At 47.6% G+C, this 71096-nt stretch overlaps 1 protein-coding gene across 1 annotated transcript; it reads left to right on the forward strand.

Annotated features, from left to right (window-relative positions):
- Positions 1-3231: 3231 nt before the first annotated feature.
- Positions 3232-50742, forward strand: TFCP2L1 (transcription factor CP2 like 1). The gene is made up of 15 exons (XM_063109917.1): positions 3232-3312; positions 6757-6908; positions 29706-29782; positions 30355-30460; positions 31086-31192; positions 32491-32643; positions 36594-36704; positions 39250-39341; positions 40762-40810; positions 40894-40987; positions 43221-43311; positions 44362-44465; positions 45582-45724; positions 49666-49717; positions 50660-50742. The coding sequence occupies exons 1-15, from the start codon at positions 3251-3253 to the stop codon at positions 50704-50706; spliced, it is 1440 nt and encodes a 479-aa protein (XP_062965987.1). The 5' UTR covers positions 3232-3250; the 3' UTR covers positions 50707-50742.
- Positions 50743-71096: the final 20354 nt, after the last annotated feature.

The raw sequence follows: 71096 nt of genomic DNA on the forward strand, positions 1-71096 counted from the left end.
GAGTAAAAGTCAACATTACCACCGTATATGAATCATGGACATTTACAAAGTAAAAAGGAGGGACTGGAAGGTCATCTCCTGCACATCTGTTTTTTCCTCCCCACCAGGCTAGAAGTCCCTGAGGTCCAGACTAGGCCTAATTGTGCTCTGTAACACCAAAGAGTCACAGGTAGAAATGTGCGTTCTTGTTCACACAGCGTGGCTCAAATGCTGTCTCTGGGCCGGCCTGTGGTTCACTTGGGAGAGTGCAGTGCTGATAACATCAAGGCCATGGGTTCGGATCCTATATAGGGATGGCCGTTTCACTCACTGGCTGAGTGTGGTGCTGACAACACCAAGCCAAGGGTAAAGATCCCCTTACTGGTCATCTTTAAAAAAAAAAAAAAAAAAAGCTGTCTCTGTGGGCATTGCTAAATTCTACATTCAGGTAGTTAAACACCTACGAAGGGAGAGAAAGTATGCAGTCACCTACAATATACAGATAGAGTCAGACTTAGGTAACAAGAGCAATCATTCCTGAGAAGCTAACTCACCTGACCTCAAGCTTCATCCCAACCATGAGACTAAGCCTTCTTAGTCCCATTTTACCACTGACAAAACCGAGGTTCAAAGGGCTCAGCATATCACTTCTCCACTGGTATGAAACAAACATCCCACACCTTAGTGGCGAAAAACCACAACCATTTGCGCACAAGCCTGCATTTAGGGCAGGGCTCGGTTGGGCGGGGCTTGTGTCTGTTTCATGTGGTGTCTGCTGGAGCAGATCCATTGGAGCATCCCAGATGGGCTCTGCTGGGTGGCCAGGACTGGAGGCTGGCTGGGTTTCCCTCTCCAATGGGGCATTTAGACTTTCTACGTGGACACAGAAAGCTGGAACAGAGTTACTTCTGCTGCAGTCTATGGTCAGAGCAAGTCACAGGGCAAGCCCAGATGGGAGGGGAAGGGGAGGGAAATAGAAGCCATCTCTTGATGGGAGAAGCAGCATGGGGTCAGTTTACCCACCCAAGGTCACGCATTCTGACAGAGCTAAGTGGTAAACCTGGGTCTGAGCCATTATAATCTGTTCTATTCCCTTCCTCTAGGCCTTTACACCGCTGTGTGCTCAGCTGGAGAACTTTCTCCACTGCCACTTCACAGATTGGCTTAACTTCTACTCTCCCTTTCATCAGGAGACATCACTTTACCCTGGAGATTTTGTGGAGCTCCAGAGTCCTCTGTATTCCCAGAGCGGCCTCTGCTTCCCTGATCCCATGCACTGTAATTGCTGCTTATCCACTGGCCTCTCCAGTTAGAACTCAAGAACGAATCCAGCCTCCCCAGAGTGCCTCCCATTTAAACGATGTGCTTGACATAGACTCTTATGGGGAGCTTAGTGTTCAGGATTAATGCCTGGGCAAGGGATGGGAAGGAAACAGGAGTGGACTGAGAGAGAACTTGAGCAGCAATGCAGATCCCCTGACAGCTTCAACTGTCCCCATGGGGAGTCCTGGGCTAAAATAGCCCATCAGCATTGTTTCCAAGTGGGCAGAGATGGCCAGACTTTTATACTCCTGCTGGGAAATGGATAGTCATTGGGATGTGGACCCCTGTCACAAGAGGGTGACCTTGGGCAAGGCTGCGCTCTGCAGCAGAGGCAGTCCCTGGATGGGCTGGGTGCTGTCCACTGACAGCACTACCTGTTGTTGAGGAAACATTTCTGTATTCCTTACAGGGCAGAAGAGCAGTGGGGAGATGGTGGTCCTGAAAGCTGCTCAGAAGCTTGCCAATTGTGATCTGTGGTTGGAGAGAGGGGAGCAGGGACAGCAGAGTGAGGGAGGGTTTTACCCACAACCATGCTTGGGGGAGCTGAGAGTTCTGGGCCTGGGTCTTCAAGGGACTTCATTCAATTGGATTTACACTCAGGGACAGAAGGTCCACCTCCACATCCTCTGTGCCAGGTGCTGTGCCATGTACCGGGGGACTAAATACCACTTGGATGGGGGTCATGGCTCCATGGAACTCCACACCTTCCTAGCTGACCACGCCCACCCATGGCCCACTGTACACACTGCTGCCGGACTGATCTTTCCAAAAGGCAAATCATAGGGCCGGCCCGTGGCTCACTCGGTAGAGTGCGGTGCTGATAACACCAAGGCCACGGGTTTGGATCCTATATAGGGATGGCCGGTTTGCTCACTGGCTGAGCATGGTGCTGACAACACCAAGCCAAGGGTTGAGATCCCCTTACCGGTCATCTTTAAAAAAAAAAAAAAAAAAAGGCAAATCATAAATTTGACTCTTCTGCTTAAAACGTACTTAAGATAAAATCCTAGCTCCTTGCCCTGGCCTGCCAGGCCCGCTGTGATCTACCCGGTCCATCTCTCCACTTCATCTCTCAAAGCTCGCCCCTTGTTCAGCCAGGCCCGGCCAGGCCAAAGTAGGTCTGCACTTAACTGTTGCCTCTGCCTGGAACCACTTTCCCTCCAGATGCTCACAGAGATGCTTCCTCCACATCCATCAGGCTGCAGCTCAGTGTCACCTCCTCCAGGGAGCCTTCTCTGATTACTCTATTGATACATTCCTTTTTTCATATTTATACAACAAATATTTACCAATCACTTAACTATGTCCTAAGCACTGTTCTAGGGAGTGCGGATAACATGGCGAATTAGAGAGCCCAGGCCCTGTCCTCTTGGAGCAACATTCTAGCGCGAAAGACAATCAATACACAAGTAAAAACTTAAAATGCCATATCAGAGAGTGTGAAGTGCTATGAAGAAAATCAAAAACAAGGTAAGGAGGCAGAGAGTGCCTCGGCAGCGTCCATGACATCCAAGCTCACAGCGGTCTCTCCCAGTCTGCGGAGTCACTCTGGGGACCCGGTCTGGGAGCAGAGTGAGAAGAGGCGCGTGAGGCCGGAGGGCAGACGCGGGGGTCACCTGAGCCCCACCCTCGGGGAGGAAGGGGAGAGGGTCCCGTCCCAGTGCGCGGCCGCGCGGCCCCTTCCAGTCCGGCCGCCCAGGAGGCGCGCTCGCTCCCGGGAAAGCGCGCTCTCGCGGCCAGCCAGGTGCGGTGGGCACCGCCCGCCCTCCGCGTCTCCTGGGGGCGGGACGGGCCGCGGCCCCGCCCCTGCCCCGCGGCCGCCCATAAAAGCGCTGGGCCGGCGGCCGGCGCGGGTTCGGAGTGCGGCTTCCAGGTGAGCGGTAGAGGCTGTCGCGGCCCGCGTTCCCGCTCGCTGCCGCGCCCCTGTCGGTGCGCCCGGAGCCCGGCCATGCTGTTCTGGCACACGCAGCCCGAGCACTACAACCAGCACAACTCCGGCAGCTACCTGCGGTAAGGGCCGCGCCCGCCGGCGCCGCGCCGCCCCGCCGACGGGTGCTGCCCGGGGCTCGGGCCGGGGCCGGGGGGCTGGGCGCCATCGGACGCCCCGCGGCGGGGAGGGGAGCGCCTGGCTGGGCCCCGGCCCCCCTGCCGCCCTCCCTTTGAGGACGGAGGGAGAGACCCGCCCGGAGTCCCGCCTAGGGACGGCCCGACGGACCCCAGCTGGACCCGACGCGCGGAGCCGGGGGCCCGCCCGGGAGGCGGGCGAGCAGAGCCCGAGGTCCGCGAGCGCTCCTCCCCGGCGAACCCCGGCGGGCGCCCGGAGCGCACCTGCTGGCCGCAGCCTCCCCTGGTCCGTCCACGTCCCGCGTCTGTCCTCTCCCCGCTCGTGTCGGAGATGTCGAGGAAACTTTCTGCCATCAGCCTGGTGCCTGTCCCGGGGAAGTTCGTCCCCTGCTCTTCGCCGTCTCCGCTGGGTCCCTCTCCGAGCCTCGCGCCCTCTGCGGTGCCCTTCGTCGGGCCCCGGGGCGGGTGGGTGGCGAGCGCGGACTTGCGCTCCAGCCCGGCGGGCCGTCCCCACCCCCGGGTGATCCTGCGTGTTTGCCCGAGGCCTGTGCGGTTATTGTCCTTGATGGAAATCTTTCTTCTTCTGCAGGGATTTGACTAGTGCTCTTCAAAGGGAAACGGAAGTCCTGCCTGTTTTGCAAAGTTCTCTATAATCTCCTTTTAGGAACTGAGACCTCTGTTTGCTTCTGTTCTTAGGGGGTTGTTTTTCCCTGTTCTGCGGCTGGCCGAATACTAATGGGCAGGCATTTCACTTTCTGACTCGCCTGAACCAGCTTTAGCCTGTCTTTCTTTCCATCCTAGTCGCAGTTTATTAAATGTGCCTAATTTACCCAATGGGCATTTGATGTGGGCTCAGGGAACATGAATTGTGAGGCCCAAGGAGTCGCAGCACTGACAGCCCCAAAGCCAGCGCTCCTCAGTGCTTGTTTTGGCCCCAAGAAGTTTCCACTCAGATTTAACACTTTGAGTTATTTGTAATTCCAGGCTTTCGATAGGTGTTTGTCTGGTACTTCTCCCTGAAGGCATCCCTTTTCCAGAGGGTAGAGGAATGATGGTCCTACTGATTGAACCTGCTGTTTTTTATTCATGGGCCAGAGTAGTAGGAGGTGTCAAAAGTCCTCCCTGCAGACCATGGTGGTGTCACCAGAGGGCAGCTGCTCTGGAAGACACCAAAGCCCACTGGGAAGATGTTAGTTAATCCCCCACAGAAGATAAGGTGTCTTCTACTTTAGTGTGGTTTTACCTAAATTTCATCTTGTGGCCGTTAAGTATGTTGCCATACCTTAAAAATGAGTTTGATGGTAACCCTGAGTTGAGGGTGAGTGTATTTAAAACTCCCTAGATACCTATAATGTCATCCCATTAGGGAGTAATTGTTTCACTGCATGGGAGATGCAGTTTTGACATCTGCTACAGGGATGGAAATTTGTGGAATATCTCAGATGCCTTTTAGGATTCTGGTGTTTCATTGAGGGAGCAGGGCGAGAGTTGGGAATGAAAGGTGCTGTAAAGCCATATTGGTTTCTGGGGTCATTTGGGGACATGGATAAAGAAGGTACATGCCCTTAATTTCACTTCTGGGGGTTTTGCCCTCGGAGAGGTTGATCTCAGTGAAGACCAAGGTAGGGGTCATTGCATATGCTTTTGGTCCTCCAACTCTAGAGTGAGGGTCTTGTCCTTTTCCCTGCTTTTTTGTATTTTATTTTTGGTCGTCTCCTCACTCTGCAGAACTTCTGCAAGTGTGTGACCTCAGCAGGGTACTGGCCTTTACTCCCTTCTTCCCCTTTTCTGTTTGATGTTCTCGTGACTTTTATTCCTTGGCAAATAAGGATGCTGGGCTTGAAACGAGTTAGTGTTGAGTGATGATTCTTACCCTCCCCCCCTTTTTTTTATTCAAAGGCAGCAGCCCATGGATTATTAACATGGTCTGGGCAAACATGAAATTATGCAATCGCCAGGTGAGCAAGCTTGCCCACTTCTCCCGTGTTCCTAGATAACTGCACAGGCTGGGAGCATGCCCTGCTCTGGAAAAAAGAAGACATGGTGTGGGGAATCAAAGCTGGCCCTGCGCTCTGTCTTTGAGCAGTGGACAGTGGCAGGAGGGGCCCACACAGGGCAGGCTTTCCAGGTGTGCCCCAAGCCAGGCTTTTCCTTCTGAGAATTGGTTAGACATTGTTGGGGTGTGTGCTGGGTTTGTGTTTTAGAGACACTAGTTTATGATGTTGTATGAGGAACAGATTGTACCAGTGACTGTTTATACAGAGAAGTAGGATCAGCTAATTGGATTCCTCACCCGGGACCTGTGAAGGGAGGAGGGTTATCAAGATAAGAGCACTGGCACTTTTTGGGCACCTGTTTCTGGGCTGCTCATAAATTTAGAGGTCTTAAGCAAGTCTCTTCTGCTCACAGGTCATTCATGTTCTCAAGGATTTCTTTGTCACTCGTGAGGACATTTAAAAAATACATCTAGAAACAAGTTCCTCAGTCACAGGCTGATGTTAGGCTGATTTTTTTTTTTGATGTGGTAGGGAGTTTTGTTTAGAGGTGGAGGACAAGAATTGTTGAGCATCTCAAGATTTTCCATTTGGATAAGAAAACTGAATTGAAACCAAGGTACTTCTTGTTTTGCATTTCAGAGAGATTTGTATAATCCTTAAAACAGGATTTGTTGGCCAGTTGTCCTCTTTTTAGAAGGGATGGAGCCGGCCGGCCTGTGGCTCACTCAGGAGATTGTGGTGCTAACACCAAGGCCATGGGTTCGATTTCTATATAGGGATGGCCGGTTCGTTCACTGGCTGAGCGTGGTGCTGACAACACCAAGCCACGGGTTAAGATCCCCTTACCGGTCATCTTTATATAGGGGAAAAAATAAAAGGGATAGAGGGATGTCTCAATCTGGGTGGATGAAGCAAAGTTTCTGCATTTGTGTAGTTTACAGAGGATATGGTTGTATTGGCCTGAGAAGTGCCAGAAAATGGAATCATTGATTTAAATAATAAAAACTTTTTGTTCATATTCTTATTTTAAAAGCAAGATTTGTGAGTGATCTCTCTTGGACAGAAACCAAATGACTTCTAAAGGTCTTTCTCTGTCAGGGTCTTTGAGTTCTGTAGATTATCAGATACCTTTCCATTTTTACCTCAATAAGTTGATTGAATGATTCTCTTGAGGGCCATTGAGTGAAACTAGAATCATGAGACAGTGGTTGGCTCTGTTTTAAAGCATCCAGGGTGTTTGTCACTAAGGTGGCAGAAGCCAAGCCAGCACGCCAATGTGCACTGTGTTGTACCGCCCTGGGTACCCCTGGTCTGCACCCGTCGCTCCCACTGTGCTCTTTGCAAAGGGCCTCCCTGGGCTGTGCTCCTGACCACTGCTTCCTGTGTGTTGCAGCGATGTGCTCGCTCTGCCCATCTTCAAGCAGGAGGAGCCCCAGCTGTCCCCTGAGAACGAAGCGCGCCTGCCACCCCTGCAGTATGTGTTGTGTGCTGCCACGTCCCCAGCTGTAAAGCTGCATGAAGAGACGCTGACCTACCTCAACCAAGGTAGTAGCTGGAGCCCTAGCCTGGGCTGGAACCCCTGGGGGCTGGGCCAACTTCCCAGAGGAATGGGGAGATGTGTGTGAAAGACCCATTATATTGTCACGATGGGTGAGATGAGGCTTGGGAAGTAGTACAGGCTTTGGTGGCAGATAGATGAAGGTTCATATTCCATTTCCTGTGAGACCTCCCCGAACCTCAGTGTCTTCATCTGAAAAATGGAAACATCAACTACATCATTACAATGTAGGTTACGATGTAGGCCAAACGTGAGTAATGGGACTTTCCTCTGGAATAGCTCCTCCCTGGAGCAGGTGCTCAGTGACTGGTAGCCCTTGTTACTGTTTACTGAGACCACAGCTGATGTCCTCTGTAGGCAAGGATTGAGCACCTTTGGTATAGCAGGCCTGCTGTCCTTTCTGGAGCTGCACCTGGCAGTGGTAGGAAGGCTGGCCCGTGTCCTAATGCAGCACCGGAGCTGGGTTCCGCATATTCTAGACAGAAGCCCTTTGTGGCATTGGGGTCAAGACTGCTCACCATGTCCTGATAGAAATGGGCTTTGGAGTTTGAATTCCAACTCTAGCACTTCCTAGCTCTGTGACTTTGAACTGCCTTTTTTTCACTGAGCCTGTGTGAAATGAGAGGTATAATTTTAAGAGAATGACGGTGTGGGCAGAGCCTGGTATGATAGTGGTTGTTCAGTTGCGAGCTCCCTTTATTGGAACACGGAGTAAGTGTCCTGATGCGTGGTGTTTTGGTGGTTTCTGTCATGATTTTTTGTGTATGCGTTTATTGCACTTTCTTCTTGGGTCACCTCATAAACAAACATCCCGGCATTAGGTGGATTCTTGTCCCTCTACTTTAAATGGGAAGAGGAACACAGTGGTTTCAATGGGGTCGCACAGAATCGCAGGGGACCTGCAGCGTGGTGGCAGTTTGTCTTACACGTGCTGCTTCCTCTCTGTAGAGCTTTGACTCCTCAATTTGGGAACCAGCTGGGGGGGGGAAGTCCAGCATGATCATCAGGCTCTCCTGATTGCTGAACTTGCCAGTTTCTGGGCCAAGACACTAGCTCAGAACTAGCAGGTGGCTCTGTGTCTGCCTCTGGATAGAAACAAGCCCCTGCGTTGTTGGCATGGCTCAGTAGAAGGCTGTGGCTTATGCTGTGGGCAGCTCTGTTGGCTTCAGTGGACCTTTCTAAGCCAAGCTCAGTCAGCTGTAGGGCGTCTGGCTCAGGCTGAGACCTGTGCTCCATCTGCAGAGCCGGGCGGCTGCTGATGGTGGGTAATGTGGCCAAGCGGAGGGATACCTCTGTGTGTCTGTGCTTGCTTGTGGTATGGCATCTGCCGTTTTCCTTTCTCTTTCATGGAAGGTCACATGCTACCAACTTGTGTCCCTTTGAGCCGTTTCTTTCCTTACTGGCCTCTGCTTTCTTGCTTAAATTTAGCCTGAAGAAATTAGATGATGTTTACAGAGTTGGTTGAACTTCGATGTCGTTCTCGTTCTTGGCCACATACGGTGGTGCTGAGGAGTGAGTGATCTGGGGTCTTGCCACTGGACAACGTGTCTGTCCCCCTCCCCCGTTTGTAAGGCCTTTAGCTGCTTACCCTGCCTTCCTCCCACCCCATTCCACTTTTAATCAACCAACTTTGGACAGTGCTTGGCAGTCAACATGCTAGGTCTGTTTCAGAGTTCAAACGGAGTTTCATCACTTGCTCAATTAGGGAAGTTACAAGAGAGGCAAAAAGAGTTACTCATATGGTAATCCTGTGTTAATTTGTTACCTTTACTTTAGATGTTTTTTTAAAATTGTGTTTTTCTGATTATTAAAATAATACATGTTCATTACAGAAAATTTGGATGTTTAGAAAAGTAAAAGAAAATTAAAAGAAAAATAAAATTAAAATTTGCTCTAATTTCACTAGAAACCACTGCTGACTTATTTATACACACACACACACACATATATATATATATATCTTTTAAAATTGTGACCATGCTACAGACATACCTTTTTTTTCATTTACTGTTTTGTGAACTTTTCTCATGTCATTGAAAATGCTTTGAGGATTTATGATTTAGTAATGGCTGCGGTTATGTTACTTTAGCCAGATTCGTATTATAGACGCTGTCTCCAGTTCGAATTAAACACTACTGTGGTGAACATTTTTGTACATAAATCTTCCTGTGGAATGCTGATTATTTATTTATTTTAAAAATAAATACCTAAGAAGTAGAGTTACTGGATGAAAGGGTTCGAACATTAAGGCATTTGAATGCATATTACCAAATTGCCTACTCAGCAGAATGAACCAATTTATGCACCAGCCAGCAGTATACATTTTACTGTGTCTTTCCTAATATATTGGGTATTGTTTTTCATCTGATTGGTGAAACATGGAATTTAATCTTAAACTAGTATTTATTTTTATGATGCTAATTGAGTTGAATATTTTAGAATCTATTGATTTAAAAAATTTTTCTTATTATGTTCAAGTCTTTTGCACATTTTTCTGTTGGGGTATTTATCTTATTGATTGTAAGAACATCCTATTTTTGAAGACTGTCAACCTTTTCGCTGCTGTATGTTTGTAAATATTTTTCTTGATTGCTGGTCATTTAACTATATCTATTCTGTGATAACTATATTTGGTATGGGATATGTCATGATTTTTTTTCTGTAGAAATTTATTTTAAATGTCTAGTCAATCTTTCATTCTTTTTAAATGATTTTTTTAATACTTAGAAATGCCTACCCATCTCTAAATCAGCTTAGTTTCCTAAATTTCATTTACTGGTATCTAAATTTTAACACCAAAATACAATTGGAGTTTATCATAGGTGTAAAGATCTAAATACATTTGTATGTTTTTCTAACTAATTAACCTACTAATTATTGCCTAATTTATTCCTTTCTCACTAGTTTAAAATGCCACTTTTGAGGGTTGCTGGTTAGCTCAGTTGGTTAGAGCACAGTGTTACGACACCAAGATCAAGGGTTCATATTCCTGTACTGGCCAGCTGCAAAAATAAATAAATAAATAAACAAACAAATAAATTAAAAAAATGCTACTTTTGAAACATTTAAAAAACCATGTTCTAAAGTATTAGTCCAGAAATAGACCCTCATATAGATATCTGCCCTGTACACTGAAGTCCATTAATTCTCACCCCAGGTGGGCTGATAACACCAAGGTCAAGAGCTCAGATCTACTTACCGGCCAGCCACCAAAAAAAAAATTCTTGTCCTATTCCTCACTGAACTAATTATTGTAGCTTGGAAATATGCTTTCCTATTTGGGAGTAGAAGTTTCTTTTATCATTATTTTTAGCCATTTCCAATCATATGTTCTTATAGGTGAATTTTACAACCATTGAAACTTCCTTCTATATGTATATTATTTGAACACTGATGAGATCATATGCTTTATGCAATAGTTTCTTGCTTTTAATAAATACTGGTTTTTTGTTTATTTTGTTTTTTATTTTAAATATGATTCGTATAATAACATTTTCTATCATTATTAAAGTATCAAACACCATTTAAAATGTCTGCTATTATTTCACCATTTCCTTATGTTATTTAGGGGAGAATATTATTATCTTAATTACTGGAAGAAAATATACAATGTAATTATTTCAGTGCTTGTCTCCCATAATAGAATAGAAGTTCTATAGGGCTGAACCATGTCTATCTTTTTAATATTTTATTCCTAGCATTAAGCTTGGTGCCTTGATAGCAGGTACTCCATAAATATTTAGAAAATTAAAAAATAGCCAGCCTGTGGCTCACTTGGGAGAGCGTGGTGCCGACAACACCAAGTCAAGAATTAAGATCCCCTTTACTGGTCATCTTTAAAAAAAAAAAAAAAAAAGGCATGATTTTATTTCCATTCTCTTTCTCTCTTTCTTTTTTTTTTTTGTGTCTCTCATCAATAATGCTGTATTGGGTATTGTTTTCGGCATACCTATTTAAGGAGCCTATTCTTCTATGTCACGACAAAGAGGCAGTGATTCAATTTTTTTTTTTTTTTTTGCTGCTGGTCAGTCTGTGGATATGAACCCTTGACCTTGAAGTTATCAATGATTCAATTTTAAAAAGTAGTTTTGACACATCATTCAAGATCTTTTTGATTAATTGAAAAGTCTGCTATTAAGTATTTAATGTTTATTGTATTGGCATTATTTCTATGAGGCCATCGCAGGTTCTCTTCCTTGTAATGATGTTTAAAGTTCTCTGAAAAAACGTGGAAGGGATGCTGTTCTGTAAATCAAAACATCTTTTCAACCACTGGATGCGCATTTCTCAGTGTAGTGTCAAACCAGTTCCTTGATAACACGTGGCTTGCATAAGGTGTTTCACATGGGTGTTCTGTCACCAAGCCCAATGGCTAGTTTTGGGCATGGTGAAAATGGTTTGAAAAATAAAGTTTGCTCTCTTCCTCTGAAAAAGTCCCTCTAAAGGTAGACAGGTGTTGAGTGGAGGGTTGCAAACATCCAGATAACCTCTTTGTCAGTGGCCAAAGGTCATTGTGGACAGATCTTTCCTGAAGGCTGGAGCCCTAGGGAAGGAATATTGTAGGGGTGGGGCAGTGGGGTGGGGAGGGGTCAGGGAGAGCAGAGGAGAGAACCCCAGGCAATCCTTGTCGGGAATTCTGGCTTTGAGATAAGAAACAACTTTGCAAGAATGCTTGTAATGGAGAAATCTTTGGTATTTTCTACCAAAACAACTTTTGAATCTTAAGTATAATAGTGAATTTTCATAGGAGCCTTCTTTTCATTCATTCATGGAATAAAATTTCCTGTTGGTTGCAGAAGGAGGGTGGTTTGGTGAGCAGAGAAAAGCCATGTGCAAAGGCAAGAATGGGGTGAAGGGGGGTACAGTTGAATACACTGTCTATCCCAGGAATCCCAAGTATTCAGGATGACTAGAATTCACAATACAGGGAGCGTGAATGATTTTGCTGGAGAGGTAGACCAGATGACCAAGAGCACCAACTGCCTTGCTGGGGCTAAGTTATTGGACAAGCCACCTGAGCAATTCACTTCATCTCTCTTTGCCCCCAGGTCCTCTTCTGTAAGATGGGGGAAGTAAACTTCCTACAAAGTAGGTGCTACTATACAGATAAAATGAGTTAATGCATATAGAGCACTGAAAACCATGCCTGGCACTTAGTAAGCTCTTACATATTAGCCATTATTATTATTAAGAAAGAGGAGCTGGCCAGTTAGCTCAGTTGATTAGAGCACAGTCTTGTAATATCGTGGTCACGGGTTCAGATCCTTGTACTGGCCAGCTGCCAGGGGGGAAAAAAAAAGAAAGAGGAAACATTTCCCCAATCCCATTTTGGAAGTTAACAAGATCAATGAGTTGGGACTGTGAATTTTTACTATTTTTATCCTTTTTTTCCCCAATTCAAAGGTTAACACAGGATTGGCTTTAGAACTAAGAACAGCATCTCTTAGAATTGAAAGGCAGTAGCTTTGGGACAAATTCAAGGCAGGAAGCTTTGCTTGACTTTTCTGTTCATTCACTGACTGTATAACCATGTAATAGACATAATCCTGAGGAGACATTTCTTGAACAAGGTGCTGAAATAACATTTTAAAAATTGTGATTACAAAGAGCACTGGACTCTTAAATGATGTGAACTGTTGTGTTAAGGAGGGATTATATTCCCTGGGAGGTAGGAACCTCTGCCTTTAGGGTGATACTTCTTTGTTTAGCACTTTAGAATCTAGAACGCAATCTCTGATATGCTCTTTTGAGTTATTCTCCTAAAATGTGTTATTGCCATTTTACAGATGGCAGTAAGTCAGGTTTTCTCACCCACATCATGCAATCAGGCAAACTTGGGGGGGTGATTGAGCTGTGATGTGATAAAGAAGGGACTGCTAGAAGGGAAGGCACCCTTTCCTTCTCTGGTTGCTTCCCCAGAAGGGTCTGGTTTGAGCAGTGTCTGCCATCTGGTATTTCTGATGCAGCTCTGAGGTGTGTACAAGGGTGCTTAAAGTTTGTGGGAAAATAGAATTAAAAGGTAATATGAATCTTTCTGTGAACTTTTTTGTTTTGTCTTTTTTTCTTAATTCTTTTTCCCATGAACTTTTTGAAGTTCTTTCATGTGAGGCTCGGGTGGAAGGAGGGGCATGAAGGAATGGAGCGGGCAGAAAGTGCCTCCTTGAAGAGAAAAAAACACACCCGTAGTCAGTTGTTCCTACCCCGCCCCCACTCCTCCTGCTCTCCACCACAGCGACCCCAGGGTGGGAGATAAGAGCTCCGGGCAGAAGTCCTGTCTCTCAGGCTCCTAGAACCAGGACACAGTTGTTCAGTCTTTTACCAGCTTTTGCTCCAGGGACATCCCTTAATCTCTAGAATCCTGGTTTTCCTCATCTATGAAATCAGGACAGTTTCATTTTGTGGGTTGCCTTGAGAATTAAGTGATAACAAAATATCCTGGCAAACAGTAAGTACCCAGTTATATTTTACCCTCTTCGCAGTTATATCAGTGACTTTGAATTTAAGGAATGAGGCAAAGGATTAGTTACTTTGTTATCTTTTCTCACAGCTAAAGTTTTCTTTCCAGATTAATTTTTAGCTGGAAATTTGGGAATATCAACTGAATAAACCAAATGACCATAAAGTATATTAGTTTTTCTCTAATGCTTTCCCCCTTATTGTTTTATTATAAGACAGAATAGCCAAACAGTACAGAAATATGTACTTAAGAAAACTTTCCATAGTCCTACTTTCCAGATCTTTCTTAATCATACATTCACCCATATATGTCTAATTATATAGATACACATACATGTATACCTATAGGGATATGTCTACCTTTTCCTTTTTAAGAGAAAATGGGATCATATTATATTTGTTGTTTGACTATTTGCTTTTTTCCCTCCCAAACAAAATATCCTCAATGTCTTTCCACATGGGTACATTAAAAAAAAAAAAAAATGATTTTTATTGGTTACATTATGATTCTTGTACTGATATTGCATAATTTGTCATCTTGAGGAATATTAGGTTTGTTCCTATTTTTTCCTTAGTTACACCCAGTACTCCAGTTAGCATCTATGTACATATATCTTAATGCTTAAGCAGGAGTGAGAATATCTATGCGATAAATATCTAGAAATGGAGTTGCCAGCAAAACATTTTGATAATACTGCCATAGTACTCCCCAATGAAGTTGTATGGCTTTGCACTTTTGTGAACAATAACTTTCTGAATACTTGTTTATTCCTCTTCCCTTACATCTATCCCCCATCTCTACCACACCTGGAGTATAAACTCCTTAAAGGCAGAGAACTTGGTCATCTTGTTTACTGCTAGTCCTAGTCCAGTGCCTGGCATTTGTAGCGTCTTTGAATGAATGAAGGATGGCTCTTTTTCTTTTGCCAACATTTTTTAACCTTTGGTAAGTTTCAGTGAAAATATAGGATATTCCTGTTTTCATTTTCACTTCCTCAATGATATTGAATATTTTTTTCATATTTATTTTATTCTTTTCACCTTTTATGTGACTTAACCGTTTTTCAAGTGGGATTTTCATCCTTTTATTTATTTGTAAAAGCTGTTTGCATATTGGATATTATAATATGTGTTGGAGTATGGAATATTTTTCCACTTTTTGTTCATTTTTTATTAATTTGTTTACTTATTCATTTAAATTAAAAAAAATTTTTTTTAAATAAATTTTTATGTGACTTCACCTTAGTTACTTCTGTGTTTCATGTCCCGTTTAGGAAAGTCCTCCACTTTAAGATTTTAATAATATCCTCTGTTTTTTAAAAAATGTCTTTTCCCAATCATTGCCACTTTGACATTTATTTTGGTGTGTAAGGAATGGAGTAGGAATCCAGCTCTTTTACTTTCCATATGGCTGTCACATTGTCCCATACTAACTTCCTGAATATGGAACCTTTGTACAATAGAGTACTACAAAGCCACAAAAAGAATGGCAAAGATTCTTCTGTATATCCATGAAAGGTATCCAGCGTATGTTGTTTTATTTAAAAATTTCTTTCCCTAATTGGTAACACCAGTCTGGGAGACACTGTTAATTAGCCTTTCTTAAAAACTGGCTATCCCATTGAAAGCTGTCAGTGTTGGAGTTGGATAGATCCAAGTTCTAATTCTGGCTCTTATCTTCTTTCCCAAGTTAACTGAACCTGTCAATCCATGTTTTCTTTCTTTCTTTTTATTATTATTTTAGTTTATCAATATACAATATAGTTGATTTTCGTGTCCCTTTACCAATTCCTCCTTTTCTTCCCTCCCTCTCTCCCCTACCCCTCCGTCAACATCATATCTGTTCACTTGTCTTACCAAAATCAAGGAATTGTTGTGGTCAATCCATGTTTTCTATAAAATAGGCATAACATCTACCTCAGGTGCTGCCTTGAGAATTAAGTCAGATAATATTTTTGTTGTTTTTTTGTTTATTTTTGCCATATAAGGATACCTTATTTCAGGTACATAAAATTTAGAAATGTTTAGTTAGCAAAGAATATTAAGAACCATGTAACAATGGTATAAATGAAAAAACAAAACAAAGAGCAAACACTTTCCTAAATGTCAACTCCCCATAATTAATCTATGAACTTAAGGCTAAATTAATAAAAATACTAATAAGTTAGCTGGGAGTGTGGTTGTAGTTGATTGTGCTTTTTTTTTTTTCCCCCTTCTGACCGGTAAGGTGGTCGCAACCCCCGGCCCAGCGCGATCTGCACCACGCTCAACCAGTGAGCGCACCGGCCATCCCCACATAGGATCCGAACCCGCCGTCTCGGCACCACCAGCGCTTCACTCTCCTGAGTGAGCCATAGGGCCACCCCAATTGTGCTTTTTTAAGCCAATTGATATGTTGTGGTTTTTTTGGTGGCTGGCTGGGATGAGGATCCAAGCCCTTGACCTTGGTGTTACATGGTTACGCTCTAACCAACTGAGCCAACTGGCCAGCCTAAACCAATCAATAATATTGAAATAAGTATGACATTATTGTACAGATTACTTATCACAACTCATAGCATATAGGAATAATTTTTAATGTTTCAAAGGTCTCTGCTTAGTCATGTTAAACTTCCATTATATTTTAAGTAATAATGGACTAATTAATTAAATTAAAATATAATACTTATATGATCTGATTCCAGAGGGTCCAGTGAACTGAGAATGATAGTCTTAAGAATTATATAAAACCATCTACATTTGGGAAACTCTTTGAAGGAAAATGAGCTAGCCAGACGCTATCCTGCCCAACTTGAAGAGTAAAGTCAGTGAGAAAGTTAGACTCGTTTGGTAAAGGTCCCCCAGACAGGTACAGTCTACCTTTCCAGTGGGGGATATGGTAAACTTTTTTGACTGAGAACAGGTAAGCAACTTCCCTAAAATTTCATTTTATGACTTGATGATGGCCCGTCTGGAAGGACAGACATGGTCACTTGCAGAGACATCCAAAGTCTTCCAGTCCCAAATGACTACAGCTGCCTGCCTGGAACTCCATATGTGTTCAACCCCTAAACCGTGCAAGTGCCTGACAACCAGGAAGGCCCATCAGTGGGGCTGGGGGTGTGGGGTGCCAAGTTAGTAAACTTTGCTCTCTGTCTTTGCTCTGTCACCACACAAATAGGGTTATGGGTTTATACAGCGCATTATGGGAGGAATCATATAAGGGCCAGGTACATCACAGGGTCTCAATATTACTTTCCTTCTGCAGCTAATTTTGGCTATTTTTTATGGGTATTTGGAAAAAAGGACAGCATGAAGGAAGATCAAGGGTAGGAAGGGACACTTTGCTCTTTGTAAAACAGGCTCTTGAGTCAGGTTTCAGGGGGCCACTGTACTATGGTTAGAATTACTACTTGGGAGGATGTGCGTAGAATCCCTGCTCTAAGTGATGAAAATGTTTTGCCTTTTGTTTTAAAGGAGCCCTCTGCACAAGTAGCTACCATGATTGTTCCAACCCCTTCATTTCCCAAGAGAAAGAAGGAAGCCCAGAGTAAAGATGGAATGTTTCTGGACCATGCAAGCTGCTAGAGGCTGGCTGATGTGAGCCCAGGACTCTCAGCTCCCAGATCCTGGTGGGACAGCTTTGTAGTCTGTAGAAGCCACAGGAGGAAAGACAAATGTTTCTTTGTATTAATTAGGAGCTAGTGTTTCTACCTTATTTTTCTTAGGACTCTGTTCCTTTCACAGGTCCCCATAAGATACTCTTATGGAACCAGCCGGAAGAGAAACCCATTGCTTGAGTGGGTTGGGTGTTATCTTGACTGGAGGTCAGGGTTGGACAGTTGGCCTCCCTTCCTGCTTTCTACTTTCCCTCAGCTTGTCTTACACAAGAATGTCCTTTGGGTACTTTGAGGGGCCTCTCATCCAACTCCCTTTAATTGATGGAGAAACTGAAGTCTGGAGGGTGGAATAGACTTGCCAACATGTGTGGTGGGTTCCTGATACTCCTGGAGTGCCATCTTGTCCTCTTTCCAGGTTGGCTCCAGGGTGTCATTTCGGCCTGCATTGGTGTCTCCTGGTATGTGTGGTTCCTGCTGTATGAAGACTAGGGAGGGGCAGGGGTCTTTTTTCACTAAGCATTCTTAGGTATGCTAGGGTTTGTCAGCCACTGCATTGAGGATGTGACAGTGACTATTGCTACTCCTCTCCACCTTTTTCTGTGGGCAGAGAAGACTGCTCTACCATGGCTCTGTGCTTCGCAGGTTGAAGACCTCTTCTGTGTCTGGCCAGGTGCTTTGGGCTTGGGTGCATTTGAGGAGGTTCTTGATCTTCTGCCATTCTCCAGCCTGTGACCATGCCTAGAATCTTCCATCGGGGTGCTTAAAGGACCTTGTGAGTCCTGCATGGGAGGAAGAGACCACACACACTCTGAGAATTCAAAGAGAGTGGGTACGAGTAGATTCCTCAAGTACTAGGGCTGGAAGGAGCCTGAGATGGCATCTCTGCTAACTTGATACTTAAAATGTCCAGGGACCAGCATCACCTACGAGCTTGTTAGATATGCAGAGTCTTGGGCCTGCTGCAGGACAACTGGATCAGAACCTGCAAGTTGCCAGGTAATTATGAATATATTAAAGTTTGAGAAACACTGATGTAGACTTTCAACCTCACCCTCCCTCCCTTTTAGAGGTAGGTAAACTGAGGCCCAGAGAGGCTGTGTGACTTGCCGCAGAACATAGAGTGGTACTTCTTCAATCTGCTCTCTCTTTTTTGAAAACATTTTTAAAAAACAGCTTTACTGGGATATAATTCACATACCATACAATTCACCCATTTAAAGTGTACAATTCAATGTTTTTTAGTATATTCAACTAAATATACCTAAACATCACAACTAATTAGAACATTTTGTCCCTTGTACAAGAAACCCCCACACTCACACCAGTCAGTCTCTATTCTCTCCCTTCCTCTCTCCCAGCCCTAGGCAATCACTAATCTACTTTCTATTTTTATGAATTTGCCTATCCTGGACATTTATGTAAATTGTGTCCTACAAATGTTGGTCTTCTGTGACTGGCCTCTTGACTCAGCATAATGTTTTCAAGTGCCATCCATGTTGACCATGTGAATGTACTTCATTCCTTTACATTGCTGAACAATATTCCATTATATAGGTGCACCACATTTTATTTAATTATTCTTTAGCTGGTGGATATTTGGGTTGTTTCCACTTTTTGGCTATTAGGAATAATGCAGCTATGAACCTTGTGTACAAGTTTTTGTGTGGACTTTTGTTTTTATTTCTCTTGGGTATGTACGAGGGTACTTCATAAAGTTCACGGAAAAATAGAATGAAAAGATAATACAAATCTTCCCATGAACTTTTTGAAGATCCCTTGTATGTAGGAGTGGAATTGCTGGGTCAAATGGTAACTGTGTCTTTTTTTTTTTTTTTTTTTGAGGATCTAAATTGGTGGAGGAAGCAGTTCCCTGAGAGGACCCTTAGCTGCCTGCTGTCTGGGCAGGCCTGGGTGGGAAGGAGCCTTGGGGCTGCACCGACAGGCCCTGTTTACCCCTGTAGTGACTGCCCCAGAAAGTCCTTTCTCTCACCAGAGGCCCAGATGAAAAATGGGGCTGCCTAGGGCAGGCAGGTGGTGGAGGCCTTCTGTATTGTCAAGCTTTTGAGTCTTCTTGAATTTGCACAGAGAATAGCAGCACCTTTTTTTAATTTACATTTACTTAATTTCCAGTAAATGTTGTAAGTGAACATGAGCATCTTTTTCTGTTTCTTTTGCTGAAAATGAACTGTTTATATCCATTGCTCATTTTTGTTTCGGCCTTTTGGTTATTGATCTGCAAGGGGCCATTACATTAGGTTGAACCATATGCATTTGCCATTTTGTAAATCGAAATGGGTCCATTATCTACAGTTTTGTATCATTCATTTTTATAGATTAAGGATTTGATTCAGCAGTATAGATAGATACAAGTTCAACATGCAAAAACTAGTGAATTTCCTATGTACCAGCAATAACCAAGTATACAATACATAGGAAAGAGATACCATGCCCAGTGCTGAGCAAATCAAACAATTTTTAAAAATGCTTACTAAGCATCCAGGGACCCTGAATTAGAGGCAGCTGGTGGTGCTTGTGAGCATGTCGATTCCTGGGTCCTACTCAGGTCTTATATCCACAGTTCTGGGGTGGGGCTTGGGGATCCAGGGATTTTGTGAGAGGAGTGATTGATAATTTTAGACTTAAAGTGTCAAAGAAGTAACAAGAGTTCCTGTGTACCTTTTAGTCAGCTTTCCATAATGTTAACCTCTGACAAAACAGTGGTACAATTATTGACACCAGGAAATTACATTGGTGTAGTTCAGTTATCTACTACAGTCTTTATGTGAATTTTACTAGCTCCTCCACTACCGCCCTTTGTCTGTTTGAGGATCTGACTCATGATTCCACTTCGCAGGAGAGTTAGTCATGTCTCCTGAGTTTCCTCCAATCTGTGACAGTCCCACTGTCTTACCTTATCTTCCATGACCCTCAGACTTAAGGATTACTCACTGATTATTTATTTTGTAGGATGTCCCTCAATTTGAGTTTGTCTGATCTTTTTTTTTTTAATGATGAGATTGAGGTTATGCTTTTTTAGCAAGCTGCAGTAGTGACATTGTTCCACTGGCTGTGCCTCATGTTGAGAATAATGATCCTGGTATGTCTTATTGCTGGTGGCGTTAACCTTGGTGACTTAGCTAAGATAGTGTCTGCTTGGGGTTCTCCGACATAAAAATTACATACCTGCTTTGTAATTAATATATAACTTGGGCTGGGGAGGTACTCAGGTACTATGTTGGCATCTTGATTTTCCTCGAACTTTTTGTCCACTAATTTCAGCATCCGTTGGTAGATCTTGTCTACACCAATTATTACTGTAGCATTTGCCTATTGATTTTCCTATTGATTTCTCTCCTCTTCTTTCTATACTCGTAGTTGGAATGCTACTGTAAAAAAAGAGCTTTCTCTTTTTTACCATTAATTTATTTATTTGGGCTGGCCAGTTAGCTCGGTTGTTTAGAGCGTGATGTTGATAACACCAAGGCCAAGGTTTGAGATCCCTGTACCCGCCAGCTGCCAAGAAAAAAAAGTTATTCACTTATTTATTAGATTAGTATAGACTCATGAATATTTATTTTACTCTACAGTTCTAGATTCAGTGCTATTGGTATTTGTGTTGCCGGAATTGTTCCAGCTGTGACCATATGAACTTCAGGTTGGCCTCTGTTGTCACTTTGACGTGCCCTCATCCTTTTTTGAGCATTTTCTTACTTTTGGCACTGCAGGATGCTTAGGCACATCTTGTGTTCTCCTTGCCCCAGTCCTGTAAGCAGTCTCTTCTCTAAGAAGCCTCCAGGACATGATTTACTCGTTTTTTTTTTTTTGGTGTATACATAAGCGTACTGTTTTGCAAATATTTCCTGGGCATCTGTTGTGTGCCAGGCATGAAGCCTAATCTATGACATTCATAAGTGCCTGCAAGCAGTAGGTTAAGGGTCCTGCTTGAGGTCACAGAGGTGATGGTCCATCAGGATTAGAATTTGGGTCTGTTAATGGCAAAGCCTTTTCTCCGCAGCATGCTGTCTCATGTGTGAGTGTTCTGTGTCAACAGACACTTGCATAATATCACACATGTGCAAGTGACAAGACAAACTACATGTGCTGGGCACAATAGGTGCAGTATTGTGTTTTCTGTTTCTGCCATTATTACAGAACTATTGGCACCCAGCCCCCCTTTCTCTGGGGTATGATGGCCTCCATTATGTTTTATGTGGCATTAATGACCCAAACCAGTAAGTGTTGGAAAGTAAACAACCTGTAAATCTTGGCTGGCCTGGGCAATTGCCTCCTGTTCCTGGGAACACCATGATCTGGTCAGGAGGCCCTGTACTGGGTTCTGCTCACTGGGCAGAGCCACTCCAGCTTGTCCACACTGCTCTGTAGGAGCATCTGGTGGGCACTGGCCCAGGGGAGGCCAGCCACGGTCGGCCTGCTCTGGGCAGCGCTGTAGTTGCAGCAACAGACCCCCACAAAACAGGTGGGCCTGTGGAGTTGTGCCCGCCTGGGGGTGTGTCCCAGCTTCCTCCTGGCTCTGTGACCTTGGGCAGCCAGGTCTCTAAGTGTGTGGAGCTGTCGCGAGGGCTGGAGCAGAGTTTGTGCAGCACAGAGTACAGTGACCAGTGAGTGGTGGAGCTCAGTAAGGGAGTGCATTCAGTGCCTACTGTTTGGAAGTGGTGATAGGGACTGACTCTTGTTGAGTACGTCCTGCGTGCCTGGCTGGAAGTACATCATCCTGATGAATCCTCACAACAGTTCTGCAGAGAACATTTTGCGGATGCTGGGAGCAAGTTGCAGAGAGGTTCAAAAACTTGCCTGTGGTCATGCAGCTGGAATGAGGGAAGGTCTGGACTCAACCCCAGTGTCTCTGACCTGACCCTGTCTCCCCTCTCTCATTCTGTGCCAGGCTACAGACTGCTGAGTCTCTGTCACCAGCTTGCGGTATGACCTTGAGCACATCAGTACTTCTCTGGGCATTACTTTCCTTGTTTCTAAAATGGCCACGGTCATATTATACTGTAGGTTCTTTAGGGTGGTCTCCCAGTGAGACCCTGGGTTGGAGCCACCTTGCCTGTCTGACATGGTCTGCATGTATTTGGTGTTCTAGTAATTGGACTGTCTTCCCCAAATGCCCACATGTCTGATTGGCTTTTGGGTACCAGCCTGACACTGGGAGAATTAATACCAATAACTGGCACCGTGAGCATCTGTTATGTGCTTCAAACGGTGTGAGGCACTTGCCCCTCTTTTCTTTGTGTTTTCTTTCTTTGTGACATGTAATATGGTCATAGTTTTTTTTCTTTTTTAAAGCCAGTACTGAAGATGTATGTTATTTCTCTCCCTTTCTCCTTTTCTTTCTCTTTGTCTCTCTCTCTCTCTTTGGTGGCTGGCTGGTACAGGGATCGAAACTCGGACCTTGATGTTATCAGCACCATGCTCTGACCAACTGACTGAGCTAACCGGCCAGCCCTAAAGATGTACATAATGTAAAAGGGAAAGGTTCTTAATTCACTGTTAGATGAGTATATTAGACTCACAAATATAGGGATATGTGTATAACTGATTTTAAAACAAATGTAATTACATTGTGTACATATTATTTAGCAACTTGCTTTTTCCCGTGTGTGTGTGTGTGTGTGTGTGTGTGTGTGTGTGTGTGTGTGTGTGTGTGTGTGTGTGTGTGTGTGTGTGTGTGTGTTAGATAGTTTTTCATGTCTATAATAGATCTAGGTCTGCCTGATTTTTTTTTTTTTTTTTGTAATCTTAATTTTAAAATTATATTTATTTATTTATTCATTGACATTTATTTTTTGGCAGTTGGCCAATATGGGGATCTGAACCCTTGTCCTTGGTGTTACCAGCACCATTAAAGTTATTAAAATTTTTTTTCAAAGTAATTTCAAATTTTAAACTATTGAAGAATTGAAAGGTTAGGACAGTGAACTATGAATGTCCTTCACCAGATTCTTCAATTTCTAAATGTTTTGTCACATTCGCTTTATCTCTATTTTACGTGCATATATTATATATACGTATAAATATACATAGATATAGCTATGTATAGCTATATCTATATATAGATGTATATTTATATCTATAGCTGTCTCTATCTATACTTTTATCTATTTTTCATCCCTGAGTCATTTGAGAATTAGTTGTAGACATCATGACCCTTTATTCCTACATATTTTATTTAGCATGTATTTCCTAAGTACAGGGACATTCTTAAGGATATTCTTACAATTCTTTTTTTTTCTTTTTTGGCAGCTGGCCAGATCGAACCCTGGACCTTGGTGTTATCAGTACCATGCTGAAACCAACTGAGCTAACACTGGCCAGCCTAGAACAAGGACATTCTTTTATATAACCCCAATTCCATTATCAAATTGAGGAAATTTAACATCAATATATCATTACCTATCATATATTAAAATAGGGCAGTTCTGATAATGTCCTTCATAGCAGGTTGCCTTGACTCAAGATCAGTCCAGTATGATGTGTATAGAGTCAGGCGTGTAGTTAGTTGCCTGACTCTTTATTCTAATTTCGTCTGGGCAGACCACCAGCCTCTCCTTGTCTTTCATAACATTGACATTTCTGAAGAGTACAGGCCACGTGATTGTAGACTGTTTGTTTGGGTTTGCCTAATGTTTCCTAATTATTAGATTCAGGCTGTATCCTTTGGGCAGGAATGGTAATTGATGTTGTGTCCTTCTTGGTGCCCCACATCAGGAGGCACCTGATGCTAACACATCATGTGGTTCAGGTGTGTGCCTCCATCTTTGTAATGGCTGCAACTTAGTATTCCACAGTTTAGTAGGAACATGGTTAACCATTTGGTTCATTTCCAGTTTTTAGCTATAACAGTGAACAGCCTTGTGTAAATATTTTTAAGCACATGCATTGGCAGTTGAGTCCTGAGTCCTGGAGATGGGACTAGCTGGGTTCTAGACTGTGTGCCTTTTAATGTTGGTTATTGTCAAAATGTCCAATAGGCTGTGACATTGTTGCCCACCTCCGGCAGGTGTGAGGTGAGGGCCCATTTCCCCATCTTTGTCTTTGTAGGATGTTAGCAGTCTGTTAATTTTTTGCCAATCTTATAGGCATTGCATTATTTTTATTTGGCATTTCTTTAATCATTAGTGAGGTTGAGCATCTTTTGATGGTCTTCTCGGTTTGGCTAACTAGTTCCAGATGTGTTATTTGCTTTAGGGAATTTAATATCAAATTCTGCCACCATTAATTAAAAACCTATCACATGCCAACACTGTATGAGGGGCTGGGGCTGGGGGTGAACCTGGCTCAGGTGAACTGGTAGCAAGCCTGTCTTCAGGGAGCATTCAGTCCAGTTGAGGAGCTGGGACATAGCCTTCATGCAAAAAGCCCAGGAGGGGGCCGAAGGGTGGCTGGCAAAGTCACAAAGCACTAAAGGAAGTTGGGAGCAAGGGAGAGGTCAGCAGGAAGAATGAAAATTACACAAAAATTCAAATTGCAATGTTCAGAAGTAAAGATTTATTGGAACATAGCTATGGTCTGTAGCCACTTCCTTGTTAAATGGCAGAGTAGTTGGGACAGACATCTTATGGCCCACAAAGCTGAAAATAGTTACTGGCCCTTTATGGGAAGTTTGCTGACCTTCTGGACTAGGTGTTAGATATTATGGGTTGCATGAGGAAAGAGGGAGGAAACAAAGATTTGTTGAGCACAGTGTATTTCATTTAGTCTTCCCACCTCACCCCTCCTGCACCCGATTCCTGATGTGAGGAGGGGCAAAAGGGTGGAGTATGGGCACAGACCTAATCTCGAGGTGCAGGAAGTTTCCTGCCGCTCAGGGCTCTTTGGGCAGGATCCAAACCCTCCTTCCTGGGTGGTGGTGGGTGTGACATTGGGCTCTGCTGAGCCTGAATCCAGCTGAGGAGCCTCTGCCCCACCTCAAGGAGGGACAATGCTTCCTGGACCCCCTCAGGCTAAAGCTGGAGGGGGACTGCTGGTAGGGGTGTGGTGGTGGGATGAGCCTGTGGCCACCCTTCCCAGCTCCTGCCACTCCCAAGGTCACCTTGGCTCCTCTGGGCTGGGCTGGCAGCTAGTCTAGGGCTACTTTACATCACAAAATGACCTGGGGCTCCTTCCCTGCTAGTCTTTAAAAGGACTTTTTTAGAGCTTGTTGGTAGAGGGTTGGGTCAGGACTTTGGAGGGAATGCCTTGAAGCCTTTTGGGCCCTACGCACACAGTATAGTTCCTGTCTACCTCCGCCAACCTAGCTTTAGGAATATGTTGAAGAACAATTATCATTTATTTATGGTGTATGATTATGGTTTTCTATACGAAGGCATGATACACACTTTAAAATATAAGTTTTAAGTTTAAGAAGGGGGTTTATTAAATAAAATAGGATCTTGATGGTGCAGTGGGCTTTTGATGTAGCAATGTCTTAGGGTGTTGTGAAAAATGCATGCGTTGAGTGTTACCCCTGCACCCATCGTAGCTGGCCCAAGTGGAGTGTGACTGCTGAGAAAGGGAATCCTGGGGACCCTCCTCAAAGGTGGGGCCAGAGGGTTGGAAACACATCACCATTATGCAGCACAGAGTGGCAGCCGCGCCAGACATTCTCTCTATGATAGTGTGTGTGTGTGTGTGTGTGTGTGTGTGTGTGTGTGTGTGTGTGTGTGTGTGTGTGTGTGTGTGTGTGTGTGTGTGTGTGTGTGTGTGTGTGTGTGTGTGTGTGTGTGAGAGAGAGAGAGAGAGAGAGAGAGAGAGAGAGAAATATTTTAATTTCAGATTTAAGAGAACAAATGCCCATGTGCCCAACATAGCAAATTTGCTTCTGGTTTTAACTCTAACACTATTGCTGTTCCTCCCTTCCAGAAGCAAAACCCCTGCTGTGAAATTGGTGTTGGTAATTCCCATGCATGTTCCTAAATTTTTACTCCATGCCATGAAAATGAACAGTATTGTTTTGCATGTCTTCAAACTTTATAAATAGTTTATATATGCTAGTGTACCTTTTTTGTTTAATACTGTGTTTTTGAGATTTTCTTACTGATTTGAGGATCATCTTTATTTGTGGACATATTATGTATACCAATCCATTGTTAGTTTTGTTTGCTGCAAGCATCTATCTTCTCCCAGTCAGGAACTTTTTCTAAACTTTGTCCTGCCTTTTATTCCAGAAGACATAAATTTTTAAACAGTTTTTCCTTTAGGATTTGTGCATTTGTTTCTAGTTTAACAAAACTTTTTTTTACCCCACAGTCATTAAGTGGTCTAATATTTTCTTTAGAAATGTTAAAGTTTTAACACCAAGGTCAAGGGTCCAGCTGCCAGAACCAAAAAAGAAATGTTAAGGTTTTGCTTTTATATTCAGGTCTTTCATTGATCTTGAATTAATTTATGTATAGTGAGAGATACAGACTTATTTTTCTATGTGGATAACCAGTTATCTCACACTGTTGGAAAAAGATGGACTCATCTTTTTTCTCACTGTCATGTATCAAGTTTCCAAATAGGGTACATCTAGTCTCATCAGCTAGTGTGTGACCATGGATGGTGGCCTTCTGATGGTTTTCTGGATGGCACTGTGCTGTGATTGGGGTGGCGAGGTCAGTCTGGTCCCAGGGTGTTGGCATTGAGGCAGGCATGGGGAGAGTGGCTGGATGTCTGAGTGAGGCAGGGAGGTGCAATGTGGCTGGGGAGGAGCCCTAGAGTGTATGTGAGAGAGGAAGGAAGACTCGGTGGGGAAGCGTGTGGAGTAGGACCCTGCTGCTGATGCCAGAGGCTGGCGTGGCATGATCCCAGGCCTAAAGCCTCACTTAATGGCTGTGGTCTGCAAGTTGCTGGCCCTTATGTTCGGGCTTGGAAACTGCCCTATGTGGGACCAGAGGTGTCCTCTGCTTGACACAGCTGAGGGCTGCCCTGCACAGCCTGGAGTCAGCGCTAATTGGGCACTGGGGCATTAGTAAACTCACAGTAATGACCCCTTGGGCCTGGGGCCTCATGCCAGCACGGTCTGCGTTCTTCATCAGGGAAGGCTAGGACACTGGAAAAACCAGTTAGTGTGTGCGAGGCTCACTTTATGTTGATGTCAAGGGAGTGATGAGCTCCTGGTGCAAGAGCCTGGAAATGCGTCTTAGAAATCTGGCTCTTTCAGAAAGTTTGATGTGATTAGGGCAGCAAGATTCTTTTCATGAGTCACATCTCCTGAACAGGCAGGTGGATAGGAGAGGACTTTGGGGTTTGTGCCTCTTTCCTCTGATGGGAAAGGCCCTCAGCACGTCACCCTGAGCAGTGCTGGGGCTTGGTATGTCCAAGAAGCCTTCGATGGTCGTGTTATAACTTTGTAAGAGCTGAGAAGGGAGCCTGGCCGAGTGGGTGCCGTTGTGTGTGAGCTGTGTTGCTCTGCCTGCCTCTGTGTCCCTAAGATTCCCACTGTGTGTGGCATGCAATTGATGCTCAGCAAATATTTGGAGTGAATGATTTAATTTCATGTTCTTTGCATATTCCATTATTCATTGGTGAGGGGTGGAGGCGGATTTGTTTCCTGTGGCTGCGCTTACTCTAAATGCATTGACTTGAAAACAACAGAAGGTTGTTCTCAGTTCTGGAGGCTAGAAGTCAGAAATCCAGCAGGGCTGCCCTCCTTTTGGGAGATCTGGGGAGACTCTGATGGCCTCTTCTGGGGTCTCCTGGTACTCCTTGACTTGTGGCCTCATTACTCCTCCTTCTCTGATGTCTCCTCTTATAAGGACACTTGTCATTGAATTTCGGACCCACCCAGATGATCCAGGATGATCTCATCTCAGAATCCTTAACTTAATTATATCTGCTAAAACTGTTTCTTTCTAAATGTAAGGTCACATTTTCAGGTTCTGGGAATTAGGATGTGATATATCTTTCTGGGGAATACCATTCAACCCACTATAGGGGGGGGGTCTTAGTATTTTTCTAATCAACTACTTTTTTTAGCTATGTAATAGCTGTTAACCATGGGGTTTTCTATTCCTACTTTGTTTGCATTAAGTGTTTTACATTCATACATATATAATTTTAAATTTTCTGTAGCTGGATTTCCTTTCTTCCCATTGATTTTAGGTTCAGAACATTTTTCCCTATTGAGTGTCTAATAAGTAGTCATTCATGTTAAAATAAAACCTTAAGAAATTGACTTTTTTAAAAAGTCGTATATATTTATCTTGTAAACCATGATGTTTTGAAGTAGGTACACATTGTGGAATGGCTAGATCGAGCTAATTAACATGCATTATCTCATATACATATCACTTTTTGTGGTGAGAAAACTTACCTTCTACTCTTAGCATACTTCAAGGACACAAAACACTAGTGTTAACGTATTCACCATGTTGTACAGTGGATCTCTTGCACTTATTCCTTCTAACTGAAATTTGTATTCTTGGACTAACATCTCCCCTACCCATCCCCCCACAAGAAATTGGATTTCTTGTGTTTCCAGTGGTAACTTGTTTTGATATTTGCTGTAAGATGAGAATCTATACTTTGAAAAAAATAGCTAGTCTCTATATGTGATAAACTTTCATAGACCTATATACATACACCATCCGAAAGAGAGAGAGAGAGAGAGAGAGAGAGAAAACACGCAAGACCTAGGAAAATGCAAAAAAGGTCTGTAGCTTTGTGAATTGTATTGTGCCTGTGTCAGTTTTGATCATATACCATAGTTACACCAGGTGCCACACTGGGGCATACTCAGGACCTTTCTGTACTATTTTTATAACTTCTTGTGAGTCTATAATTATTAAAAATAAAAACATGAAAAGCTAATCGGATTTACCAATTCCAATTATTAAATAATTTATTCTCTTATTTATAAAACATCCTTTATTAAATTGTGATACATGCTTAGGTGTTTTAGGATTATAGTTTCACATTTAATTTGGGAAATATTAACATCATTTGATATATATATGTATAGTCTTCCCACCTACCTAGGAAGATGGTGTATCCTGTGAGGGTACTTCAACAAGTTCACGGAAAGATTTGTATTATCATTTAATTCCATTTTTCCATGAACTTGAAGTATCCTCTTATTTGTTCAAGCTAAATTTTATCTTTCAGTAAGATGTGTGCAGTTTTTTTTCAGGTTATTCAGACACTTTAAAGTTTTTTGTTATTATGGATATATCTTGTTTTCCATTCATATTCTTTAACCAGTTTGTGCTGGTTATATGTACCTGATAGAATCCCCACACCCTTTCAAATACATGAAATTCTTTTAACTGGGGAAAATGCTTTTCATTCTGCCATTAGAGACAATGTTTAACAGACTTCTTCATTCCTTTAAACGTGTTCCCAGGAAGGGTATGGTCAGTTATTTGCTTTGAAATGTGAATTTAAGTAGCTGTGTTCTCCAAGTGTTTTGGGAGGGGAGTTCTTTATAAAGACATGTGAAGTTGTGTTCTGTAGTTTAATCTACTAGCTGTATTTTCTTGGATTCTACTTCTTTGAAAATTGTAGAGGTGCTGTCTCTGGAGGGGTCACATTGTACATTGCCTGAAGTGTCTTAGGCCTGACCAGGCTGGATGGACCAGCTGGGTGTCAGTCTGGAGAGTGAGTGGGCACAGACTTTCTTCTCTGCTTTGCTCCTTGGGGCCTTGAGACATGGCCAGGCACTGAGAGTGTTGAGAAGGTTGCTAGCTGGGTGAACCCCAAATTTGGAAATACTCAGGAATGGAAATTGCACTGTGAACCCCCCTCCAGGTCAGTCTTATGAAATCCGACTACTAGAGAATCGGAAGCTGGGAGACTTTCAAGATCTGAACACAAAATATGTCAAGGTAAGCCTCTCAAGGCCGCTCTCATTCCTGGGGGGCTGGTTAGGGTCCGAGCACCTGGGCTTGCTGGGGGACAGGTGGGGGGGACAGGAGCGGCTGGGAAGTTGGGGAGAAGCTTCAGAGGGAGAGGAGGGGTGCATGCACTGGCCCTTATCCATGCGGTGTGGCCCCCATTCCTGTTCTCCGGAGCATGTTGTCCAAGTGGAGATTAGATGGGCCGGCAGCGTTGAGAGCCAGCACAGCTTGGACTCATGGATGGGCTCTGGGTCAGAGTGACTCCTATTCAAGTGGCTTTGCCACTCACTGGACTTTTTTGAGCTCCAGTTTGCTCATCTGCACAACAGGGTTTGTAAATGACACGTGCGTAAAGCATTTACAGTCCTGGAAGGAACGGTAGTCGGTAGTCGTTATCATCACTGTTGTTAGTGCTGTCGGGGTTCTGAGGAGGCAGTGGTGCATGGAACTCCAGAGCTGGGGAAGAAAACTCCAGGAGGAAAGGCCTGGAAAGGTGGGAGAGGAGGCAGGTCCCTCCTGGCCCCCACGCTCAGTGTCCCCTGCTGGCCTTCCTTCCCCAGAGCATCATCCGCGTGGTTTTCCACGACCGCCGGCTGCAGTATACAGAGCACCAGCAGCTGGAGGGCTGGCGCTGGAGCCGGCCCGGGGACCGGATCCTGGACATTGGTGAGTCTCCCTGGCTGGGTAAGGCCCAAGGTGCTCAGGCCACATTGGAGTTCTTTTTGGACACCCTCTGGACCCATGCTGACAGGACATTTCAGTAAACTCCTGCCGTGTGTAAAATGCTGTGGGAGCTTGCAGAGGTGAATGTGCCATCAGGGCCTGTCATCAGGGAGTTCTGTGAAGGCTATGTGGAAGAGTGCTGCCTTAAAGGATTCTGATAAATGATGACGGGAGGGAAGGGCAGTCATCACAGAGATAGGTGGGCAACAGAAGTGGAATATTGGAGGCTCAGGTACCAGCCCACAGTCCTTTATCCACAGCCCTTGGGGTTAGATGGGTTTGGGAATTCAGAAGGTAGAATGACAATAGGGTGCCTTTACCCCTAACATCAGGGAATGCCTCGAACAGGCAGTCGTGCACAACTATATTTCTGCAGTGAAATAAAATGACTGTTCACACAAAATGGGATGAAGACTTCTTGTCAAATGGGTTATGCAAAACATAGTTTTCAGAGCTGTTGGTGTTTCAAACTGTGGTAAAGGAATTTGGACCTGTACTGAGGGTCCCTTCCCTAAGTGTTTGGGAGAGGCTGACGATTGCACTTTTGTGTGTATGTGTGTGTGCACAGATATTCCACTGTCTGTTGGTATCTTGGACCCCAGGGCCAGCCTGACCCAGCTGAACGCAGTCGAGTTTTTATGGGACCCTGCGAAGAGAGCGTCTGCATTCATTCAGGTGAGTGGAGGGTGCTTGCCTTCCACGCTGGGGTCCTGCTGGCAGTTTCTCAAAACCATCCCAGCTGGAAAGCCTGGATGGGCTCCTGTCATGGGGAAGGAGGAGACCAAAAGAGAGAGAGAAAGTAGGAGAGTTGCTCAGAGTCACAGAGCTGGTTTGTCAACAAGGTTGGGAAAAGGACTTGGAGGGTTTTGAAATTCTGTTTGGGTTTTGCTTATAGAACATATAAGCCTTTTTTTGTTAATTTTTTTAATTTTTATTTTTTGGTGGCTGGCCAGTTAGGGGGATTCAAACCCTTGACCTTGGTGTTATAACACTGCGCCTTAACCAGCTGAGCTAACTGTCCAGCCCTAAGCTATTTAAAAATAAGTATATCCTAGCATAAATAATTTGAAAGTGAAATTGTTTTTTAGTATAGTTTCTGTTATTGAATGAATTATTTCATTATTAAGAACCTGGTGTGGGTCCCATCCCATATTGTAAACACGTAGGAGGAGGAGGCAGTCTCGGCTCCCTCACTCAATGTGTGTCCTTGAGCAAGTTTCCTCCCATCCCCCATTTTTTAAAATTTAAATTAAAAATTTTTGTCCTTCTGGAAGGCTTAAATTCCTCCCCCTTTTTGAGCCTCTTAGTTTCCCCCCCCACCTTATTAATCAGATAATGAATAAAAAGCTGTTAACACAGTGCATGGTCCACAGGAATCACTCAGTAAAACTTAGCAACCTTATCTTTTTTTATAATTACAATAGTGTTATTGTATTTAAATCATTATTACAATGTTATTGTATTATTACAATAACATATATTGTATAATTATAACATGAGTGCAGTATTATAACAATAAATATATATTGGGCGCCTTCTACGTAGCAGGTACTAACCAGAAATATAGAAATGGTTCCAGCCTTCTGGTTATGCTGCTGCCTGGCCTCATCGTTTTGAGAGGGGTTAGGGCGATGCTGTGGTCTCTGCCCTGAAGTCGGTAGGATTTGCCAAAGGAGAGGTCTGTGGGTGAGGAGCGAGGATGAGGTCGGTGGCCTGGAATAGTGGCGAGGACTTAGCTGATCAGGCAGGGCCTACGAAGTAGAGAGGCAAAAGTGAGAGGGCGTGTCTCTTGCGGGCAGTGGAACAGGGAGCCATCAGCCTGGTGGAGTGGACGGAGTGTCAGGGAGAGCTGGGAGGTCGAGGCAGGTCTGCATTCGTGAGCAGGGATGGAAACCCCCAGGGAGAGGAGCGCTGGGGAGTCTGGACCCCGCCCGCGCCCCACCTTGCTACCTGTCCAGTGTTTCCCCTTCCAGGTGCACTGTATCAGCACAGAATTCACCCCAAGGAAGCACGGGGGCGAAAAGGGGGTGCCTTTCCGAGTGCAGATCGACACCTTCAAACAGAACGAGAATGGGGAGTACACGGAGCACTTGCACTCGGCCAGCTGCCAGATCAAGGTGTTCAAGGTAGGGTGGCCTCGCCGCACCTGCCCTGCCCCTCATCTGGCCTGTGGTCATGCCTGCCTGTGGTGACAGCACTGGGTGGCCCTTGCGATTCCTCCTAGAGGCCCAGCATGGAGTGCAGCATCCTTTAGCCCAGGGCTACTACCTGTTCCTAATGAGTGTGACCTGCATGTGTGGGGATGACAGGCCTGGGCCAGCCGTACCCTGCTGCAGTGTCCTTTCACCTGTGGCACCTGCTCAGCTTTCATCAGAAGCACTGGGATTCCCAGATGTCAGTCATCTGTTCTACTTTATAAGAATGATTGGATTGGCACATTTTAATATTTTTTTCCTTCCAGGCACTTTATAGTTGCACACAGGTGCTCAATTTAGATTCCCCTTCAAAATCAAGTCAGGAGGCCATGCTGCTGGGGGACTGGCCTCAGGATCTTCCTGTTTAGGGCAGAGGCCATTTTCCTCTCTGCAGTGGCTTCTTGTGGGAGAAAGAAACATTTTTGGAGGGACCTCCTCTCTTTTTCTTTCTTGCCTCATCCCCTGCAGTCGCCTGCCACTGTTTTCATCTCATCAAGCTGGACTGGTTATTTCCTGAGGATGGTAGCCAGCCATCCAGCTCGCCGTCCCATGTGGCCTTGGGAGATGGGGGCTGCAGCAGAGCCTGCGAGGTTCTCAGGGAAGGAGGGTAGCCTGTCTGCAGCAGACCCTGATTCTGCAGGCTACCCTGCCCCGTCAGCCTGGGTGACTCCAGCAGGTGCCTGTGGAAGGGGAGTGGACCCACCTGCTGGGCAGGAATTGCCTTGAGTAACGAACCCCAGTGCCTGTCCCATCAGTCCCTTCTTTCACTGTTAGAACCTGCTGAAAAAGTGTCGTCAGCCGGGGCTGGAGATCCAAGAGTGTGTGGCTTCAGACAGGGCCTCGTTAGAGAGGAAGCTGGGTCAGCGTTAATCTTCCTGAGCTGGGCATGGATGTAAAAATAAATACCCACAGGTGGAACCATAAACCTGGTGTCCTGTTTCCTGACTAGACGAGCAGCCCCTGAAGACAGGGAATTTGCCTAGTGCACAGTGAGCACTTGGCGGTGACTTGGGGCATGCGCCTGTCACAGCAGCTGTAGGAGAGCGGAGGACAAGTTGATGGTGTCTGTATCAGGAGCCCACACAGCAGGCTGCCACTTTCATCTACACTGATGGGAACTGGCTGCCTGAGGTCTGTAGGCAAAGGGTTCTAAGGCCCTGGCCAGGCTCCATGGGTGGGAACGCCTTGGTCAGTGAGTGATGCCAGCCCTGGTTGGGAGGGAGAGGTGGGGTAGGAGGGCACGTTTGTCCTTCCTGCCAGTGCTGTGGCACCCCTCAGAAACCTGCCTGAGGATGAGGAAGCTTCAAAAGGAAGGTCACCAAAGGAAGTTGTGTCTACACTGTATTTGATTCCTATTGCTGCTGTGATAAATTATCACGAATTTAGTGACTTAAAACTGCACACATTTAGTTGTCTTACAGTGCTGGCGGTTGGAAGCCTGAAGTGGGTCTCCCTGGGCTGAAGGCATCAGTGGGGCTACTTTCCTGTCTGGAGGTCTCAGGGTGGCTCTGTTTCCTGCCTTTCCCAGCTTCTAGAGGTGGTCGGTCCCATTCTGTGGCTCCTGGCCCCTCCCTTTATCTTCAGAGCCAGGAAGAAGGATTGAGTCTTCTCACACCTCTTTGACCTCCTCTCTCTCCTGTTTCCATTTTTAAGGGCCCTGTGATTACACTGGATCCACCCTAGTAATGCAGGATAATCTTCCTACTTTGATGGCAGTTAATTAGCAATCTTAATTCCATCTGAAACCTGAATTTCCCATTTGCCAAGTAAGGTACCATATCTACAGGTTCTGGGGGTTAGGACCACCGTTGGGGACCATTATTCTGCTGACCAGGTCCACCTGTACAGTGACACTGCAGCCTCTGGTCTTTCTGCCCACTCTGGGATCTGGTGCTTCTGGTCCACCCTGGATGTTGCCATGAGTGCCTGGCCTGTGGCCTTTGCCTGGCCTATGGCTCGTTGCTCTGGTTACCCCTCTGCCTGTCATGTGCAGGCCACATCCATGGTCCGTCTGGCCATCTCCACCTCAGGTAGCCATTCCCTTCCTTGTCCAGTGATGTCAGTTTAATTCCACTGCTTTCACAGCGCATGCCCTGGGAATGAGATGCCGTGCGGGGCAGTAGGAGAGAGATGGGGAGGGGTCTCTACCGCCATGGGGCACCCCATCCTTCCTGAGGCCCCCCACGAGCTTTCCTTTCTGCACCTGGAGTCAGAAGTTCAGGAGTGAGGGCTCTGTCCACCAGGCTCCCCAGCCACATACCGGGCACTGCTTGGGGACTTAAGCTGGACACTGCCCTGTCTGATTGACCTCAGGAAGGCCTTGGCATCTCCTGCTGGGGGGTAGGTGCCCCACTCTCCCGGAACTGTCTCCTCGGAATGCCTGAGGAGATGTGTGCATCCACACCTCTGCCCCCATTCCCAGAAGCAGATGGAACAGTTATGCACAAGCCAGGCCAGACTGTCTGTCACATCTCCCTCCCTATTCACCCAACTCAGTAACTGGGAGCCCCGCTTGCTGGGGCTGTACCCTGGGGCTCTGCATGGGGTGTCAGGATCTCTGAAAGGAAAGACGGGTCCTCTCTCTGGTCAGTTGGCTCCTGCAGGGCTCAATAAGGCTGAATGCTGTGCCTGCATACAGGCTTGGGATGGTCTGGCTGTGACCTCGCCTTGCCTGTGGTTCAGGGTAGGGAGGAAGGCCTCCTGTGAGGGACAGGAGCCAGAGGTGGAGCAGGAAGGGCCAGGTCACCGGGGTATGGCTACCACACACCTGGACCCATGCCTCGCTGTCACACCAAATGCTGGATTTGTTACTGTGTCCCCATGTGACTCCTTGCAGCCCAGCCTCTGTCCAGGGCTGGGTTCACACTGGGGAGTACTTTCCTAAAGACTCTTGAATTGGGAGCCTGAGGAAGGCGCACACTGGAGTCAAAATCCCTGAGGATGCCCTTGTACTTGAGCCACTGTTTTCATTGCCCACCCGCCATGCGTAGCCTACTGTGTACGTTGTGAGACTGCTCAGTCTAGGGCTGTGCGGAGTCTATGTCTGAACTTGCTGATTGGGCCATGAGTGTAGGACATGAACTATGGCAGGTGATGCCCAAGGGAGGTGGAAAGGTCCCCCATGGGGCCTGCCGGGGCAGCCTGTGGTGCTGCATGTCTGGGCACTCTCACTTGGACCCTCGTGCCTAGTCAGCACTTGCTTCCTCTCCAGTCCTGATGAATCACTTGAGCCTCAGTTTCCTAATCCGTAAACAAAGGGGATAATAGTAGCTGTGAGGCCAGGATGCCCTTTGTAAGTTGCTCAGGTTTGCTGGGTGCCCAGGATTGGCAGCCGCTTCCTCTGTAACTTATGTCAGGCAGAGACATTAATCTGCACGTGGAGTGAAAGCTGGGAGCTTGTCAGGCGTCCTAGGTGTTGGGGGAAGGAGGCTTTCAGCAGATGGCTGGGATTTCACGGCCTGCAGGAGTAGAAGAACCCCTGGCCAGCAGCCCCTCCTCCTCCTTCCCTTTGCTCTCCATGGGTAACCCCAGGAATGCACCGGGATTTGTTGTGGCTCTGAGGGTTCCTATCCATAAGCAAAGTGGCCATTGGTAACAATCTTTTCCCAGCATTTCCCTATGAGCAGCCAAGTAGCAGGACCCACAGCAGGCTCTGAGTTACCTCAGGTGGGGAAGTAGTCCAGGCAGAAGTACTGTGTGCTTGAAGACTGGGAGGGGAGAGGCGTGCTGTCCTGCCTGTGAGATCTTGCCTGTGCTTCTGGGGCTCCAGGTGGGGCAGGGAGCATGTGGGCCTTGGGGGGCTGCTGCTCAGCCTTGGTCTTCTTCCAACAGCCTCCTATGCCTGTGTTGGACTAATTGGACCCTGTGCTCTGCCCTTGCAGCCAAAGGGAGCTGACCGGAAACAGAAGACTGACCGGGAGAAGATGGAGAAAAGAACCATCCAAGAGAAGGAGAAGTACCAGCCGTCCTACGAAACCACCATCCTCACAGAGGTGAGCCAGCTGGGGCCGGGCCGAGCTTCCCAGGGCCTTCCACGCCGAGCAGGCTGTTGGTTTAGATTCTTGGAAAAATGCCCATCTTGTGTGAGTACTTTTGAGAGTGCCCATTCAGTTGTGGCATGCTCCCTGTGTCTGGGGCTGGTGTTCATCTGATAAGACCTGGTGGCTGGGGAGGTGTTTAGAAATAACTTCAAGCTCTCTGCTGCCTTTGAATGCATTTGTGCTGTTCAAAATTAGGTGTTTTTTTTTTTTTTTTTTTTTTTTTTTATAAATAGGTAATATAGTCACATGGTTCAAAATTCAGAAGCTCCAAGAAAGTATACAACAGAAAATACCCTCCCAACACTGTCTCAGCCTCAGGTTCTCCCCCAGGACAGCTGGTGTCTCAAGGTCCTTGTGTATCGGTCCAGCCGTCCATGCATGTGAAGTGAATTTCTACATGTTTTCCCCATGCCCACCTTTGTATACCAGCTGCGGACACAGTTCTGTGCCTTGCGCTTTTCACTTAATAGCTTATCTTGTCACCTGTTCCCATCGTAAAGAGCTTTCTAGTCCCTTGTCCAGCTGTGTGGCGTTTGTGTGTGGATGGCTGCTGGTGGACATGTGGTTGTTTCTGGCTCCTGACATCTCAGGCAGTGGTGTGGTGAAAAGGGTGTCTGCAGGGTTCCATTCTCAGAGCTGGGTCACTGGGTCAGAGGGTGTAAGCTCTTGTGGTTTCACTGTTCGGATCGGTACTGGAACTCATTTCCTCTTAATCCTGACACTGAAGGCAGCCTGCTCCAACTATCCTTATATCCAGGGGTGCTTCTGAAGTGCTTGCTGTCACAGGCTCCTCCTCTTCTCGTTACGGGTCACAGCCAGCACCTCCTCTTTTACTGTACTGGTCTCTGGGTTTTTTTGCACCACTATTTCATGTTGTTCTGCATTTGGGCCAATTAATTGGTGTTGGTGCTTGTTCATTGAATAATAACTGGACTTACTCAGAAGGCCCTCTACGCATGTATGAGGCCTGTGCTGGCCGTGGTGGGGTTGAGACTGTGTTGTGGGTGAGGCCCGGGCACAGAGCATCTAAGGGAATGGTGGTCCAGTCCTGGCTAATGAGCTGCTTGTGTGCTTGTGTGCATGTAGAAGAAGCCATATGCAGAAGAGTATTTGCAATACGACAATATAAAAGCTAATTTTGTGGTTTAGACAGATGTGTAGTGGCATTTTATCTGACTGAGGATAAGGGTGGCCAGAGAGCCCTGGTGTGGGACAGCCCTGCCCCACCCTTGGCTAGCAAAGGAGTGGCAGGGTGCCAGGACTGCATTTTATGGATTACGACTGAGACCAGTTTCTTCCCATGCCTGGTCCAAGCCTGTGCTGTTGACACTGCCTTGAGTGTCCCCTACCTGGTGACACCTTTCTCATCCTGGCTGAGCCTCAATCTCTCTACTCTTTTCTTGACTTCCCTGGCAGAGGAGAGGTCCTGGTAAACTTCATGCAGTAGCTGTCCTAGCCCTCGTGCTGGTGCAGTGCAGTTAGTGGAAAGCCCCACCTGGCCTGTGACCTTGGCAGGTGATGTCTCTCCCTTCTATCAGCTCATCAACTTTCTTCCTTGGGCTGTAGGATTTAGCAACAACAAATTCCAGCCCATGCTCATAGCAGAGTTAAATATTTACCAATCCTGTGGTTTGGTGGGTGACAGTAAATCTTCAGGAATGCTTCAAGTTGGCCCTTTCCAGAGAGGTGTCATTGAAGGGAATGGAAGAAATGAATACTTTGTCTGCCGACATCCCCCAGCAGGTAAAACCTGTATGTCTCTGCTTTCTTTGGGAGAGTCCCATATGTGTTCATTTTTGGTTTTTGCTTCCAGACATTCCATGAGGACAAGGATCACATCGTTTCTGTTTCTGTGTCTCCTGTAGCACTAGCAGGATGCCTGAAACATAGTAAACATGCATAGAATTGTGTTGAGAGGAGTTGCTCTTGGTGTTTGGGAAAGTGCGTCTCCTGCCTGCCGAGGCCCTGGTCAGCTGGTTATTTTTTCAAATAGTGCAGTTTTTAATGCTGAATTTTACTGGTTACTTTTAGTTGGAAGTTTCCTGTGGTTCAGTGCTCCCTGTGACATGCGTTACACACGTGTGTCTGTTCCAGGAAAAGCTGCTTCTGAGCACCTGGCCTGTTTTCTTTTTCTCTCCTTTTTCTTGTGGACCCAGGAATCTCATGACTGTGATGTTTCCCTTTTTGGTTTGACCACTGGGAAGCTCAGGGTGACACAGTGCTCGCTCGGGGGATGACTTACTGAATGTTAGGTCTCTTATCTGCTGTATTTGGTTTTCTTGGTGTGGCCCTAGTTACCTGCCTGTCTTTGGCTCCTTGTGGGCACCAGGTAGACACGGGCTGTGTATTGATGGGTCAGGGGCCAGGGGTGTTATGCATCGTCGTGATGATGAAGCTTGCTTGGAGGCCGAGGATCATGTTCAGCACCTCCGTGGCTTCCAGCTCCCCCTCGGACCACTGCTCTTGAGTCATGCTGCCCTGTGCTCCTCTCCCACAGTGTTCTCCGTGGCCTGACATGGCCTACCAGGTGAACAGCGCCCCGTCCCCAAGCTACAACGGCTCTCCAAACAGCTTTGGCCTTGGCGAAGGGTATGTCCCACCTTTCTCCCTTTGGGTTCTCTGGAATGAAGACGGGCATAGGTTCCTTTCTTGATCTTCCCCTCTGGGTCTTTCTGGGCATCTTATTTGGGTTTCAATGTGGCCAACTGGTGTTGCAATTACAACCATTTTTAGCATTTGTACAGCTTTTTGTGCTTGGAAACACTTGGTAAATGTTGTCTGGTGGGGCAAGCTGCCCAGAGCTTACCAACCCTCTTCTCTAGTAAAACCAGCTGGCCTGTGGGGACATGAGGACAGCCTGCTGAGATGGTCTCAGGAGCTCTCTGGGGCAGAATGGCCCTCCTAGACAGTGAGGCTTTCTGGAGTGGCTGTTTGGGCAACTGTGCAGCCAGCGGGGCCTTCTTAGCACTTTGTCCAGCTCCTGTGCACGTCCACTGAGCAGCCTGGGTCAGGTTAGGACCCTACTCACCCTGGGTTTCAGGGCTTGTAATACAGAAGCTGGTCTCACTGCTGCCCGCCCAGCTCTGCAAATGCGCACAGGCTATGTGGACTCTGCAGATGAGGTGACAGGACAGCACAGGAGCGCAGGCAGCACGGGGCCCATGTCATCACCATGATGGCTCTGCATGTCTTGTTGGGGGAGCAGGGTGGAGGCAGGGAGAGCGTGGTTTGTGCTTCCAGTTTCCTCGGAGCCCTTGCTTAGCAGACAGAGAACTGTTCTGAAAAACTTGTTCGTGAACTCGATTTTACCAAGGTGAAGAGTCCTCCTGAGGTGGGGGTGGGCTGTCATATTTAGAGTCAGGCAGCTGTAGCCTTAAATCTATACCTTTTGTGGGTAGCTTCCTTAACCTTTCTGAGCCTCAGTGAGAATTCCACACAGGATTGGGAGGAACATGTGTGCAGTGCCCAGCACTCTGTAAACATTTGGATGGATGCCAAACCATGGGTGCTTAGTTACTGCAAAGTAATGCCCTGTGGTATTCCTCTGCCCTCTACTGTCACCATGTAGAAGAGTGTTTGGTTGGTGGCCTTTTGGTTTGGCCGTACTTCCCAGGTGCTCAGTTAGATGGAGGAGGGCTGACCAGGAGGTCAGTCTTCCCCTCCCCTGGGCTGGGGCTTGGGCTGGAAACTGAGGAGAGGGAGTTCTGATCAGGGGGTCTCAGTTGTTGCTGCTGGCTTCTTGGGTAGAGGGTTATCGCTGGCCAGGGCAGTGTAGCCTATCAGAACTTCATGTCTACGCTGAAGGGTTAATCAGGGATTTTGAGGGATTAGCATTGGCTCCTGCTGATGTTTCTCTTACTCAGGAAATTCTTGAGGACCCATTTCATTTAAAACAAGTCCTACACCTGATGGGAATTAAAAGCACCAGGCTAGGTGATGGGAGACGGGACCCTTGCTTTGTCCCCAGTAGCTCCCGCTGTCCTCATCACCTGTCACTTTTCCTTTGCAGCAACAGCTCCCCAACCCACCCGGTGGAGGCCCTGCCTCTGGGCAGTGACGTAAGTGTTTGTGTGGCTCTCTGGCTGGCGGTCCCTCTGCGGGCTCTGCACGGTCATCTCAGTCCTCTCCTCTCCGCCCGCAGCACCTGCTCCCGTCAGCCTCCATCCAGGACGCCCAGCAGTGGCTGCACCACAACAGGTTCTCACAGTTCTGCCGGCTCTTTGCCAGTTTCTCGGGTGAGCATCTCTGACTGTGTCTAAAACCCACGAGCATTATGGGAACATAGAAGAAGGCCAGTCACCTTCCAGGACCTGCCCTTGGCCCCTGCAGGGCTGTGGATTTCTCCTAGAGACCCAGAGTAGTGTGGGTTCACTCGCTCCTGTGTTCTGACCCTGGGCCAAATGCTGGAGATGCTGCCCCTAGGAGTTCCCAGTCAAATGTGACTTTAGGGGACTATCTGGGTGACTTTATCAAGATCCCCTCTCCTGCAGAGGTGTGTGGGCTCTGGTGTGCACAGGAATAATCCCCATAGCCAAGCAGGATGATGCATGCTTGACAGGGCTTCCTTGCACTTTTCCTACCAAAATACTGCCCATCACCTGCCTCCAGAGCCACAATCTGGGAGACAGAGGTGAAGCCACAGGCAGGGCAGGAAAGCTGGTTCTTCCTTCTTTGAAAGGTATTTGAAGCCCTGACCGGTGGGCCCTCAGACAGAAGTCCTGAGCCAGCTGCTGTGGCTACAAAGGTGAACTGAGCAGTGAGCCTTGCCACTAAGTAGAGCCCATCCAGAGTGACAGGGAGTGATGTAGCTAAAACTAGAGGAGCAGTTTACAAGGGCACCTGTGGCAGTGGAAGAAAAACAGCATCCACTTATCTTTAGCTCAGCGTCTCTAAGAGCCTTCTTTGTGCTAGGGCTGGAGGGTATGAGGAGGGTCAGACAATGAGGTTGTCCTCGGGAGTCAGTGCAGGCACAGAAATCACTCATTCATGTCAACGCAGTGTGACCATTCCATCTGTGACTGGGGGCAGGGGGGCTCAGAGGAGGATCTGGGCTGGGTTGGGGAGGAGGGCTGTCTGTGGTCTTAAGTGGGGAGGTCAGCAGAGGGCTTTCTGAGAAGGTGTCCTTGAGCAAAGGCTGCAGTGAGCGGAGGGGGTTAACCAAGTAGGCACTGGGGCGTAGTAGGGAGAGCTTTCCAAGCAGAGGAAAGTGCAGAGGCCACAAGGTGGTCCCTGCCCAATGTCCTCAGATTGGGGCGGAGTGGACCCAGGAGAAGGTAAGGTCAGAGAGACACCGAGGGGCACAGGCAGGTCAGGGGACCATAGACCAGTGAAGGATTTTGGTTTTTACTCCCTGTGGAAAGGGAGCTGTTGTGCCAAAGCTGTATCTTACCACGGCAGGAGAAAAGAGATGGGAACTGTGGTCTTTGGCATGTTTTCAGCAGAAAGCTGGTCCCATATTTGTATCCTGGAGAGTCCACATGGGCACCAGGCCTTAGGGCACCCTGTGGGTTTGAGGCAAGGGCAGTCCTCACGCTGTGCTCGCTTCTCACGTGCCATTCTCCTCTGTCCCTGGGAGATAGCCAACTTCTTGTGTTCCTTTAAACGTGGGCCAATACTTGCACACTGCTGGTGGGACTGTATGTGGATATGAGGCTTTGGGAAATGGTTGGGCAGTGTCTGCTGTAGCCAAATGCATGCGGGCCCATGTCCTGGCAGACACACACACGTATATTGACCAAAGACGGGCGAGAGGTTCACAATAGCCCCAGACAGGAAGCCTGTGCCCATTAGCAGAGAGTGGATGCATGGTGGTTGTACATTCTTGAGACAATTAATGGATAATAATGGGCACAAATGATCTGACCACACTCATCATGAGTGGGCCCTGAAACATAACCTGGGAAAGGAAAGCCAAACCTGGACGAATGCCTGCCATTCAGTACCATTTCTGTTAACTTCAGAGCACAAGCAAAACTCATCTATACTGCTAGGAGTCAGAAGGGTGGTTCCCCAGAGGTGGGGGCTGTAGCTGGCATGAAGACCTGCCTGGGGCTGTTAATGTTCTGCCACTTGATCTGGGTGCCAGTACGCAGGTGAGTTCATATAATCAACATCCAGCAAGCTTTATACTTATGTATACAGAGGTGCACATGTCATCAGTGCCTACATGCGATAAAATCTGTGCACATAGAAAGTACAGAGGCAAGAGAAGGCAGACACATGCGGTGAGTTGACCTCTGTTCCATGCACTTTTGTGAGCAGCAGCCAGTTAGCTTCTGAAATCTCATGGGCTGTGATCTTCTGCTGTTGGTTAGCTCTGTGCTGTTTCTCTCTCCATGGGATGGCTGGTGCCCACTGAGCCTGAGGCTGGCTCCTCCCTGCCCCCACCTGTGTGGAGTCTGCAAGTCCTTGGGGATGGAGCTCTTTCTCTGTGTCCCACGTAACTAGCAGTCCCATTTTCCTGTCTAGGTGCTGACTTGCTGAAGATGTCCCGAGATGATTTGGTTCAAATCTGTGGCCCCGCGGATGGGATCCGGCTCTTCAATGCTATCAAAGGCAGGTGGGTGTCGGTTTCTCAACATAGTTGCCCAGAGGTTGTCACCCCAGCATGTGTGGTAGGAATCCCCTATCTCAGCCTCTTGGACAGCATATGGGCTGATTGGGACGTGGCTCCTCAGGCGGGGACCTTCCAGCAGTGTGGGAGCAAGTGCGGGAGGAAGTGGGGTGGGAGGGGCACAGGCTGCAGTGTGGCAGTGAGGCACTGCGACGAGACCCTTGGGGCCAGGTTCTCAGATGCTTGTGTGGTCCTGGGCTCCCAGCTGCCTCCTCCCTGAGGGAAGCCAGGACAGCCAGCATCACGTAGCAGCCTTCAGGGCAGACTCTAGAGCAGTGCTGCCCCACAGAACCTCCTGCCATGGTGGAAGCGTCTGTAGCTGTGCTGTCCAGCACAGGAACCACTGGCCACATGTGACTTGGAGCACTTGAACTGAGGCTAAGGCAGTGGACAAACTGAGCTTTAATTTTTATTTAACTTTAGTGAATTTACACATTAGTAGCCACATATGGACAGCACAGTTTTATAGTGCAAGAGTGAGTGAGCCTGGGTTTGCATCCCACGTTGGCCTCTGTGAACTGTGCAACAGAGCAGAGCCCTGAACCCCGTGAGACTCAGTTTCCTGTCTATGAAATGAGGACAGTGGTGGTGGCTCCCTCGCAGGCTCTGTGAGGATGGTATGAGTTATGCATATGAAGTTCTGAGAACAGTGCCGGGCACAGACTAAGCCAGAGATGGTGTTGGCTCTATTATCACCCTGAAAAAACCTTCATATCTTGAGATCTGTGTTCTGGGGTAGAACCCCGCTTGGCAGGTTGCAGGACCTGGGAGTGGCCATCTATCCCTCTGCCTGCAGTCAAGCCTGTGAGAAGCCTTTAAAGGTCCACCTGGACAGGATTCTGCCCCTTCCCACCCCCCATGAAAGACATTCTGCATCCCCACAGCCATCCTACCACTGCTGCTCCTGTCTCATGTTCTGGAATATTCTGGAACATTCTGGAACAACAGAGCTTGGTGTCCTCCACACCTGCTATTTATTTCCTGTCCTCCTGCCAGGAATGTGAGGCCGAAGATGACCATCTATGTCTGCCAGGAGCTGGAGCAGAACCAAGCACCCCCACAGCAGAAGCAGGATGGCACTGGGGACAGCAGTCTGTGTGGTGAGTGGTGGGGAGTGGAGCCAGGACCCAAACGTTCAGACTGGCAGCCTGGCTTCCAGCCCCGGTCCCATGAATGTCCAGACCCTCACCCCTGCTTCTCGGCTGTCAGCCTGTGAAGGACATTTCTTGGCTTCTGGATTCCCACACTTGTGGAAAGTGCAGCCAAGCTTGTGCACCTGCTCAGTGATGTGACCTCAGGGTGGTCCTGCAGCACAGATGACACCCTAGTACAGCCTATTTAAATGCTGGGAAAGAGGCTCTGTCTGGTGGCTGGAAACCCATGGCCTCTGTCACCCCTTTGAAGGGAGCCAGCCTGTGTGTGTGCATTTTTAAAATACCAGGCTTCCGATCAGGTATTTTTGAACCAAAGCTTTCTTTGTTGAGGGAGAGGTTTAGGAACCTCAAGTTTAATCCAGTTGCATTTACTTTTGAGGAACTCAAGGCCCCTTAAAATTGAGTAATCCACCCTGGGTCACCTGTGGAGTTTGCTCCTACCCAGCTGGTTTGGGTTTTGCATTTCCAGTGTCAATGTCACCATTATCTTCTGACTTGCTGATGGCCTCCTAGTGCACTTCTTCTCCCTTGGGTTACAGTGCTGAGTGTGGCTTGTGTTGTGGGGAATGGCAAGGATCAAACCTTCTCTCTTCTTCTGGCAAGTGGCAATCATCTCACTTTCACTCTGACACCCACAGCTGTCCAGTAACCTTTACACAGAGGAAGGACTGGAAGGGGACACAGGATCTCCCCTCTCTCTCGAAGCATGGTGACGTCTGGCCACAGGTCATACTCACCCCTCACTGGGTGCATTGGGTCTGGGATGGGTCTAGGAATCTCCACATTTCATGTAAGTGTCCCAAGAGAGACCAAAAGGAATAAAGAGCCACATATGGCATCTTTTTACCTGTCAGTGGCTGCACAGAGGCGCGGTGCCAGTGCTCTTGGCTGCTTGGCTTCCAGCAGGTGCCCATCACAGCCCGGGCCTGCCGAATCACTCTGGGCGTGAGCATCCTTACGAACAAGTTACTGATTTCTCAGGGCGGGGTGGAGGAGTGTGGGCATGCTTGTGCTGATTTCATGGCCACTTAAACAGCAGGCGCTTGTTCTTCCCTCCTCCAGTGTACCATGCCATCTTCTTGGAAGAGCTGACTACCCTGGAGTTGATTGAGAAGATTGCCAACCTGTACAGCATCTCCCCCCAGCACATTCACCGGGTCTACTGGCAGGGACCCACAGGCATCCATGTGGTGGTGAGCAATGAGGTGAGTACTGCCACCCAGCCCAGCCCTGGTGACTGAGGCTTTGCACTGCCTCAGGACAGGAGGAACATCAGGACATCTGCCCCAGAAATGCATCCTGGCAGCATGCATGTGAAAGCTATGACAGGCAGAGGCTGCCTGGAGTGCGTGAGGGAGGGTTGTGAGGCCACGTCTAGGTGTGGGTGTGGGTCTGGATGCTGTTATGTAGCCACCCTTGGCTGGGTGCCCTGCAGGTGTCTATAGTCAGTGCTGTGGAAGTCAGGAGAAGGGTTCTTACCCAGGGGGGGTGGCAGGCCCTGGAGGGGGGTGAAATGGGCTCTGGGGTGTGGGTGACGGAGAAGCTGTGGCTTGCGGGAGAAGAGAGCAGAGGTCTCTGTTAAACAGTGAAGGTGCCACAGCGACCCTGGGTCTGTCCCTGCCAACGGAGCCTGTGCAGGGCACAAGCAGCTGCAGGCAGAGGGCTCAGCTATCAAACAGTGCCCTGTTGGAACTGTGCCCACACATGGCTAAGGATAGGGTTATTGAACAGGCTTGCCCAAAAGTTTAGGAATTCTTCGCATGTTGTAGAACAGAGGCTTTTAAGCTTGTTCTATCCCGCACCACTTCTTCCTAATTTTAATAGTAACAAGTGCCAGCATTTACTGAGTGCTTACTGTGTCCTGGCTACTGTTTTAAGTGTACACATAGTACTCATTTAACCTTGAAAGCCTCCCTTTAAGGTGGGTGCTATCACTATCCCATTTCACAGATAGGAAACTGAGGCACAGAGAGACTGAGTCACATAGCTGGTAAGGGGTGGAGCTATGGTGGGAACCCAGGTAGTCTAGCTGCAGAGCCCGTGCTCTGAGCCAGCAGGAATCCAACCCCTCCTAAAATGAAGCTTTTAAAAGAAGATCTGTGCTGGGGGAATAGAAGTGAAACCCTGAGCCCCCAGCTCAGACCCTAGTAGATCCTAAGCCAATTCTGGGAACTCTGAAATCCTTTTTGTAGAGGGTTATAGAGGAAACTGGGTACAGGAATAGTGACTGGGAAAAGTAGAGAAAATGTGGGCTTTGGAATTGGACTGATGTCCCCACCTAGAACTTCCTCCTAATAGCTAAGTGACCTTGGGGAAATTTACGTAACCTCTCTGAGCCTGTTTCCAAATCTTCATAATGGGGATGGTTACACCAATCAGGCAGGTTGTAGCAAGAATAAAATGAGAAAACAGTGTCAGGTATCAGGAGTCACTAAACAATTGGCGTGTCTTATAATTGACTGTGTTCATGCTAGGCTCTTGTTATTTTGGGGAGCAAGTGGTGGGGAGATCTCTTTAGATTTGGCATTGTTAAAAGTGTAAGGCTTTTGATGATCTGTATATTTCATAAGTTGTCATTATTAGTAATGATCCTGTTGCCACTTGTCATTATAACTGACAGAGCCCTTTAATGTTCATGGGAGTTTCATCTCAATCCTAGAGGTCGGCAAGGTGGTTTTTTCCCTTCCTTTTTAATTCAAAAGTAATCCATAATTATTAGTACAGGTCAAGCAATATAGAACTACAGAAATCATATGTGAAAAATGCTTATTTTCCCCACTCTTTACCTAGAGGAGTTTATATTAGGTTTAATGTGATCCTGCCGGGTAAGTTTCTATGCATGCGTGTGTGCCCTAGTGTGTGTAGGTGTGGGTTTTTAGAACACACAACAAAGATCCAGCTCTACATTTGTCTGCAACTTGCTGTTTTTGTCACCAGTTCAGAATTCCTTTTATGTTATTACATTCAAATCTAACACAGCTATTTTTTTTAACCCCCATTTTACAGATAAGGGAAATGGAGCCCTAAGTTCCTAACTTGAGAGTTTACTTTAGAATAGCCAGGAACGTGAAGTGCCCTGAGCAGCAGGCAGCTGTGGTGGCATGGAAGGCTTGTCACTTTGCATTTCAGAATGAATTTCTTTTTCGGAAGACGAAAGCCAAGAATGTGGGGAAACCTTGCAATTTCATGGGTCCCTGAAGGAAGTTCCTTCTCAAGCATGCCCTGTGCCCTCAAAAGCAGGCAGTCAAGCAAGTGAAGCAGAGAGCAGAACGCAAATGCCACCTTTGCTAAGTAGGCGATTCTTATTCTCCAGTCTCCTTGCCTCTTAACCTCAAATCAATTGGAAACCTTTGGTTCTTAACTGCGTGCAGTGCTGGAGGCAGCCTGGCCAGCCACAGAGCCGGCCCCTGGGGTGCAAGGGCACTTAATTAAACAAGGGAGTTACTGATTAAGCCCATGTGGGCTCTGCCTAAGGCTCGGCATGCCCAACTGCTTGGGCTGCCAAGAGTCCTACGCTGAGCAGGCCAGCAGTATAGAATAAATGTACTTCACGCATTGTTAGGCTCTGCGGGGAGGGGCAGGGGTCGACAGGTGGATGGATTTGCAAGATTTGAAGCAGTAATCCAGAGGAGGCAATAAAATGTCAGTAGTATTTTTTGAATTTAGAAAGGGGTTTGCTGTTGTATTGGCTAGTGTTTGTGTTTTGTCTATATGTTTAATATTCTTTAAACGTATGTTGTGAAATACAGCACACGTGCAAAGAAAACTTACCTGTACAGTTTAAAGAATAAAGTACTCATGTACCTGCTTTTGGGTTACTAGAATGTTGGCAGAAGCCCCTTTGTGAGGTCATTTCCACCTGCTAGTCTGAATTTTGTATTAATTATTCCCTTGTTCTTCTTCAAGGTATTGTTTGAATTTGCCTATTTTAAAACTTCATGTAAGTGGAATAATAGTGTTTTCTGTGACCTTCTTTCATTCCTCATTATGTTTTTGAGATCCACGCCTGTTGAGGTGTACAGCTGGGGGTCTTTGGCACCACTGAGCAGCAGGCATGATTAGATCATAATTGGCTCATGCTGCTACTGTTGACTGACGCTGGGTCTGTTTTGAGTTTTGTATTACTACAGACAGTGCTGCTCTAAACATTCTTGTGCATATCTTTTGCATACACATGAACAGTTTTCTAGAGATTCTCACCCCCACCAGCAGTGGATGCCGGTTCCCACTGCTCTACATCCTGGTTATATTTTTATCATTGGTTTAGCCCCATTTTACAGATAGGGCTTTGGAGACAGGAAGAAAAAAAGGTTGACTTGTGCAAAGTCATTGGATGGTTAATCAAATTAGAACTCCAGACAGGTGGCTTGTGAGTACTTGTGTTTCCTGCCACATCTGTAGGCACTTGGAGTGGCACCTGCCTTTATATTTTGTCCTCATAGGATGCCGATATGCATATCCTAATAATTACCAAGTTTTAAATTATTTATTTACTTATTTTTAGTTATTTACCTGTTGCTATTACAGTTGTCCCTCAGTATCTGTGGGGGGTTGATTCCAGCACCCCCAAGGATACCAAAATCTGAGGACGCTCAAGTCTCTGATATAAAGTAGTGTGGTATTTGCATATAAACTATGCACATCCTCCCATCTGACTTTAAGTCATCTCTAGGTTACTGATAATACCTCACACAATGTAAATGCTGTGTAAGTAGTTGTTATACTGTATTGTGTTTTTAATTTGTATTATTTTCGGTCCTGGTATGCAGAGCCCATGGATATGGGGGGCCAACTGTATAGACACACACATCCTGTGATGTTTATATTATGGGGATTGGAAGGCCCAGTAACTAAGAAAAAGCAAAACAAGAACAGACAGAAGCCACAGTCCCCTATTAAATGGCAACATCTTGATTCCCTTCTGGGCTTCTTCCCTTCCTTTAAGTTTGGGTTTCTGTTACTTGAAATTGCAACCGTGTCACATGTTGATTCTGTGTCATCGTTTTCTCGGTGAATATTGTAGCAGAACCGTGATCCTGCCTTTGTTGTGGACGCTGTGGCAGTGTCATGGCTGTGAGTGGCTGGGCTTCGTGTCACTGAGCCTTTTCATATTGTGAGGAATAGTATTCTCTCTTGTGCCTTTCAGATGGTGCAGAATTTCCAAGATGAATCTTGTTTTATCCTCAGCACATTAAAAGGTAAAGCCCCCAACTCTTCTTTCTTTTCTTGTTTAATAGAAGCATGTGGGCTCCGGATGCCTGGGCAGTGGGGTTAGGGGAGAGCCAGCTGCATGGGTGGGGCCTGCCTGCATGGTGGCGCCTACAGAGGAGGCTTACCTGGAAACAGCCTTTGGGAAAAAGAACACAAACTTCCTGTGAAGCTTAGCCCTAGAAATGCCAGACCTGGTGAGATTGGCCCCAAAGTCACTTCTGAAAGGGAAATCCTGGACCAGGCAATCTGTTCTCCGTGAACTCAGGGCTGAGTAGAATGAAGATGCATTTGAATTTCCCTGGACGGTCTCCAGCATTCTGGAGACCAAACATGGAATATAGCAGCTGAGTCTGCAGGCAGCGTTAGGTCAGGGACTTGGGAGTGGGGTGAACGTGAGGGCCTACCTGAGGATGGAGTCCTGGAAGGACAGCAGCCTGCCTGCGCTCTGCTGAGAAAGAGCTCCCATGCCAGGAGCACGTGTTTATTAAAAAGGTAGAAAAAGACCTGCTGTGACCTTCCTTAGAGCTTGGAAGGCGAGTGTGTGGGGTATGTCAGAGGGAACCCTCTGACTGGATCAGAGACCCTGAACCGTTGATGAGATCACATGTACCTTTTTTCTTTGGATCTAGCCAGAGTACCTTTAGGGGCTGGGGGCTGTAGCATCCCCGAGAACCACTGTTTGTCCAAAGCTTCCTTGGACATAGGGCCTTGTGTCCTTGGGCTCAGGCTATGGTGGAAATGCCCATTGTCAAAAAATAATTACACAAGGCATGTATTGAAATCCCTGCTCTGTCAGCACACTTGGCTTTACACAGCCTTATTCTGGTGATCTCTGCTGATACCCTAATACTGAGCCTTCTGGGACTCCCAAATACCGTGGAACTGTGCCTTTCTTCCAGTGAAATATGCCCAGTGCTTCTCTCTTGCAGCTGAGAGCAATGACGGCTACCATATCATCCTGAAATGTGGACTCTGATCAGAAGCAGGACATGCACCTGCCTCCAACTCCCAGCCCCGTGGAACACCCTTGGATGTAGAAATTGTACCACTGTAAGCTGCAGCCTCACCTGGCACGCTGAGGCTAGGAGGCACCCTGACCAGTCTATGTAAGCTGCAGACCATCAACCAGCCGAAACCCATGGATGCAATCTGGTGCTCAGAAAGCCAGTGGCTCCTCTCTCCCTTCTTCTTGGCCTCCAGCCTTTGATCAATTCCTTGTTCTTTTTCCCAATCCTGAGATTCTAAAGAGGCAAACATTGGGGGCATCTCCTCTGAAACCCCTTGCCCTTAGTTGGAGGCTCATTGGGTATCTTGGTGCCACTGGTACTGACCACTCTGCTGCCTCCAGAGAGAGCTCTGCCTTACCCTGTACCTTCACCTCCTCTTCTGCTAGCTGGCTCCATGCCCAGCACCGCTGACTTTACAGGGTGGTTTGCCCTGTTTTCCCGTCTCCATTTTTGCTTCCCTTCCCAGCGACCCTGGTGGGCATCTGTTTTTCCTGTTCTTGGATAAATTGATGGGAGTGGAGTTATTCAGTGCCTTCTGCTTCTTTTACCATTACTTTGTTTCTAAAGACCTGCTGCTGCAAAGCCCAGAGATGTGCTGGTATCTCAGCACTGGCATGGTAGGCAGCACAATGTACGTGTACGACCTGTCTCACAGATGCCCTTTGAGGGGTTGGGGGGTGGGTGGGCTGGGAGTAGAAAGACTATTTGCAGCCATATTCTCATGAGTAGAAAAGGGATGCGAACAAAATGATTTCTTCTTGAGTTACTTCGGTATAATTTTATTTCCTAAGCAGTATTGGGTAGAACTAGGAATGACCTTGACCATCATAATACCAGGCCCTCTTGGATGGACTTACAAAATCCAATTTAGAGAAGACCTTGGTTAACCATTGATAAATTTGCCTAGTTTCCTAAGGACATTGTATTTTCTGTGGGAGCCCTCATTTAAACTTTTAATCTTTTTTCATTTGTAGGGGATATGTTTAGGGTATTTTGCCTGCTTTGGAATGGTTGGATTAACTCCCCCCCCCCCCTTTCAAATGCAGAAGTAATGGATTGCCTTTCTTAGTGGCCTAACTATGGGAAAACTTTAGTATCAATAACTGTGATAGACTCAGGAATTAGTTTTTGTCTTGCCTCTGGATCCTGGGATCCAATGTTCTGTACTCGCCCAGGGCTTCAACTCTTTGCTAATTTAGGTTTATCTTCCAAACCATGGTGAACCCTATGACCACCTGAGTAGAATTTTACAGCCTCTAAAATGGAGCTTGTGTGGCATATAGAGCTAGGCTCAAAAATTGTCAGAACTGGGTAGATTTTGCTTAACAGATGGGGAAACTGAGGCCCAGAGAGGCAAAGCCACCTGTGTGATATGATATTTATATTTATCATACAAACCAGGACAGTGCTGAGTATGAAAGCGTCTCTGCTAATAATTATTTTGGGACGACAGCCATGGTGTTCTTGCACAGTGAAGACAGGCTGCTGGTCCTTTTCCTTTTTTAGGGGGGAAGCGGGGAGTGGGTTAACAGTTTTACTGAGAGATAATTCACATACCATACAGTTTATCTGTTTATAGTGTACAATTCTATGTTTTTTTAGTAAATTCATGGAATCACAGTTCACAGGATCACAATCAACTTTAGAACATTTTCATCACCCCTAAAAGAAATGCTGTACACTTTGGCTATCGCTCCCCCACTTTTCTGCCAGCTCCCCCAGTCCTAGGCAACCAGGAATCTACTTTCTATACTGATATAGATAGACCTATTCCAGACATTTCATATACATGGAATCATATAATATAGTCTTTTGTGACTGGCTTCTTTCACTCAGCAAAATGTTTTCTAGGGCCATCCATGTCGAGCATGTGTCAGTACTTCATTCCTTTTTACTGGCAAATAATATTTCATTGTATGGATGTACCACGTTTTGTTTATCCATCAGTTGATGGACATTTGGGTTGTTTCTACTTTTTGGGTGTTATGAACAATGCTGCTATGAACATACTTGTATGTTTTTGTGTGGGCATATGTTTTCATTTCTTTTGGAAATATACATAGGAGTGAAATTGCTGGGCCTATACTTTAAGCTCTGTTTAACTTTTTGAGGAAGTGCCAGACTTTTCCACAGCAGTTGCACTGTTTTACATTCCTACCAGCAGCGGATGAGAGTTCCCGCATCCTTACTGACACTCACTGTTATCTGTCTCTCTGATTACAGCCATCCTAGTGGGTGTGGAGTGTTATCTCACTGTGGTTTCGATTTGCATTCCCCTGATGGCTAGTGATGTTGAGCATCTTTTCTTGTGCATCTTTGTTGGCCATATGTATACCTTCTTTGGAGAAAGGTCTGTTCCTTTGCCCATTTTTAATTGGGTTATTTGTCTTTGTATTATTGAGTTGTATGAGTTCTTTGTATATTCGAGATACAGGTCTTTTATCAGATATATGATTTATAAAAATTTCCTACCATTTTGTGGATTATCTTCACTTTCTTGATGGTGTCTTTTGAAGCGCAAAAGTTTTTAATTTTGATGATGTCCAAGATACCTACTTTTTCTTTGGTTGCTGGTGCTTTCATTGCCTTATCTCAGAAATCATTGCCTAATCCAAGGTCAAGAAGACTTATGCATATGTTTTCTTCTAAGGACTTCTGTAGTCTTAGTTCTCACAATGGTCTTTGATCCATTTTGAGTTAATTTTTGTATCTGGTGTGAAGCTGGGGTCCAACTTCATCTTTACATGTGGGTATTCACTTGCCCCACCACTGATGGTTGAAAAGACTGTTCTTTCCCCATGGAATTATCTTGGCACTTTTGCTAAAGGTCCCAGAGTCTTACTGGATCTTTTTTTCTGGGACATGTCGCTGTTGTTGTGAAGGTCACCTTCTCTTCTTGCTATCTCCTCCTTTTCCTCTCTCAGCAGTACTGGGTCAGATCACTCATAGATGTTCTACAGTCTTTCCTGGTACACATTCCAGCTCTACACGCCAGTCCTAGGGGAGGGTCAAGACCTGTCATTTCCTTTTTTGAACCATAAGGAAATAGTCACATAGAAGTGGTATAATTTGCTCAAGGTCACACAGCCCATTAGTGGAAGAACCAGGACTAGACCTTTGGTTTTCTGACTTCCAGCCCTTCAGGGTATCTGTAGTGGTGCTACTACCCAGGCGAAGTGATGGCAGGCTAAACTTTAATTCTAAAAAATGTGGTAGGGTAATATTTCTACTTAATTCCAAAAGAGAGTCTAATAAAGATCTGTTACCTTAAATTTGCTGTTAGTAGATTCTTCCATTCTCTGACATGCCTGCTGGCATCTCTCGCCTTACCTTCTAATGGTTATAGTTAAATCTTGTAGCTTACAAAGAAATAGGAAATAATATCAAAAAAGTGTATAAGACTGGTTGGTTAGCTTAGTTAGAGTGCAGCCTTATAACGAAGGTCATGTGTTTGGATCCCTGAATCAGCCAGCTGCCAAAAAAAAAAAAAGAAGAGTACACGTGGTAATTTAGTACCAAAATGTCTGTCCCTAATTCAGCAGCTCGTCCCTTCCACAAGAGTCAGATGAGCTAAAGCTGTAGGTTTTATTTGTATTTAAAGTACAGAAAAGCCACAGCGCTTCCTACTTCTGTGCAGTGTCTTCCTGTGAGCTCTTGAGTCCAGAGGTCTGGGTGCGGGCAGAGCGGCTCCTCCGGGGCCTCCCCCACCCCCTGCCACGTGTTCTAGGCAGTGGCTGCTCCTCGGCAGCAGCAGCTTTTTAAAGAACCCCAGAGGGAGAGAAGATACATGCATGTGTTCAGACTACCACCTTGGACCAGAAGCCCAAGGCTGAGTTCCTTACTATTCAGCCATCATGGCTTTTTGCTGAGCAAGTGTGTTTGCAAGGTTGTGATAAACCTTTTCCTGCTTACCAGGTTGGACCTTTACAATAAAGAGGCAGAGGCTGGTGAGTGGGGGAACACAGGGTTTGCTGGGAAAAGGGGTGGTACGCCTTAGGAAAGGGCAGGCTGGGGTGAGGAGTTTGAAGTCTTGGCTTGGGGTCCTAAGCAAAGGTCAGGCATTGCTCTAGTGACCTCTTACCTGGGCACTTTGGGCCCCTTCAGCAGAGCTGTTAACCTAGAGAGGGCTTCACTGGGAGCAGACTGAACTGGCCAAGCAGCGTGGCACAAGTTTCCAAGTCCAGTATTGCTTCCGGGGCTGGCCTGAGTAATTGAAGGTCTGAGAATTATTAACGACCTGATGAGGTAAATGGAAAAGCCTCTTTGGCTGTTATCAGTGGAGCAGAGGGAGAAAGCCCCCAGGCTCTCAGAGAAGGTGAAAAAGCAGAGGAGGAGAGGGGGTGGGGTGAAGGAGCAAGTGTTGGTACTTCCTGAGGTGCAGGAGGAGGGATGGGGTCGAGAGTCGGGTCCTAGCCCCAGACCCTCGCTCAGCATGACTCTTTGCTTCTCTGGGTCTCTGTCCCCTCCACTTAAAAGTATTGGCATTCAGTGGTGAATCTGAGGGGCACAGGGCTTTCCTGTCTCCCTCTAGAGTCATACAGTGGGCAGATGACCTTCCTGGGTGCTGGTCCTGGTTGAGTACGGTGCCACAGTGCTGCCACACTGCAAAGCGACATGTATCTTTATGTGTATCAGGTCATCTCTGCCACGTCTTTAGGAATCGACTCCAGCCCCCAGCTGGTCTGACAACTCCATCAGCCCACTTCCAGGGCCCCAGATGTTCCCTGCCGTGCATCTCTGTGTGTGTGTGTGTGTGTGTGTGTGTGTGTGTGTGTGCGCGCGCGTGCGTGTGCGCGCGCGTGCGTGTGCGTGATGATGTGTGCATGTGCTGCTGTTCCCTGAGCACAGAACCACCTTTGCATTTGGGGAAACAGTCCCCCTCAGGAGTCAATGATTCTCTTTTGATCTCAGGTGACACTCTTGGAGAGGGCTCTGTTAATGACACTGGTGAGGGTGACATTGCCCTGGTTAGAGGGAATGCCCTAAGTCAGCTCTTCAGGGAGTATGAGCAGCGCTGGGCAGCTGGCACCTGACAAGGACCCCAAGAGCAAGGTTCTGGAGTCATTTTTCCACACGACTGCCTCCCACAGACACTGTCCCCTTGGCCTGAATCCTTTGTGGTATTGCCAGTCAGGTTGGTCAGTAGGAAATGTTTGCTCCCTCCCCCGACCCCCCCTTCCCTGGGCAGTAGGGCCTGAGGGCCAGTGAGGTGCTGTTCACCACCCCAGGCCTCCTTTCTGATAGCTGCCCAGGGACACCCTCAGAGCTCCTGAAAGCCACTCCACTGTGCTTGCAGAGTTCTCTGCAAAGCTGCTCCAGGGCTTTCCTCTTTCCCCTGACCCTGTGGGTAACTGAATAGATCTGAGTGGCAGTTCCCATGCTGGTGGCTCCTGTCCTCTCCCTTTTAGCTGCAGTGTCCCAGGAAGTAGCTCTGAGGCGTGGGTTTGCTGCTCTGTGCAGGCAGCTGATGGGATGAGATGGGAGGGCTGGTCACCACCTGGGCTTAGGACAGCCATCCCTGCCATCCAGCTGCCAAGCCACTTCCTTTCCAGGGCCAGTGTGTCCCTGTCATCACATCCTTCACCCTGAGGAGCCCTAGGTGGACTGCAGGGGACAGCAGGGGACAGAGAAACTTTTTATCATGGAAAGTTTTTAGATATGCATGAGAGAGGACAATATAATCAGCCCCGGTCCCCATCACCAGTAACCATCCTGTGCCTCTCCTCAGGGGCCAGCGAGTGGTGGGCCAGACCCAGGTTGGTGCCTGCTTTTGCTGTCGATTTGATGTTAGGGAACATTATCTTTGAACCCAATTAAGTGAAATGTTATGCTCCTCCACCAAAAGAATTCCATTCTCATTAGCAGACCTGTGTTAGACCTGTATTATCCAAAAATTTACTCAATTATTCATTTTGAGTTTCATCAATTAAAAAATTCTGGAAATTTGTTTTCTCTCATGCCAACGTAATACTAATTTTACCTCCTGGCCCTTAAAGCCTAAAATATTTTCTATCTAGCCTTTTACAGGGAAAAGTTTGCCGACCTCTGAGCTAGTCCTCCACTACCCTCTATCCCTGTGGATTATTTAAAGAAAGTCCCAGACAATAAGGACTTTTAAAACAAACAAACAAGCAAAAAAAACCCCAAAAATATTTTGTCTGAGCTTTGAAGCAGAAGCATTAAATGAGAAGTCTCTGGATTTCTCCTGCCTGTTGTGTTGCACTTCCTGGGTTGCTGGTGAGCCCTCCTTGGAAGGTTCTGGTTCTCCAGTGGTTCCTGGAGAGTCTGTCCTAGCCTCTTGGTGGGAATGCAGAATCCTTTGCTTCTCCCTCTTTGCCGCCTGTTCCCCCTGTTCCTGGAGACCTGGCAGGGGCTCAGGGGTTGGTGTGAGTGGGCTGCACTGGGGATGGGCTTTTGTGCTGGTACCTGGGCTGCGCACCTGTGGTGGGTGGTGGCCACCTGACTTGGTCATGGGAACGCTTCTGTCCTGGGAGGGGCAGCCTGAGCTCACCTCCAGCTAGTGCCTTGAGGACCCAGGATCTCTTGGCTTCTCTGGGGCCTGCAGTTCCCAGGAGCAGTTTCCCTCCTCATGTGTCCTGCTGGACTTCCTGCTATGGGGAACTGCTCCTGGTGGCTTCAGCTTGGTGGTTGTGAGGGGCAGCTCCCTGGGCCTCTGTAAGGGTTTCCTGTGCCAGGTCTCCTGGTCTGCCCTTGGAGGTTGGAGAGCCTCATGCTGAGGGAACCCCAGGGGGTGTGGCCCAATGTCCAGCCGGGGCAGCCCCACCCCCTCGTCCAGTCTCTGTGGCCCCCTCACCTCTTCCCTCCTTTTTGGACAGTGGCTGCTGCTGTCCAGACCTCTAGTAGTAACCACGACAACAGTAGTGGCAGCTGGTGCTGGCTGACCTCTCCTGTGGGCCAGGTTTCGTGCTCCCCAGTGTGATAGGGGGGCCCCATAGCCCAGTTTCGCATGTGAGGAAATTAACACTGAGAAGTCAGGTCCCACAGGTACTGCTGAAGTAAGTGGACGAGCACCCGGGCATCCAGTCTAGATGGGCTGAGCTCGTCCCTGTGCAGCGCTGGCGCCCACCCTGAGGCTTCAGCACATGCTGGCTGTGCTTGTTGGGCTTGCTTGTTAAAGACAGCAGAGGAGGGGACTGTTCTGTGCACCTCTCCCGCCAGCCCTCCCTTGCTGGGTAAAAGCGTGGTTACTGTTCTCTAATGTTTGTGTATTTAAAGTGATTTCTTTCTTACGATGTCACCTCCCTACCTTCTCCAGATTGGGTGATGCCTTTCTAAAGGTGATGGGGGTATCTGCTGGGGTGGTATGGCCCAAGGGTGGGTCAGGCAGGTGTGACAGGTCACAGGGAGGTGGGCATTGTCACCAAAGTTGTCACACTGCCACATTGTTTTCATACCTGAAATAAAGCATATTTTGCACTTGTCATTGTAACATTGAGCAGATGAGAAAACTATGTGGGATCTGTGCTTGGGCCAGAACGCAAATAAAACTCATTTGTAAGAAACTTGTATTAGTCTTTCTTAGAATGCCTGATGCTGGGTAATTTATGAAGAAATGAAATTTATTTCTTGCAGTTTTGGAGTCCAGGAAGTCTGGTCCAGGGCGCACATCTGGTGAGGGCCTTCTTGGTGGTGACTGTCCACAGCAATGCAGGTGTCACACGGTGAGAGGTGGCACGAGCAAGAGAGCTAACCTTCTCACTTGCTCTCCTTATAAAGCCATCAGAAGCATGCCCATGACCACCCATTAAATTATCAACCCATTACTCCATGAATGAATCAATCTGAATAGGGCATGGTTTTGTGATCCAGTCACCTCTTAAAGGCCCACTCTCCACCACCATATTGGGGGTTAAGTTCCAACATGAAATTGGAGGGGCATTCAAACCACAAAAACTCTGTGACTCAGACCTTGAGTTGTTTTGCTTTTAAAATTGTGGTAAAATATATAAAACATACAATTTACTATTTTAACCATTCTTAGGTTTACAATTCAGTAGCATTACATACACATTGGTATGCAACCATCACTACCATCCATCTCCAGAGCTCTCTTCATCTTGCAAAACAGAAAGTACCCCTTAAACACTAACTCCCCACTCCTCCCTCCCCCAGCCCTGGTAACCTCCACTCTACTTTCTGTCTTTATGAATTTGACTACTCTAGGGACCTCATGTAAGTAGAGTCATATAGTATTTGTCTTTTTGTGACTGGCTTATTTCACTTGGCTTAATGTCCTCAAGATTTACCCATGTAGCATGTGTCAGAATTTTGTTTTAGGACTGAATCATAGTCCATTGTACGGATATACCACATTTTGTTTATCCATTCATCCATCAACACAGGTTGCTTCCACGTTTTAGCTATTGTGAGTAATGCAGCTATGTACATGGGTGTACAAATATCTCCTCAAGTCCCTGCTTTCAGTTCTTTTGGGTATTACCCAATTTGGAATTGCTAGATCATATAGTAATTGTGTTTAATTTTTTTGAGGAACTGCCACACTGTTTTCTGCAGCAGCTGCACCGTTTTACATTCCCACCAGCAGTGAAGAGCATTCCGACTTCTTCACATCCTTGTCAGCACTTGTTATTGTCTGGTGTAGTTTTGGCAGTAGGTATCCTAACCGGAGGGCCTCTGGTCTTTGAAGCGTGGTTCGGTGGGAGGCCGTGCTGAACACTTGCAGTGCTGTGGCCATTCTGGTTCCTCCCATCTACCAGGGTGGGGCTGCAGCCGTGAGCCACCCTCTGGCCTTCCTAGACCAGCTTGTGCTTTCCCTCCCAGCCTGCTCTGAAAACTTCCCATCCAGTCCACACCGTTCCCAAGCCCATCTGCCCCCAGTGTTACAGTCACACGTGTGCCTGCTGTGCCCAGACCTGCGACTCCTCTTGTCTCCTGCCCATGTTCCCCAACATCCTTCTGAGCCCCATGGGTAGCATCCCTGACCCCCTGCACTCTGGTAAGTTCCCCCCTCCTCTCACTTGCCTCCGTGTCCCCAGGAGAGGAGTGGAGGGAGGGTGTATACAGGGGTAAGGGGGCTTTGGGTTAGAAGCCTGGATCTGCAGGATTTCAAGCAAGCTCCTCGACCTCTTTGGACCTCAGTCTCCTCACCTGTGACATAGGAACCCCTCCTGTCTCGCAAGTCTGTAGGGCTGAAATGAGAGCATGTGTGGGAGACAGTGAGCCAAGGCCAGGTACAGGGGGAGGAGGAGCCTCCCTACGCAGGAGACACCCAGGCAGGGCCTGAGGTGGGAAACAGCAGGTGTTTTCCAGGATCCCAAAGGAGGCCACTGAGGCTGAGCCAGAGGGATGCCATGGGAGGTCGGAGCAGACAGGAATTGGGTTGGATAAGAAGAGTTTTCAGTGTTATCCAGTACACACCCACATAGTAAGACTTTCATAGAACAATACTTGGACTCTTCCATTTTAGCTTTTCTTTAGAAATGCAGGTTCTGACCTGCCAAGTTGACTTTCTGGCCCACTGGTGGGCTGTGCCCTGCTGCCTATATTGACACAGGGTCTCACAGACCCGGAGGTGAGGATGGGCAGGAGGGTTCTGCTTTGCGTTTGTGTTGTTTTGTTTTTTTGCAGCTGGCCGTTACAGCGATCGAACCCTGGACCATGGTGTTCTCAGCACCATGCTCCAACCAGCTGAGCTAACCGGCCAGCCCTGGTTTGTGTTCTAAGTGCAGTAGGAACCAGCACTGGAAGTCCTTAAGCTGAGAAGGGACATGATGGGTGTCTCAGTCAGTTTGTGCTGCTGTAACAAAGTACCATAGACTGGGTAGCTTAGAAAAAGCAAATTTATTTCTCAAAGTTCTGGAGGTTGAAAAATCCAAGATCAAGGTGCTGGCAGATTTGATGTCTGGCGAGGGCCTGGTTCCTGGTTCATTCGAGATGTCTTCCTGCTGTATCCTCACAGGGTGGAAGGGGCGGATGAGCTCCTTGCGGCTTCTTTCCTAGAGCACTAACCCCAGTCACGAGGGCTCCACCCTCCACCTTCCAAAGCCCCCACCTCCTAATACCATTACCTTGGGGGTTAGGCTTCAACATATGAAATTTGACGGGGGCACAAACATTCAGTCTGTAGCAATGGGATTGGGTTCCAAAGCTCAGAGCTTAGGGAGCTTGTCAAGGCTGCAGAGCTATTAGGGGCCGGGGCCTGGAGAGTCACCCTGCACCACCCTGCCTTTCTGGTTTGGCTGCTGGCTGCCCCATCTGCCCACACAGCCTCTGCCCCCCCAGCAGGGAACCCAGCCGTGAACCAGAAGGACACAAGGAGCAGATGGTGTGCACCCAGAGTGCCCCTCAGAGCTGAGGCCTGGAGAGCCAGCCCCTGCAGCAATGGCTCCTTCCTCTCTGTCTGCAAGAGAATTGGGCAGGCCCAGGCAGGGGACCCCCCTCTGAGGCTGGGCTGCATGCAGTCCAGCTGCCTCCCCATGGACAGGAACGGAGCCTCACTGCAAGATGGTCTATTTCTAGCAAATATTCCCCGAGCCATGATGTGGGCAGGTAGCTTTCAGAGTAAGATTCGTGGACGTTTCATTTTCAGGCAGCAGAATATATAGTGCTATTGTTCTCAAACTGCACCAAAATCAACTGGATGGCTTGTTTGCAGATGCCTGGGCCCCACCCCTAGAGTTTCTGACTTCTCAGGTCTGAGCTGGGGCCTGGGAATTTGTATTCCTAAAATGTTCCTGGGAGATGGTAATGCTGCTAGTCCAGAGACCACAGCTGGATAACCCCTGGTGCGGTGGATTACAGCGCCTGGCTTCAAATTCGGCTTCCAGCTTTGTGAACTTGGGCAAGGTTCACAGCATCTTGCTTTCCTCATCCATAAAGTGGGATTAATACTCATGCCTGCCTCATAGGACTGTTACACCAAGGAAATGAGTTCAATTTACTTAAAGAGTTTCAGATGGCCCTGGCACAGTTAACTAGTAGAAGTAGGAGGTTTTTATGCATGGTTTTTAGCTCACTGAATAGGAGTAACTTTGTAGCCCCAGCTGAGGACCAGCATCCAGGAACAGCAGAATCTGCAGGAGGGCTTATAGTACAGGGCTGGGTCCCCTCCCACTGAGTCTTCCATTCAGGGGTGGGGTGAGGCGGGGGACTAAGAGTTTGCACTTCTAATAGGTTCAGGGCAGGGGGCTGTTGCTCCTGGTGCCCCTGCTCACACTTTGAAAACCACTGGTCTGGAGCCACCCGCTCTCTTGAAGAAGCCTCCAACAGGGGAACTGAGTCACTCAAGATGCAGCCCAGTGTGAGCCAACGGTGGGCTGGGGAGGACTGGAGATTGTTAAGGTCAGCAGACACAAAGGTCACCCAGAGCCTGAGGAGCTGGGTCACAGCCGTGGGATCCTTCCATCCTCACTTAAGGGGAAGCTGATTTGAGTTGTGAAACCTGTTGATGGAGACCCTGGGGAGGCAGAGGGGCCTCCTGGGTACAGGTGTGGAGGCCGCCAGCTCTCCATCCCACTGTCTGCTCTACGCCTGGGGGTGGTAGCCACACTCCGCTCTTCTCCTGAGTCTTGGGAAGTCCTGGGCTGCAGCAGCTCCCACATTACTGACTGGTAGTCTATCTGGAAGACCAGAGAGTCACCAATGGGAAGTGGGAAGAGGCTGGAGATCCCACTAGGAGTGAGTCAGACAGGATGGGCCATGGAAGGCTGACTCAGGAGGACCAAACCCTCAGGAGCCTGAGGGAATCAGCCAAGGGTCAGCCCCAGTGGGTGGGAGAAAATCAGCCTGTATGGCTCCAGGAATTCTTGAAGACTGGGGACTTTATAAGATGCACAGCAGAATCCTCAAGGGACAGATGTCTGAGCAAGTTCTCCCAGCTGAGTCACAGCTGAAACTGAACCAGACTTCACCCTGGTCCTTGCACTGGGAAGTGCAGGCTCTAGAGCTCCCATGCTACAGACACAGACCCCGGGATTGGCTTGGACAGGGTTCCTAGATCCTGGCCCACAAGGGGCAGAGCCAGGACTAGGCATCCCCCAGCCCAAGCCCCCAGATGAATGGGCTTTCCAGGGAAGCCAGTGCCCTCTGGCTGCTCCAGCCCTCCTTCAGTCTCCTCTCACTTCACCCCAAGAAACAGAGCCTGGGGGCTGGGAGGCTTCCAGAGCTTGGTTGGGTTGAATATTAACCTGCCTTGATTGGGTGGATCAATATTTAAACTCAATTACAAGGAAAAGGGGTTATCTGGAGAGGGGTTTATGGGGCAGGAGCAGCTATTGGAATATCTGATAGCCCCAGAGGCTGACATGGAGGGGGAGAAGGGGCCAGGCCCCAAGCACATCCAGGGAGGAGAAAGGTGGATGGAGGGAAATCAGCCCTCTCTCTCTCCCTCCATCACTCCCTCCTTCCCTCCTCTCCCTCTATTCTCTTTGTTCACACATGTGTTTTGAGCATCGGGGGTGGGCCCAGCTCTGTCCTGGCACCAAGTCACAGAGTTTGCCGGGCTCTGCTCTTCTTCTGGGCTCTTCCTCTGAGCTCCCATGAGTTCCTGTGCCTAGGCTGAACCTGTCAGTTTGTCTGTCTGCCTCTCCCACTGGGTGCAGCTCCTAGAGGACAGAGATTGGTGGGCCTGATTGCTGCCACTTTGGAGTCTAACCCAGGGCCTGGCAGGGAGAAGCCTGCCAGGAGTGCTTGTTGAATGAGTGAATGATACAAGAGGGTGACTGACTGGCAGGTGAGGGGTAGGACCCGAAGGCCCTAGTGGAGAAGTGCCTGTGCTGACGGGGAACAGACTGGCATGCCTTAGCAAGACTTCAGCTTAGAGCACAGAGAGCGGGGACAGAGGACAGCGAATTTGGATGGGGGAGTAGGGACTGGGAAGAGTACCAAGCATGGGGCAGAGGGATATTGAGTGGTCAGCAGGAAGGGGGCCTGGGAAGGACCCCCCCAAGTCAGGTACCTACCATGTGCCTTATTGACTTCTGGAGGGATCCCAAATATACGACTGTGAAGAGGTTTTTCTTTCATTTGTTTGTTTTTCCTGAACTCCCCTTATCTGCCTAAAAGCAGAGCCTCCCAAAAGAATTCAACTGTCATAAATCCCCTCCCTGGGAGTTTCGAAACCAGAATTGATTGACTCCTATTGCTGAGAGAAGTCAAGAAGTCATTGCCACAAAATATCATATCTGCCATCTGTTCTCCTAAAGGCCCATTTATCTTTCCTAAAAGTAGTTTGTTTTCCCACAAGTGACCTTCTCCTCCCCTTCACCTGTTAAGATGGTATGTAAGTCCCACATTCTAACCACCTCCTTCAGTCACGTTTTTCTGTGAACTCCTGCATAAGTATGTGAATAAAAATCCATCTTTTCTCTCACTTATCTGTCTTTCGTCAGTTTAATTCACAGGCCCCCAGTCATTGAACATAAGAGGGTAGAAGAAAAGTTGTTCCTCCCTGCTATCCACTGCTTACAACACCTTTTGAGACAGTTGTTAATGTCTCTACTTTGCCCATGAGACTGAGGCTCAGAGAGGCTGAGTAGCTTCCTCAAGGACACACAGCTGGTCAGGGGGCAGAGCCAGGATTTGGACCTGGGTCTGTCAGCTACGAAGACTGCTGTCTTTTCACTGTGACGTGGCTTTGGGGAGGGAGTGATAGGGCTGATGGTAGGGAGCAAATACATCTTGGACAAGCTGGGAAGGAGGATGTCAGGGTGTCGAGGTAGGTTGGGGGATACCCTCAGGGAGGCATGCCTTTGGGACATGCTATATACCGTAGTCCTCCCCTCCTGACCTCAGCTGTGTCCCAGCTGTGCCCTTGGTGCCTGTGGAAAGGGGTGAGCTCAAACCATCTCCTCCCTCCAGGCCTGCACTGACTTACCTCCCCGGGACAGGAGGAGGTGGGGGGATGCAGCCAGGGACTAGCTTGATAAACCTTCAGCTCGGTGCCCAGTCCAGCCGGGGGCCCTGGGTCCCCAACCATTTATGGTCACTGAATGGGCATCTTCCACACAACTGCTGGCTCTGCTGCTGCCCTCTGGAATGTGTGTGCCAGGAAAGGAAGCCTGTCCCTGCGTCCCCACATGTGCAGCTCTTCCTCTGTTCTGCCACAGCAGCCCACCTCCCCCAGAGCCTCCCACTCCACACTCACACACACACACACAGACACACACACACACACAGACACACACACACACAGACACACACACACACACACGCACACACACACACACAGATACACACAGACACACACACAGACACACGCACAGATACACGCACACACACACACACACACACACACACACACACACACACACACACACACACACACACACACCAGCTCCTGCTGGCTTCCGGACCCTCCAAGCTGGCGCTTGAGAAGCCAGTGCCGCATTCAGTTCCCGGGAGCTTCCTCCCTCCCTCGCCCCTTCTGTTGCTCTTGTCGCTTGTCCCCTTCCCCTCTGGGAGAGACAGCGGGCTCCCACACCTGGGGGCTGTTTGCTGCTTCGTCTCCCTAACGTCCACCCCCCTTTTTTTTGGAAATTGGGAACTATTAATACCTATTTCAGAACTTCAGACAAGTGCTGTGAAAATAACAAACATATAAATATCTGAAACTAGTAGATACTGAAGGGGGTGGTGTTGGGCTGCCCGGACCTTTTGCCCACATTAGGGCAATTGCCACTCTCTGGGAAACCACCGATCCCAGGACTGGCCTACTGGCATGCCCTTCCAGGGGACTCTGCTTTTTCCTTTGGGCATCCCAGCTGTGTAGTCACCAGGGAGTGGGGCCTGCAGCCCTGCGGGGTCCTGCAGGTCTCCCTGGCCTCCCTGCCGGCCGCCAGCCTCGCCAGCCCTGCCTGTCCCGGGCTTGCTGCCCACTGCCTGGCAGCCTGACTAGGGAAGGGGCCGTGAGCACCCTGGGCAGAACCGTGTGTGCTAACTAGGGTTTGGGGTACTGTTTTATTTGTTGCTAGTGACATAAGAGTTTGAAGAATGGGTCTGTAGACCGACTAGTCTGTAAAGTATTCAAAAGAAGACATTAAAAAGAGACTCCCAAGGAAATGAAACACCACCACTACAATAATCATTACTAGAAAAAGATAAGTTGTAAATATCCTGAAAAGAATGACTTGAAATACTCTCACAGTAAGTACTGCTGGACAACCCCCAAAACTTTGTCATGGCTTAACACAGTAAAGGTGTATTTCTCCTTCATGTCTCAGGCCATGTTGCTAGGGCTGTGTTCCATGTGGTCATTCTGGGACCCAGGTTCCTCCCCTCTAGTAGTTCTGCCATTTTCTGGGGCCTCGGAGGCCTCTACTCGACCCTTTGTTCCAGCCAGAGGAAAGGATGAGGGAGAAGCTGGTGGGTGGGTGAAAGGAGAGGTTTTGGAGACCAGGCCTGGGAGTAGCACCTGTCAGTTCTGCTCATGTGACACATTGGGTAGAACATGGTTGCATGTCCCTGCCCGACAGCTTTGTTGGGTGGCCTGGAAATGCAATCTAGCAGTAGGTCCAGCATTCTCTGCCACATTGGGATTTAAGAAATAAATAAACCCCACCAGAATAAATGAAAAAACAAACTGTTGACACTTATAGTGTCACCTATGTGCCAGGCTCTATTCTGCATTTGTAGATACCAGTGTTCACAGTAACCCTGTTTAGGGTCATCATCAGCCCTACTTTAAGAAGGAAGAAACTGAAGCCAGGAGAGGTTAATTAAGTCACCCAGTAAATGATTTGACTGTGTTCTGGCTCAAGCCTGTGCACTAACCCACCACTTGATTCTGTCTTAAGAGAGACACAAGCTAAAAAAAATAAAAGGGGGTCAGAAGTGGGCTGATCCTTAGGGGTCCTACATCAGTATTCATTTATTTTATTTTATTTTTAGCCAACAGTCATTCTGAGCCCAGTCTGCAATGTGCCAGGCACTGCTGTGTGGGACAGTGACTTGCTCCCCCCACCCCTGTGTAGCTAGCAGGGCAATGCAAGAGTTAAGAGGGGGTGACTACAGTCTCTCACCTTTCCCAGACTCTTCTTATGGCCTCTACTTGCCTTGCAAACTCAAGAGTGTACACAGGTGCCTTTAAGAAAAAAAGAGCATTGTTTTTGGAAAGACAAAATAGGCCTGCAGGTTTCCAATGCCCCACCTTGGATTTTTGTATACAAAACAGAGGCTGGGCTTGGGGTGGCCAGGGGCTGGGCTGTGCACACAGAGGCCCACTGTCACACCAGGTTCAGTCCCTGGCACAGAAGAGAATGGAGGAGACTGGGCAGAAAGACACGGCTTCTGCTTGGCATTGTGGCTGAATTCCAGCCAGACCCCAAGCAACGCAGTCCTAGAGAATCAATGTTGTGAGAAACTCTAGAAATCACCCAGGCTGGTGGTCTTCAACCTGCCCCTCCAGACCTTCATGAGGGGAAACAGTATGTGGCAGCAAGTTCAAAACCAAGAGCTGCTGTGAGTGGCCAGATTAGGGTGGGGTGGGGCCTGGCTTATGGAGGGACTCTGAGGACCCCAGGGCTCTGTGGGGCAGGCTGTGAAAGCTCTGAGCTAGTCAAGCCTCTTCCATTGTTGCTGTTGCTGTTTCTGGGGAAATTGAGGCCCACGGAAAGGAAACAACATGCCTGAGGGCTCCTGGTGACTTGGTGGCCCTTCCAGGATGAGAAGGTACCAAGATGCCCATGTCACCAGGGGCTTAGGAAGAAGACTGTTTTCTCTAGACTATACTCAACACTTCACCTTCCACACCAACCAGTTCTCAATTCTCCGGACACCTACCAGGGGTCCCACAATTCAATTCTGACACTAACTGCCTGGACTTAGTGCAGACTCTACAAGTTAAGGACTCAGTGCCCCCCAACCCCCACTACCAATGGCAAGTAGTGGTCTCCAGGTGACCCATATTTCTGTCTAATCTGGCTACAAATTGGAGGTTCCCATGACCCCCCCCCCCCCAGTTCTATAATTAGCTTTGACGGATCACAGAACTCAGAGAAACACTTTAATTCTGTTTACCACTTTGTTGTATTAATAAGGGGTATGATAAAAGATACAGATGAACAGCCAAATGAAGAGATACATAGGGCGAGGTCTGGAAGGGTCCGGAGTGCAGGAGCTTCTGTCCCTGTGGAGCTGAGGTGCTGAGCCACTCTCCTGGCAGTGGATGTGTTTGCCAACCAGGAAGCTCTCTGAAGCCCATAGTTCAGGGATTTTTATGGAAGCTTCATCACATTGGCATGATCAATTATTAACTCAGTCTCCAGCCCCTCTCCCCTCTCCAGAGAATGGGGGGTGGGGCTGAAAGCTCCAAGCTTCTAATCATGGCTTGGTCTTTCTGATTACCAGCCCCCATGCAGGAGCCACCAAGAGTCACCTCATTAGAACAAAAGACACTCCTATCACCCAAGAAATTGCAAGGGATTTAGAAGCTCTGTGTCAGCAAACAGGTCAAAGACCACGTATCGGGACAGGAGATGCTCCTAGTACCACCATCACTTAGGAAATTGCAAGGGATTTAGGAGCTTTGTGCACAGCCACACTGGGAGACCCTTGAGAGTAGCTGACGAGGTTCCTAGACAGGCAGCGAGGGCGGGAGGCTCAGGAACGTGCTCAGTACCTCACAGTGACAACATGTCAGGCCTGGAACTGCATGCAGCCAGCAGGCCCCAGAGACCAAGCCCAGCCAAGCCCTCGACTGCAAACATCTGTGAAGAATCTGCAGCAACCAGCACATGACTGCTCCACTCCATGTGGGTGAGTCTCAGACGGGATAGAGAGGGAAAGGGGTGGAGAGAGGCGAGGCTCGATGGAGCAGGCCCACTGAAGCTGGCACCTGAGGAGGCTGAGGTGGAAAGTTCTACGGAAAGGCAAGGACAGGATTGGTGTGCATGTCGGGACAGCGGTCAACCCTGGGGGAGGGATGGACCATGGGAGGGGGCTCAAGGTTGGCGGTGGTGCTGGGGGACCACGATGCTTTGTTTCTGGCCCTGGTTGGTGAATTCATGGGTGTTCACTCTGTGACAAGTCACTGAGCTGTATGTTTGTTTCGTGCCCTGTTCTGCATGCATATTACATTTCATGATCAAATTGATTTTAAAAAGAAGAGATGCTCAGTAAATGAAACGTGTCATTCTGCAAAGGAAGGGCCTGTCTTTGGAGAGGTCCAGCTGGGGTGGGCAGTTCCTGTGGATCCAGGGAAACTTCTGCCTTCTCCTTGTCTCTACCCATCTGCTTTTCTTCCAGTTTCTTGCACATGCTGGTGTCGGCAGTGCTGGGTTGCGGGTCTGCATTCCTAGTGCTGGCATGGACAGGAGCTGTGGCACTCTCTCCCCAGGGCCACGTCTCCACCACACACCCCGGGCAGTCATGCCAGGCAAAGGCTGGCGTAGTTTCTCCATTGTTCTACCCCACTGAGGCCGCTCTGGCTGAGAGCTCTGAAAAATGAGGGGGCCTCACAATGGGTGGGAGCAGAAGCTGACATGTGCCTTCCTGGTCTCCTGCTGACTGGTGTGCAGGAAGCCCAGCCCTTAGAGCCAGTGCTCAACTGCCCACCCATGGGGTGTTTCAGCCTGCACCTGGGCCAGCTGGTGCGTGGAAGGACCCAGGCAAATCCGCCCCCATCCACTTCACTGGGCCCCGGCTTCTGAGTCCATTGGATAATAATACTCACACCTGCCTTTCAAGGATGGTTGCCTGGTTTCAATGCTATGACATGAGAAAAACACATGGCACCACACTTGCATGGAGAGGGCCTAGTCATGTGGCTTCCTTGCCCGGGACTGCCTTCCCTTCCTACAGCCCTTGAGAGTGTGTCCAAATCCCACCCTGACTGTGCTGCCCTCTGGCTGCACCTTCTTCAGTCCCTTCACCTGCCAAGGGAGCCCTCCTTACCTCCCCTAAACCCGGGTGGGCTAGGACACTCTCCCCCGGCTCCATGCCCCTGCTTGCCCCCCTCATAAGCCTTGCTATGGTGCTTGACCCTTCCCATCCTCCCACTGGACAGGAGTGCCTGCAGCACAGGGACTTGTCTCGTGCAGCTCCATAGCCCAGGACACAGCAGGAGAGCAACCCATGGTCTTCAGTAAAGAGATCTTGGAGGCCCAAACACCCCAGTGAGTTGAGGGCAGCCACCAACTGTCCAGAGCAATCCCAACTCTCAGATCGATGTCTTTGGCTCTGCTGATTAATCTGGATTTGGCTCAGTTTAAACAGTAGCCACGTTGAGGTCAATTCAATTGCTGGTAAATCAAGCAGTTGTGTAAATGCACCAATGGGACTCACCATTTAAAGAAAACCTGCAGTGAGTTAGTTCTGCAGTGAGCAAAAGATTCAGGGCCAGTGTTCTCCAGAAGCAGACTCAATTAGCATGCAGGACACATAGATGGCCTTGGCTGTGACCTTGGGGAAGAGCAGAGATCTTGCATTTTCTGGGTGAGGTTTGACTGGGAGAAGTCCTGGTAGAGTGGGAAGGGATGGTAATGGGAGCCAGAGCTGAGGTCCACTCTCACACAGTCGAGCTTGCTTTGGCCCTTAGCCAGGCCACTTCTTCTTCCTGGGCAGCTGGAATGTCAAATATAACCAGGGGGCAGAAGAGTCCATGTGACCTTCCTCCAGAGAGGGGATATATTAGTCCATTTCTGTTGCTTATAACAAAATACACAGAAGTGGGTAACTTATAAGAAAACAAAATTTATTGCTTACAATTTCAGAGACTGGGAAGTCCAAAGTCCAGGGAACACATCTGGTGAAGGACTTGGTGGTGGTGATAGTGACCCAGGGGTCTCACATGGCAAAAATGGTGGAGCAGAGAGAAACTAACCTCTCATGTGCTCTTCTTTTAAAGCCCTCAGAACCACGCCCCTGACCACCATTATTAATCCGTTCACTATGGCATGGTCCTATAATCTAATCACCTCTTTAAGGCCCCACCTTTCAATTACCATAACAGGATTTCTCACCCTCAACAGTTACAATGGGAATTATGTTTTGGGGCGACATTCAACCCAAGGCAGAGGTCATGCATGCCTTTCAAAGGAGGTAGGGAGGGCCCCCAGCACCAGCTCCCTGCTGGCAAGTTGAGAATAGGGCCTGGCCCAGTCTCTGCTAGAGACTGCCATTCCACTGTCTGTTCAGCCTCTCAAGGCTGGACCAGCATCTTCCACCTCCAGAGCCCACTAATCAGAGTCATCCTCTTGCTCTCACCAGGGCACCCTGAGCATTTCCTCAGAGACACCCTTTGTTGGGTAGTTCTTCTGCCTGGAACTCACTCTTCTTATACACCATCTGTCTGTACCCTCTGCCTCCTTCCAGGCCCAGTTCGAGGCCCCCACTTTGATGAAACGTTCTTTGACCGCTTCAGTCCAGCTCCTGCATCTTTAAA

The sequence above is a fragment of the Cynocephalus volans genome, chromosome 1 (assembly GCF_027409185.1).
Source record: "Cynocephalus volans isolate mCynVol1 chromosome 1, mCynVol1.pri, whole genome shotgun sequence".
NCBI classification, from domain to species: Eukaryota; Metazoa; Chordata; class Mammalia; order Dermoptera; family Cynocephalidae; genus Cynocephalus; species Cynocephalus volans.

Bases quoted from the DNA above. Each gene is read 5' to 3' on its own strand.
- TFCP2L1 (XM_063109917.1), top strand. From the start codon at position 3,251: ATGCTGTTCTGGCACACGCAGCCCGAGCACTACAACCAGCACAACTCC. The intron at 36,705-39,249 runs GTGAGCCAGCTG...CCTCTCCCACAG, and splicing joins AAACCACCATCCTCACAGAG to TGTTCTCCGTGGCCTGACAT. The intron at 43,312-44,361 runs GTGGGTGTCGGT...TCCTCCTGCCAG, and splicing joins TTCAATGCTATCAAAGGCAG to GAATGTGAGGCCGAAGATGA.